Source organism: Gymnodraco acuticeps, unplaced genomic scaffold (genome assembly GCF_902827175.1).
Source record: "Gymnodraco acuticeps unplaced genomic scaffold, fGymAcu1.1, whole genome shotgun sequence".
Lineage (NCBI taxonomy): Eukaryota > Metazoa > Chordata > Actinopteri > Perciformes > Bathydraconidae > Gymnodraco > Gymnodraco acuticeps.
This window is the reverse complement of record NW_022991726.1, coordinates 14,785-86,873: the sequence shown is the minus strand read 5'-3', so window position 1 is coordinate 86,873 and position 72,089 is coordinate 14,785. Positions and strand designations below refer to the sequence as shown.

The 72,089-nt window shown below is 41.3% G+C and overlaps 3 protein-coding genes across 7 annotated transcripts; 1 reads left to right on the top strand and 2 right to left on the bottom strand.

Moving 5' to 3' along the window:
- Positions 1-12,708: 12,708 nt before the first annotated feature.
- Positions 12,709-18,151, bottom strand: mibp (muscle-specific beta 1 integrin binding protein). Of its 3 annotated transcripts, XR_004567322.1 has the most exons (9): positions 17,890-18,151; positions 16,318-16,408; positions 15,763-15,811; positions 15,370-15,544; positions 14,093-14,164; positions 13,474-13,580; positions 13,150-13,235; positions 12,856-12,976; positions 12,709-12,825 (listed from the first exon to the last, which is right to left on the bottom strand). XR_004567322.1 is itself a non-coding variant. In XM_034199052.1 (8 exons), exons 1-7 carry the CDS (start codon positions 17,913-17,915, stop codon positions 13,150-13,152), a joined length of 606 nt encoding a protein of 201 aa, XP_034054943.1. In that variant the 5' UTR covers positions 17,916-18,151; the 3' UTR covers positions 12,709-12,976. The 3 variants fall into 3 exon arrangements, 2 of the variants coding, with proteins under 2 accessions (XP_034054943.1, XP_034054944.1); XM_034199052.1 differs by having other exon boundaries at positions 12,709-12,976; XM_034199053.1 differs by lacking the exon at positions 15,763-15,811 and having other exon boundaries at positions 12,709-12,976; positions 17,890-18,125.
- A 5,135-nt stretch (positions 18,152-23,286) lies between these two features.
- On the bottom strand, positions 23,287-40,683 carry atcaya (ATCAY kinesin light chain interacting caytaxin a). 2 transcript variants are annotated; one of them, XM_034199040.1, is made up of 13 exons: positions 40,491-40,683; positions 38,180-38,273; positions 34,023-34,081; positions 31,631-31,918; positions 30,721-30,885; positions 29,359-29,461; positions 28,578-28,709; positions 27,567-27,653; positions 26,517-26,615; positions 25,871-25,906; positions 25,521-25,589; positions 25,343-25,398; positions 23,287-23,817 (listed from the first exon to the last, which is right to left on the bottom strand). In XM_034199040.1, the coding sequence occupies exons 2-12, from the start codon at positions 38,254-38,256 to the stop codon at positions 25,365-25,367; spliced, it is 1,149 nt and encodes a 382-aa protein (XP_034054931.1). In that variant the 5' UTR covers positions 38,257-38,273; positions 40,491-40,683; the 3' UTR covers positions 23,287-23,817; positions 25,343-25,364. The 2 variants fall into 2 exon arrangements, with proteins under 2 accessions (XP_034054931.1, XP_034054932.1); XM_034199041.1 differs by lacking the exons at positions 38,180-38,273; positions 40,491-40,683 and adding an exon at positions 36,416-37,032.
- A 1,611-nt stretch (positions 40,684-42,294) lies between these two features.
- Positions 42,295-58,578, top strand: dmap1 (DNA methyltransferase 1 associated protein 1). Of its 2 annotated transcripts, none has more exons than XM_034199055.1 (10): positions 42,295-42,743; positions 42,943-43,034; positions 43,891-44,086; positions 45,686-45,844; positions 48,836-49,003; positions 49,688-49,873; positions 50,216-50,287; positions 52,358-52,430; positions 56,472-56,848; positions 57,943-58,578. In XM_034199055.1, exons 1-10 carry the CDS (start codon positions 42,651-42,653, stop codon positions 58,000-58,002), a joined length of 1,476 nt encoding a protein of 491 aa, XP_034054946.1. In that variant the 5' UTR covers positions 42,295-42,650; the 3' UTR covers positions 58,003-58,578. The 2 variants fall into 2 exon arrangements, with proteins under 2 accessions (XP_034054946.1, XP_034054945.1); XM_034199054.1 differs by having other exon boundaries at positions 52,358-52,436.
- Positions 58,579-72,089: the final 13,511 nt, after the last annotated feature.

Genomic DNA, 72,089 nt, shown 5'->3' with positions numbered 1-72,089 from the left:
AATTCCCCTGAGTGTTGCCTGCTGACTGAGGACAGGTGGAGCTCTCACCACAGGATGGCGTGAACCCTTTCTGAGAGACAGATCTACTTTCATCAAAGTCTCGTGACAAGTCTCTTCATCAGACGTCCTTTCTTTTTCCAGCTTTGAAACTGAATGCATTAAAGTCAAATATGAGCGTGAAAACAAACTATTGAAACTCATTAACCTCACTTAAGTAACATTCAAACATCCCTTAATGTGTTTAAGTGACAGACGTCTTATCTCCTGCTCTTCATTTCTTATCTTGTGATGTGTGACATAGCATTGCACGGTTGCACCACATAGCAAACCAAATTCTTCGTATGTGTAAACCTACTTGGTAATAAAACCGATTCTGTTTCTGATTCTAAAAGTTCAGAGTCAGGTTTATATATATTCTTTAATCACTGTAGAGTTTTAAATGGCTGTGGACCTATATATATATATATATATATACAGGGCCGCCCCTGGCCAACTTGGGGCCCCAAGCGACATTGTGAGATGAGGCCCCCCCCCCCCAACCGACAGTTGTTTTTGGAAACAAAGTAGGCTACTTTGCAAATATAATTCCTGTTTATTATTAGTATCAACACAGTTACTTTTTTATACAGTGAGGTAAATGGTAAATGTGCATGTCTGCATTTCCTGCCAAATACTAGCCTCAAAAAGATTAAAATATAATTAATGCAAATAAACTACTTCTACTAATAATAATAATAATCATAATCAATTCAATAATATAAATATATTATTTTATTATAATATAGTTGTATAGTCAAGACAAAACAAGCTTATGACATGCTCAAAAACTGATATTTCTTAAATCTGTATTCAACAACTACACACACATTTCTATCAGTGTTTCTCTGTGTTGTGGTTGACATGATGATGACTGTTGAGTAAAAGTTTACTTTTTATTCATGTACTTTTTATTCATGTATTTTTTCTTTTAACGTTTCTTTTATTATCTTTTACTGTTTTTAAATGCCTTTGTCTGAATGTCTTTCATTTTTGTAAAGCACCTTGAATTGCCTTGTGTTGAAAGGTGCTATATAAATAAACTTGCCTTGCCTTAAGGGGAGAGGCTGAGCGTCACCATGACGATGACTGTTAGGAGTTAAGGGGAGAGGCTGAGCGTCACCATGAAATGTGCAAATTGACATAAAAATGAATATAAGGGGGAAAAATGCTCCATGTTTTTTAGGCTGCAAACTTTAACTGTTATGTAAGCCAACTAGACAGACAGTGTATCACTCTTCCTCCTTTACATTAGCAGATAAAAGGCATCACATACTTGAATGAATGGTAAATAAAGAATGCTGGAAATAACTGCATCTCCATTAGCCTATATGCTCTGCAGAGACTGCCTTCTTCATGTCCTGAATTGCAGCTGATGTTTTAATATGGCAATTGGCAATTTGACTTATACAACATTCACAAGTTGTACATTTGACTCATACAATAACCCACCTTCGAGTGATGCTCTAGTTTCTTCAAGTTTTGTTTTTTTCCCCCTCTTGCTTGCCCCGGACTGAAACTGTCTTTTCACCGACATCTCTTCACCTGCACTAGTGGCCGTATCAAAGCCGTGATTGGTCAGATGTCGATTCATTGCAACGGTGTCGGGTTACACACGTGCTCCCCTTGTCACCTCTCACTCTCGCGGGGGGTGCGCGGAGAACTGAGCGGAGAACTGAGCACAGCAGCTGAGGCCCTCTGGGCGGGGCCCCCTGCGCAAGGCGGGGCCCCCTGCAGCCTGCGTGATTGGCCTGTAGGGAGGGGCGGCCCTATATATATATATATATATATATATATATATATATATAAGGGAGGTCTCTTCATTAGGTTTTCTATGTGCTCCACACATTTTATTCCTGGATTAGGAAAAAGTCTGGTGTCTGTTGTCTGTTTAAAGAAAGCATGAAGTATATAACAATATAATATAACAAAAAGTAATACATATTCAAATAAATCCTTTTCGAAATCAAAATGAAAGAAAAAGAAAAAAGAAAAAAGGTAGTCAGTCTATAGATTTTAATTTTCAAAACTCGACAAAATAAATCCAGTATTATATTATAGAAAGTAAGAGGACATTTCCATCGCACAGGCAACACAAACAAAGTGTAAATAACCCGGTAAATAAAGGTTGTATATTCTCAGTGGGGGGGGTTACCTTAGTTCTCTGTTTCACTGCAGAGTAAATCCAGCAGCGAGGGGCCGATCCCGAGTGACCGCTGTCGGAGGAGCAGCACACACACACACACACACACACACACACACACACACACACACACACACACACACACACACACACACACACACACACACACACACACACACACACACACACACACACACACACACAGCAATTCCTTTCAACAATCTGCGGGTAAAGCGGGAGAAACAGGACTAGGTGTGTGTGTGTGTGTGTGTGTGTGTGTGTGTGTGTGTGTGTGTGTGTGTGTGTGTGTGTGTGTGTGTGTGTGTGTGTGTAATAATAATAATAATGCTAATAATAATCAGTAAGTAAATAAAAGACGTTACCTCTGTTGCTCTCTTCCAATCTTATTTTAAGTTGAATTTGATAACCATCTAGATAAGCGATATATAAATCAATACAAACATCATGTACCAGTTCACTTTAGAGCAGAGCCAGCGTCTCATACCAGCACATGCTCTCCTTGTTTGGTTTGCCCCTATTAAAATAACAGCCAGTCTTTGAGTTCCTAAAGACATCAGCTGCAGTCACATCACTCGTCATGAGAGAGAGAGAGAGTGTGTGTGTGTGTGTGTGTGTGTGTGTGTGTGTGTGTGTGTGTGTGTGTGTGTGTGAGTGTGTGTGTGTGTTGAAAGTGGAGGAAGAGGACCTGCATTAAGACACTGTGTCCTGAACTCATGGTGCTTACAAATGACAGCTGTGTGTGTGACGGACGTTAGAGCACACACACGAGGGCTGGAAAATCACTCACAATGTTGACCTGAATAAAAGTGAAACATATATTCTCAATGTAGAATTCTAATTAAATAAATTGGTTTTCAGCTTTACACAATTATTGTAAGTACATCTTTGTGGTATTTGTATTTCCATCTTCTGCTACATAAAACTCCTACTCCACTACATTTTCTTCCACCTCTGCACAAAGCTACATCACAATGTCCTGTAAGTGCGTGCATAATGCAAATACTGTAAGGTAGCAGCAACGTGTGACATTAGATGTTCATGACCTTTTACAGCTGATGCATCTCACACACACACACACACACACACACACACACACACACACACACACACACACACACACACACACACACACACACACACACACACACACACACACACACACACACACACACACACACACACACACACACACACACACACACACACACACACACACACACACACACACACACACACACACACACACACACACACACACACACACACACACACACACACACACACACACACACACACACACACACACACACACACACACACACACACACACACACACACACACACACTGAATGAGGTCTAGACAGGGTCTGTTTTCCCGGAATAAAGCAGCCTCTGTTTGCAGTGTTTGGAAATTCATGTTTTCTGACGTGGCTCACAATGTTTTTGACCTTATGACCTGGGTTACTTTCAGTGTACTTATATAATATCTCCTATAATCATACATTATATTTATATATATCATATAGTATTTGTTATTTTTACATTGTATAAACATTAGCTGGATTAATAAAGTGCGTCTTCTGTTTTCTATTTTACAGATGAGTAGTACTCAGATCTCAAACTTGATTAAAGTAACGCTCAAGTGTACAAATAAATATGACTACAAGTAAAAGACCCGCATTCAACATTTTACTCAAAGGTCACCTATCATGCTATTTTTAGACAATAGCATAGGTCTCAGATATACAAATATATAAAAAACATGTCTATGAAGTGTTTTGCTCAAAATACCAAACAGATCACCCATTCTAGCCACGCCTCATATCCCTCTGTTTCACTTCCTGTTTCAAAAGTGATGATTTGGGTATACATTTAAATAAAAAAGGAGGGGTCTGAGCTCATGCGGGACCCGGCAGCTACCGTCTAAACTAAATGCTGCCGTGATGAAACGCCATATCATGGATTATCAAGGATTCTCTCTGAAACAGTCTGGAGCTCAAAGGCTTTCTCTCTTGCCGGTTATACCACAAGGCAGAGTCCTGCACGGGTCTGATTTTCAAGACCCGCACCCGCGATGTGCAATACCGAACCCGCCCCGCTACCCACACATATTGCCAATTAGTTCCGCAACCCGACCCGACCCGTCGGCACAAGTTCCGCAACCCGACCCGAACCCGCATATATATGAGCAGTGAAAACGTGCAATTATTAACACACGCAGTTTCATATTTGTCTCAAAAAGCGTGGGATGTTGGTTATTTCCTCCATCGAGAAACCAAAAGCCTCCCAGACGTTGGATTTCACTCTTGAGGAAGTGTTGTTGAAAATGCTGTATTCTCCTCTAGAGAGCTTCACCTCAGCCATTTCGAATGTGGCGCGCACAGCAGCAGATTGATGCGCTGCAGAGGTTATGATTATGCGCGGTCCCGCGGGGAAGAGGTCTGAGGATTTAAACATTAAACTAAATTATTATTATTTTAATATATTTATTATGCAACACCCGTGACCCGCATCATCTTTGTTTTACCCAGAACCGAACCCGGAAAAAAGCGTTTGAAAAAATACCACCCGCGAATCACCTTTTTTGCGGGTACCCGACCCGATGCAGGACTCTGCCACAAGGTGAGTTCCTTTTTACTTCCTGCTTCTTCACACACATGCTCTCCAGTACAGGTTAGCTCTGAGTGTTAGCGATGCTAATGTATTACGTCCAAAACAGTCGGGCATTGTTTCTGATTGGGCCGTGGGTCCACATTTCAGATATTACGTCATATCGGACACAAATCTGGATCAGCTCCGTTGTTCCCCGTTTTTAGAGATTTGGGTACGGAGGAAAAGAGAGAGGGTTTTATTTTCTGACGCTGCGTGAGTTCCCCGACACACCGGGGACACATGTATAAAAGACATCAGAAAGGGCATTTTAGGGAGGTAAAGGAGATTTCCACAAAATAAGGATTTTCCTACGAGCAATCAAGGAGGTAAAGGCAATGACATTGGTTTGAGTGTTTGTAATGTTGATTTCATCTGGGGGCCTACCGAAAATAGCTATATGAGGGGATGGAGAGATGTTTACCTTTACCAGTTTTGAGAACACTTTAATGATCAATCATTATAAAACATATCATATATATTATTCTGAAATGGAGCCTCAGTGACCTTTGAGATATCACCCTCTTTCAATCCCAAGAAAACATTCCTCATCAAAGACACATTCACCACCGACAGACTTTCACTTGTGGACTAGAGTTATCCTGTGGATGAACTCAAGAAACACTATCTCCGCCTACAAAGCCTTCCCCTTCCCTCTTTTCCCAAAGTGCAGCCTCTCCTACTAATAGGTGCAGATAACTTTCACCTCATTACCCCATCCAAAAGAGTCTCTTTCTGTCCACAGGGGGCACCAATAGCCCTCCAGCTAGGTTCAAATACAAGATCTCACTCCTCACCCATCAGTGCATCCACGGGAGCCAGGGTTTCCATTAGCCGGTAATTACCAGTTTTTAGCTGGTAAAATGTATTAAAAACCGGTAAATTCAAAACCTGCCGGTCAAAATGTCAGTAATAATTAGGGAGGGATGCTCCGATAGATTAGCCGCCGATCATTATCGGCGGATATTCACTCTTAATAGTTTGATCGGTGCTCTCTATAAAGGCCGATCAGGAGAGCTGGATCTGATCGATATGGACATAAACCCGAGTGAAGTGTAACCGGACGCGAGAGAGAGATCAGATCAGCTGCTGAGTCTGACCGAGACACTCAGCTCTGCATGATCACCTGAAGCCCCGCCCACTGTTTAGCGAGCTGCATGAGAAACTGACGGGCTGTCAGAGAGAGAAAGAGAAAGAGAGAGAGAGAGAGAGAGAGAGAGAGAGAGAGAGAGAGAGAGAGAGAGAGAGAGAGAGAGAGAGGATCCGTTTCTCCCGTGTTATTATCCAAAGTTAATGTAAACTTTTGAATAATGTACTTCATCTACTACAAGTAGTTTGTTTGAATGTAATAATTATGTTGTTTGTTGTTTGTGGAAGCGCATCATTTGTTGAAAAATGAATCTGAACTTTTCGATCTGTTACGATTATAAACTGAAGCAATCAGTGCTTGAATTGGAATGAAAAAGGTGCCAGTACTCTAAAATCAGCAACTTTTTCAAGTCAATTTTATATATACAGCCCACAAACAAGAATTTGGCTACTATAATGCTGGTGGGTTTGTCTCTTTACTACTGTATATTTTAGAAAGGTTCACTGTACTTAACATTTTTTATGATAGGCAGCGGATATGGCTAAAGCTCAGTAAGGTCAATATTAACTGAAAATATAACAATCAAAGTCTAGATCTTCTGCTGAAGACACATGAAGCAGAGACCTTTCAGATGAGAGCCCCTCTGGTGGTGTTCAACATTAATGACAAGGAAACAAAGCTCTGGTCAGAAGCCTTTTTTATAAAAAGCTTTAACAAAATTAAGTATTTCTGTACATTTTGAATGCAATCTAACTTTCCAACTCAGAAAACGAAAAACGAAAAAGTGCCAAAAGTCTTCTCACATGGCTGAGCTGCTTTGCAATATACTTCACCACTGAAGAATACAAATATGTATAAAGTAAACTATGATGCAATCTAACTTTCCAACTCAGAAAAATGATAAAGAGCATGAACAAAGAACATGTAAAAACAAATGCAAAATGTGCACAATCTAAAATGAGAAACTGTAACTGCAAGTAACAAAGTCTGAGCCATGGTAAAGAGTTACATTGAACACCAAGCTGATCAGATAACTCCCTGGTTGGTCTGAAGTCCTTCTATCTCCAGGATCTGTACAAATCGGCACATTATGCCAAAAGTCTTCTCACTGGGTGAGCTGCTTTGCAATATACTTCACATTGTTAGAAAAGGCTCCAGAAGGCCTTGGGGACATCAGTATCAGGGGCTGGAGCTGGACAGGCTCTTTCATCAGCACTTCTCCTTCCCTTTGCCAGCCAGGACCTCACATACTGTTCCGGATTGAACTGTCCTAGTGATGGTCCATTACATTTAATGAAAACCAGGCTAGACAGTCGGCTGACAGAGAGAGCATTCCTTTTTGCAGTAAGGATATCGTTCATGCAGCTGAATGCCCGCTCACACTCACTAGTGGAGACAGCGATGGTTCGGACTGCTTTCAGTAGAGGCTCCATGGCAGCAGGTGTACGGGATGCCCTGGTTTCCTTGTATTCGCAAAAGCCCTGAACAGTCTCTCTTCTGTCCACTTTCAGCACTTCGCACAAACGTAGCACCTCTACGTCCCCATACTGTACGTCTAACTCCTCTTCAGGCCAACTTCCAGGATGGATAACTTTCATGTCCTGGATTAGCTGATTGTCCCGGGCCTCCCGGCCATGTAATGGGATTTATCTTGTGCTGACATGAGAGGAGGTTGTGGAAGTCATTCTGTGTCTCAGATTCTCTACCATACTGCGGAAAAACTGACCTGCATGAATCTGTACAAGCCTGCCATTCTCACGCAGGGCAACACCCTTGAAGGACTTCTCAGCTAGAGCTGTATGAACTGTAGTCATGTGTGGGCCAGGCATGGTGACCATGGATTCAAAAACTCGTATTTCTCGAGTTAAGAGCCTATCTGCTGTAGGCAGTGTCATCTCTCTTTTTTGGAGTTGCCGAGAGAGGTCGCTGAGCTCTGTGAGCGCATCGTACATCAGTCCCAGATTGCTGACAAACGTTGCAGATGTGAGCACATCATCCAGGCCCTTGTACTTTGCTCTGTCTCTGGAATCCCTGCTCGAGTCGTTTGCAGCATTTGTGAAGTGATCATGAAGCACTCTGTAGTTTTCCCAGACTGCTCTGACGCTCCTTTCACTTGAAGCCACCCAGCGGATGGACAAAACACGCCCTATCACCAGGAGACGCTGTCCGACTGCTTGCGCACACTGCGCTAACTGCCTCTGATTTTTGGGGGAGGCATGGAACAAGGAATAGAGTTTGTCAAAAAAGATCTGGAAATGATTGAGCCCTGAGACCTCCTTGACCACATCCCCAACTGCCAGCTCTAGACGATGATTGGAGCAGTGCCACACAAACAGGCTTGGGAATTTACTACACAACTGGGTAGCAACGCCTGTTCTCTTCCCTAGCATGACTGAAGCCCCATCACATGCAAAAGAAACGAAACACTGACCTAAAAAGTCCTCGTTAAAATCTCTTCCAAGACACTCCATTAACGCCTTTGTGATGTCATCAGCCGTTGTTCCATCCAACTCGATCAGCTCCCAAAAAAACGTTTCGGGCTCAGAATCAGCTAATGCTGAGCGTAGACACACAACAAGCACCGTTTTACCACTAATAGTGGTAGATTCATCGACCAAAACACAGAGTTTTCTTTGGTTTTCTGTAATGTCTTTTGCCATTTTTTTCTTCAGCTCATGAGCTATGTGGTCGATGATTTCGCCACAGGTTTTATTGGAGTGCAAAACCCTGCCCACGTTCAGCCCATTCAGTTTCTGTACATTCAAATCAATTGGCATGTCTGTGAATGGCCGGCTATGTTTGCCAATTTTATATGCCGTTCGAAAAACTCTGATAGTGGTGTCTAATTCAGATTTATGCATAGACTGCACTTGATGTTGAATAGTTTCACGTGAAGCAGATGTAAGGATGTCAGCAGCTTTTACATGGGCTTGTGATTCTTTATGTTCTTTGATTTTTTTTTCTCAGGCTAGCTTGTTGTTTGCCCTTGTCAACACCGAAATGAGACACTGCACACTCACCCCATTCAGTTGACAGTTTCAGTCCTTGTCCAGTGTGTATTCCCAAAGATTTGACATCTCTGCATATCCGACATCCTAGCTTCTTATCTTTAAGAAGGAGCCATGCATTGGTCTTGCAAACATATTGCACCTGGTCCGTTGTCCAGCAGTCAGGTGCATCGCTTTGCCCGGTGTTGGTGGTGGCAGTTGCGCCAGCAGCAGCTAACGTTAGAGGCTCTGGAGGAGGCGGCGGAGCTAGTGCTAATGCTAATGCACTAGAACTTGGAGCAGGAGGATCAACCAAAGAAAGCTCCCCATCAGACACAATTTCCAACACAGGCACAGCATTCTCTGTATTTGAAGTTTCTTCCGGCGACAACCGCTGTCTTTTTGCACTTTTATTAATCCACGCTAACATTTTAGAAATGCTAATTTGTGACGTGACTTGCTTTCCTTCTCTCGGGGGCGTGCCTGCTCTTTTCTATCACTCTACATAGCCACCCACTGGGTGGGAGTTGCACTGCATAAACACAACACACGTGCATCTAGGTATGTAAATTGTAAAGCATTAAAACATGGTTTTACTAACAGTTTTCAGTATGTTGTTACTTCGGCATTATTATTATTATTATTTTGAAACGTGTATTACTATTAAATCACGGTCAAATAGGTTAATTTTGACATAGTCGTTTCCACCACAGTATTTACATGGAGAAGATAAGCCCCGCCCCCTCTCCAGCACGTTCTGTTTGAATGACAGGAGTAAACAGCTGACAGCCGCTGTGAAACTCCAGCGGTTAGAGCGATGAGAATGTCCGTTCGGCACCTCATGACGCACCTACTGAGTACCGGGCGGCTGTATATATATATATATATATGGATGTATAATAAGAACGGCGGGAGAGTGTTGAGTACTGGCACGGTGCATGAGTACCGGAGTACCGCCAGCATGCCGGTACTGAGCAAGAAGTGCCGGTACTCCATGGGTCAGAACCAGAAGTGCCGGTACTGCGTACCGGTGAGTACCGGCCCAATTCCAGCACTGGAAGCAATACAAAAATGACTCCCATTAACTGAGTTTAAACATCAGCATATCCGGTCATAGTCCGGTAATTACCTGCTAACGGAAACTCTGCTACACAATTCTTATTATTATTGAAACATGACCGGTAAGTTTCAAATTTGTCCGGTAAAATTAATTCTGTCCGGACATTTGACCGGCGAAAAAAAATCTATAGCGGAAACCCTGACGGGAACGCTCCTTCATACCTCAAGGAACTACTCTCCTCACAAACCTCCACACGCAACCTGCATTCTACAACCAACCATCTGCTTCCCCCCCAGCACCAAACTCCGCACCATGGGGGGGCTTTCTGTTCACCTGTGGAATTCCCTCCCAGACAAACTGAGGACTCCACAGACCACTGACTCCTTTAAGGCTGCAGCCACACGAGGACAAAAACGGCCGTTTGCGTTACTGTTTATTGTCATATAGACTATTCGGCCACACGAGGACGACCGAATACGGCACTAAACGACTGAGGAAACGATAACGGGTCCCAAGGTGGATAGAACGGCATACGCAACGCTCTGGGGGGTCAAACAGCTCCGTGTGTACGCCCTATACGATCATTTTCTGATAATGATTGCGCAATAGCCCCGCCTCTCCCCACCTCTGCTGCTCACCTCCGCGTACCCCGCGCCATTGCTGATGTGTTTCGCCAACAACAACAATGGCGGATCGCAGAGTTGCTATCGTGCTCCGGACGCTACTGACCATGCTACAGTTCTTTGTGCAACATCTACAGCAGACTTACACATCCGGGGGGGATCTTACTCGCTGCTTTTGTGGATATGTACTGCAGCTTCAGCGATAATTTTCTGATAATGATTGCGCAATAGCCCCGCCTCTCCCCACCTCTGCTGCTCACCCCCACGTCAAAGTAAACTGCACACTGAATTCAGATTATTTATCTTTCTCTCGATATGGACATAAACGCGAGTGAAGTCTAATCTGACAGGACGGAGACACCTCTCAAACCTAAACTAGTTATAAATATGTTTATTTTTACTGTCGGCCGGGTCACTCATTACTGGATCAGCTGCTGCATGAGACAGACACTGGCGCTGTCCAAAGAGAGGGAGGAAAAAGAGAGGCTCCGTGTATTTATATTATTATATTATATACTATATAATAATATAATAATGACTCTATATAATATATAGAGTCATTATTCATTTGTTTTAAAGCTCAATAAATAACAAAGAAGACCTTTGACCGGCACTTTTATAATTTTGTCGGAAGGTTTAAACTTTAATACACGTTGACTGGCGAAAAACTCTGCCCGGTTCCCTCGGCCCCCACCGCGGAGAATAAACAGAAGGGCAACCATGACAACCATGCTTCTTCGCTGCTTTGGTGGAGGAAGTTACAGCGCCACGGACAGGCTCCTGCATATGTACTGCAGCTTCTCCAGCGGTTGGAGCTAAACGGAGCGGTCTCGTGTGGACAGACACTATCCGGATAACTATTGCGTGTGGACGGAAGCTTGTTTGCGATTGCGTTTGCGTTAATCCTATGCGTTTAGCGGTTTTCGTCCTCGTGTGGCCGGGGTCTAAGAAAACCAAAGCAATGCTTTTTGCTCCCAAGTCAGCGTCCTCTTGCCTCTCCATTGACACCCTTGATGGTGTTTCTGTTGAGTTTGTCGATATACCTACAAATATCTGGGCAGTAATCTGAACTTTAAACACCATATTGAAGTTCTAACAAAGAAATTGAAATTCACTCTTGGCTTCCTTTTCAGACTTAAATGTTGTTTTTCAATTTCATCCCGTAAAAGGTTGGTCTCTGGCTTATTCCTGTCCCAGCTGGACTACGGTGACACCATTTATAGATTTGCCTGTCCCACTGTTTTGGCCAAACTTGACCCACTCTACCATGCTGCACTGCGTTATATATCAAATGCACCCTATAGGACTCATCATTGCAAACTGTATAGCCTAACTGGATGGTCCTCACTTACTATGCGTAGGATGCAGCATTGGTTATTATTATTAATGTATGAAGCCATTTTAGGTAAGCTTCCACTTTACTTATGGTCAGCATTGAAAATGAGATTTTATCTCAATGCTTTTATCTGGTTAAATAAAAAATGTAAAGTATCAGTTTGGTTTCCCACCAATCACGGGAGTATTGTGTATAGACATTTTTTTTTTTTTTTAAATATATAATTTACTTGGCGAACTATTCAGTCAGACAGAAATGTATTATAAAAGTAAAACAAGTGCAATTTCAAGCACTTTATTCAAAATCCAAGCACTTTTCAAACCTTGAAAACACCACATGAAATTTCAAGCATTTTCAAGGATTTCCAGCACCCGTACAAACCTTGCCTTTAAAAAGGTGTTGGCATTAAAATATACTTTGAGTTCCTTAACTGAAAGTACTTAGCGTACAGAATATTATTAATCATATCTTATAATTAGCCATTAATGTGTTCGTCATTTTAATTTTAAATCAGGTTAAAGTTTGAGATAGCTGTAATGATATACTGCCAGGTATCTTAATTCATGAAAGTACACCATATTTCATTGATTCATATTTTGTATTAATTATTTTAACCCGCAGAGTAACATTTTCAATTATAAAAAGGAAACAATAATAACAATATAAAAACAGGGTAGTTTTTCCCTTATAAAGTTCCTTAAATCTAACAGTAAATATTAATAAACAACATTTAATCTTGTGATGAAGAGACGTGACACACAGGTCTGGATGTACGGTTTTTCCACAGCAACTGAAGCGTTTATTTGCAGGACGATGTGACGAAGGGTCCAGTAAAGTCAGTGGTTTAACAAAACATCCCGGTAAAGCTGGGGTTCAAACACAACAATAAAAAATAAAAAAGACAATGATAAATTAAGATTGCTTTGTTACATTCACGAACAAAGAATAAAATTAGAAAAAAAAGTTCATAAAAAAAAGTATCCTCGGGACTATTTACAGGTTCTGTACAGGGATGGAGAGGAGTCCTCCTGCTGTGGGAAACACAGGAAAAACAATGTTACATTTTAAATTAAACTGTCTTTTAGGTGTAGAACAAAGCCTGAATGTCAGCCATTAAACATCACATATTTCTTTCCAACTATGATACACACAAACTTTTTTATATGATTTTCAGAAATAATGAAAGACTTTAAAATGTCCTTACCTATAAACGATTGAGCAGGTTGTTCTGAATGCTCTCGTACACCTGGGTGTAGATCTCCTCTTTAGAGCTCAAACCATCCAGGCACTCTGCAACACACACAACATGAATAATGCGTTAAAAAAAGTGCACATCACACAGGATTTCCCTCACAATGATCAAAAACAGTATTTTAAAAAAGTCCCCTGTAACAGACAAATGTTATGATATGCTTAAAAGATTGCACTTCAACATAAAGTGGGAGTTTAAGAACACATTACACAGGATCTCCTTAAGGTTTCTGAAATATATGTATTGTTATAAAGTAAGACAGGAGCTGTTACGTACCAATATGCAGGCCGCTGCTCTCCATCTCTCTCCTGTGCTTCAGGTACATCGGCCACACGTGCCCGTCGAACAGGCCGGGGGGGTCGGGGACCGTGTACTGCCTCGTACTGAAATAAACACGATGTTAGGATATGCATTCACGATGAAAGGATTAACAGGCAACAAAAACAGCTGAGGTCAATTCACTCATTGAAATCTGGCAGGGCTGCTCAATTAATAAGCTTTTTATAAATGGCAATATGCATTACTACAATATCCAGAGGAATATTTGGTACGTGTAAAATATGTGAGATTATCTGAATGGATGTGTTGTGATGCTGCAGAGACGTCTAACTATATAGTTAATAAAACAATCCTTTTTTAGTACAGATCCTCTTAAAAACCATGATCATTTTATTACATTTTAAATTGACAATGTGAATGTTTATGTGTAACATCACAAATCATATCTCAATATCACTCAAATTAATTGCAAATATTATTTTTTCCAAAACATGTAGCCCTAGCATCTTTTCATTTCTGTATGCAGGTTTTTTTGCAGTTTCTTTGTATACTTATTAAAGCGCTATATACATTAAATGTATTTATATCATTAGCAGTCTAAACTGTGTGTGCTCACCTTCTCCTTCTCTTGCACTCCTCGTAAGGAATCGTGATGTAGAAGCTCTTGTCGAAAACGTCCAGCAGGGGGCTAGAGGAGAGAGGAACAAGAACTTTCAGTAAAAACAAAAAAGTACTAAATGTTATTAACTAACTAGAGGAAAAAAGGCATAACGGGGGGTTTTATAGAAAGATATAGTATGAGGGTTATACTGTGGTACTCATCTTGTACATAAGATATATCAACATGGCGGCCATATACAGCATATACTTATTTACAATAACAAAATAACCCTATAGCAATTAGGGTTGCCAGAAACTGACCATGATCAAAATCGATTATTCGGCTCAGACAAAAGGAATTCCATTGTTTTCTTGACTGGAACATGTCTAACAGTACAAACAACAAACATGCACGCATGTCATCACAACGACGTGGCCTTGAAGTGAAGTTGGTAATGGCCGGCTGTGCTGCGTCTTTCTCTGTAACCTCTTTGGCGTGCTTCACACTCAAATGCGAACGCATTGTTGAGGTTGAGCTGTGAGAGACCAACGTCTTTTCGCAGAGCTTGCATTTAACTTCCTTTGGACTTGTAAGTTCGAAGTAGTTCCACGAGGAGGAACTCTTTTTACCTGCCGCTTTGTTCATCTTTAGTCGCACGTGTGAGGGAGAGGGGGGGCGGGGTCGGTGTGCTGCGTGCTGCAGCAGCAGTCTGCTCTGCACGCAGGCTTCCTCCAAGTTTACAGCATTAGTCGATATTTTGGTTGAAACTAAGCCAGAAAAAAATAAAATCGATTTTTAAAAATAATATTCGATTATGGAGACTGTAACGAATAATCGAATAATCACTGGCATCCCTAATAGCAATATTCTTTCAAGGTTGACACTGTATTTTGTGTCTCTCTGCTATGACCATTGAGTTTATCCTAATTTGGAATAGTTTACCTCTTTACTTAAAAAGAAGATTATATATAAATCGACATCTCATGACAGCAGTTCAGTGTGATGCAAGATCATGCAACACAAACAAATGCTGTTAAATGGACTGCATTTATATTGCACTTTTCTGACTAACCAGATAAAACACTTTTTCACACCAATGATGTCGGAGCTAACATGCACTGGCGGCTGGTCTGCTAAACGGGCAATTTGGGTAATAAAGTGTGTGTTGCTAAAGGAAACTTCCACAAGCAAACTGCTCTACCTCCAGAGTCTCAACCATTCCCCAGTTAGACATTGTACTGCTAAAAGGAGATATACCCAGCAAGTGAAACAAGTGAATAAAATGGACTCACGGGTAGTTGTAGAGCAGGAAGCCCTCCACGATCAGGATGTGCGTCTGCTCGTCCGGGTTGGACTCTTCGGGTGCAGAAGACAGCGGGACGCCGTGAGAACGAGCAAACTTCACCGGGTTCTCCATCCAGGCTTTCATTGTGTTGGTCATGGACTCCATATCCATGGCTGTGATCACTGTGGAGAGAGATCAATAGAAAAGGCAGACGATGGAAAAGATAGCTAGTTAATAAGACAGTCAAAGATATGAAAATATGTCTTTTGTATTTTGCTCCAAGATACTAGGGGGTGTTGTCAGCTTAATGGTGTTGTGCTAATGGCTTTAATAATGGATGTAATGTTGGAGGGTTTATATGACATGAAAGTGACTCAGACAGTCTTTGGTGAAGTCTTACCATCCCATTGTCTAAAGCCGTCGTCCCCGACTTCTATCTGATCTGGTTTCTGAAATAACAGTCACCAATAAAACATTGCTGCAACCTCACAGCTCTGAACACTTCAGATCCCACTCACATGCTCGAGTAATAAGGCTAAACAAGTGCACACATAGAAACACAAGCAAAGGGCATGCACTAAATAAAACAAGCTATCTACCAAAAGAACACTTAAACTAAATCAGGGAAGAGAGAAATGCTAAAAAAGATATAACAAAAAGGTTGATTGAGGAGATATGGATGCATGTTAGAAAAGTTCAGACGTAAAGCTACTCCAGGAATCTGAAGAAATGTAAAAGACACAAGAGAGGTAATCGTGACTGAAGCAGTAAAGAAGCTATCCTGAAAGACATTAACATATCTCTACTGAGGGGGCAAAGTGGGGGTGGGAAAGGTCGCTGGGCGGCACCCTTAACTTTACATAAAAGCAATGCTCATGCAGAGTTAATGAAAGGGAAAACTAGGCCGACAATAACATCAAATAAAACTCTTAACTTTCCTCTTGCTAAAACTCACCTTGAAAAAGTCGTCTTGGTGCACAACACAGCAGTTGGGCAACGTCTTGATCAACCTGTTGGTCAGGGTGGTTTTCCCACCATTAGTGACCCTGTAAACAAAAAGCAATATTAAAACCACAAATTAATAATAATATGATGAACAGAAAGTTACAGTAATGGTTTAAAAGCTAAAACTACTTTTCCTACATGGCACCCTTTGTTTACATTTATAAGCAAGTAAATAAAATAAATAGTTTATTTGTAAACAGGACAAGAAGCCCCATTTGCTTACATCATAATTATTAGTTTTTTTGATTTTTTTCGACTGACTCTATAAACAAAAAGGCAAAAAGTAATTTAAAATAGAAAATATTTACAATTTTGTTGCCAGAAAGATAGTTATGATTTAAACACCACAATACTTAAAAGCAACCATACAATGTTTGCAACCATACAAAAGCAACCATACAATGTTTGCACCAAAGTGTGCCACATGGCACACTTTGTTTACATTTATAAGTAACTAAATACATTAAATAGTTGATCTGTAAACAGGAAAAGAAGCCACATTAGCTTAAAAACAAAGTGTAATGTATTAAAAGATGCATGTGTAATTAAAAGTTGCCCTGCTTTTATAAACAATTCATGCTGAATAAAAGCACAAGGTCTGTTTTCATAATATAACATGCAATGAAATAGTGTCAAGTCCTTATGTAAAAGGGTTTATATAAATGATAAACATGACATTAAACTGTTGTTGGTTTAGGGCAGTAGTCAAGTTACATTTCCCTCCACTTTTCGCCTGTCTCTAGCTTCACAGTTTATGGTCTGGCGGTGAATTTTCAAATGTCCCGCTCGATGTATGACAACAAACCAGGGACTCCCGCTGAAGCCGATTTTTGTGAATGACCGTAGTGGATAAACGGTGGTACTACAACTCCCGTGACGTCATTTTGTCTGGCTTACATTGTGGAAAAGAAACGTCTGTAAATCAGCTTGACAATAACACTTCTATAGCTCTTAATTAAATCATTAGGGTCTAAGAATTGTAAAATGTTGTAAAGCTGTAACCAGAGTTATTCTTTATTCTCTATTAATTTAACTGAGAAGAGAGCGGAAGGTTGGAGGCTGGGCTTAAAGGAAAACTCAACTGCGCATGCTCAATGGGCCCACATACGGGTACTATGGATCTACAGTCGCTCTATTTTGAGCTTCAATCGCCTCAGAGTAACGCTCATAGGAATTGACGGTGCATCCAGTTCCCTTTACACACCCATACTTTAAACCGATTTAACGACACCTCTTTCTGGCGGGCAGCTGATAAAACATGTGTCAAATAATGATGTACAATCTGTATCAACCAGAAGCTAATATAAATCCCCATATATGAAAATAAACAACTATATATTTAAACTTCTAATTCAAAATATCTGCATGAACCTCACGTTTCACAAGATAATATTAGTCAACAGTTTGATATTAACTACTCCACTCAACTGTCAGAGCATTAGGCTGCAATACAAATATGTATAACATTTTCTAGCTAAATGTAAGCAAAAGACAGCTGTTAGTTAAAAATATAAACACTTACCCGCCAATTCCTATAACGTATTTCATTTTTTCTTGTCTTTCCCGAAGTCCTGCTCAACGTCAGCTGAAAAAACACGCAAGTGTACTTTCAAACTAAAGTTAAGGATATAGACCTAACAAATAAAACGCTTAAAAAGGCGTAAATATAAGTTTTTAAAGCTCTGAAAATCGCTTCTCTATACTGCTCCATTAACTGACTGAGCGCGAGGCACTGCAATTTATATCCAGCTTGCGTAAAACGTCATCATTCTCGCATGCATGGGACGTACTCGTGATCGTGATCGTACGTCGTGTTACGTGCCCCCTTCACGGCAGCCAATCAGAGCTCGCATATCTCCTGCCACCAGTCAATCACAGCCCTTGAACTTTCCCATATTAACCTGATATTAACATATTTTCCAGCAGCTGCTCCTCTCGATCACTCTATCAGCAGATCGTACTATTCCGTTGATCCCTTTAATGCACTTGATACAGCATAACTCACGTACTGTGGAAACTACCATTCATGGTGTTAAATGCACAATGGTGGACAGTTATTAAGTACATTTACTGAAGTACTGTTCTTTTATAATGTACTTTTACATTTTCTGCTATTTTCTACCTCCACCACATCTCATAGGTAAACATTGTACTTTTTACTCCATCTACAATACACAGACAATAATGATACAAAAACATAAATAAAACATGCTGATGTATTATTATAGGTTGAACAACCCAGCAGTATATAAAGTAAACTAATTAAATTCAGCTAGACCAGCATAAAGGTGTATATTATAATGGTTGTAATCTAATATTATTGTTTATATTATTCTGACGTGCCTTTCTGATTAATGATTAAGCCTACTATTACTTTCATTACTTTAAGTATGATTTGCTGCTAATAGGATTAGGGTTTGTGATTTTACAAAAGAAACAATTCAAAATCATACATCTATATAAATAGTGCGATGAATTAAGAACATATTAATTTAATGAAATAGTTAGGAAAAGCATGTGAAAGTAAAGCAGCAAAATCACATCTATATTCATCAGGTGGGACTTATGTCAGGGGACAAGTATCAATATATCACTGTACTAATATTATTGATGCATTCACGTAACCAACATGTATAATAATCTATAATTAATATGTTACAGTCATTCTCTATCTGTGCATTTTAAACCTCACGTCCCTCGAGGTTTATCACCTTCTGTAAAGTGTCTCTCTGTCCGCTGACAGTGCTCGTGACTTTCATTTCTATTTGTGTGTTTGCATACGTGCAATGTGAAGCCTGTCACAGCCATCTGGGGTCAGGGGTCAACAGCCAGGGTCCCTCTGTGTTAGTGTAATTTGTAATGGAGAAGTGTGTGAAGGGTGACTCATGTGATTATAATAGTTGCATCAAAGGAGGACACCCCCTTTAATCCAGGACAAGATGGACATGAAGGGCATCCCGCTGAAGCTTTACATCCTGACAAAGGGGACCGCATTTTTTAGAATTATCAGAACCATTAAAAGATTTTTGCAAAACATTTCTTAATTTTGTTCTGTGCAGGAGATATGCTGCATTGGAAGCATGAACATATTTCTGTATGATGTGATGGAAATTGAAGTGAGTGTTATTTTGTATATATTGATTTTTGTGTTTTTATTTAGGTCTTAATGTACATGTACAAATGTGTCTTTGACTGTGTGTATATACAAACATATTTGCACACATATTTTTATTTTATATTCTATATACAGTTTTTATATTCGGGATTGTGGGAAACAGTATTTCGATCTCTGTCTGTACATACAAACTGGAAGGTTGACATTAAAGTTGTCTTCGATTAGATGGGTTTTACTGTAATAGTCACTCCATTCAGATGTGTTTTGCACAGTAACAACAGAAAACCAAAAGACATTCAACTTTACAATATTGCTATTAAAAAGATCAAGTAAAAAAACATCCTGGTCAACAACTCAAACAGGAGTGCTCTTCACAAGTTTTTACACACAAAACACACAAGCCTCTGCTGATCAAATGTTTGAGCTCCCCATTGACATCAGGACAGCAGATAGCTTACACACCTTCCGGCGCAGACTGAAAACTCATCTCTTTCGACTCCACTTCGAGCGATAGAACTATTAACAAAGCACTTATATACTAATAAAGGGCTGGCTTATCTAAAGCCAGTTGAGTAGCACTTGAAATGTTTTTGCTCTATGAAACCTGATGTACTTATATGATTCTGTTTTCTTCAAGTTTGTATTTTGTTGGTCGAACGCACTTATTGTAAGTCGCTTTGGATAAAAGCGTCAGCTAAATGCAATGTAATGTAATGTAATGTAAAAATGTATATTTATATTTTATTTTTCCCTGTATAGGTGCCAGGGCCGTCTCTGGCCAACATGAGGCCCCACGCAAAGTTATATGATGAGGCCCTATGTTTCGCGAGCGTCGTCGTCGACGGGGACTAGTGGAGCCTCGCAGCGGCGAAACCGTGCCGCGCCACACTAATTGCGCCGCATAAGCGCATACTGTAGGTGCGGCACATTTTCGGCTCAGTTGAGGCACCCTCCGCAGGATGAGGCCCGTTCCGCAAGGTGAGGCCCCACGCAGTCTGCATGATCGGCCTGTAGGGAGGGACGGCCCTGATATGTGCCATCGACTGCATATACAATAAGATTTGTACAGATTGAGCATGACAAAACAAAACAGATGTTGGGAGGAACAGTTTATTCAGTTTTATTTACAAGGCAGAACCAATGAAGGATCATCTTTACCATTTAAATCTGAGCAAACATGTAGCATTAGACAAATGGTAGGCAAATTATTTGTAACAATATATTGTGCTTTTATAGTCAAAATGAAAATCACACCCAATTTTTATATTGGGTGTGACTCGATTAAACCTATAAAGTAAAATAACTACACATGGAAAGGCTATACTCTACATTCCTTCACTTTTCATGGACTTATTTTAATCATTTGGTTAAAAACAGGCACTCAGTACAGCAAACAAACCATGATGATGATAAACATTGATCAATTTCTTTGAAAATGATACAAAAGTTGAACCTCTCATTTCCATACCACAAAAGGCAAATAAAATAATTGAAATGAAACTTTTATAAACAGACATTTCATTTTTCTGTACCAAAGACGATAAACATGTTGATACCTCACCATCAGCTACACAACTGCCTGTAATGCTACTTAACAAAAACACAGTATAGACTATTTCCTCTTTAACATAACCAAATGCAAAGTGCAAAATAAAAAAAGAAGGCAGGCAGGAAATACTATAATGCATTTCTTTACAAAAATAAAACTCCTCTGCCCTCCTGCTACAATAGTTGAACGGTTGGAAGACATGAGTAAATCTACAAAACCCAAACACGTCAAACCCATAATGCATTCATAGAGAAAGGTTTAAAACGTTTTAAGTAATAACATGTGCTGAGGAAGTCGCTCTGCAGAAATGAACAAACCTTTATATACCTAAACTTTAGGATTATGAAATAATAAAACAACTTTCTTTCACAAGCCGCTGACAGAAAATGTTCCCATATAAAACTGATCAATAAGAATAATAGATATGCACAATCTACACACACTTTGTCTTGAATATGCCACAAATTCCCTTCAAAATTATTGCAGATATTCTGTAAATGGTGGGTAAGTATTATGTTGGTATCTTATACATGACATTATGCGAATACATAGTCTGAATAATAATGCAAGGCATACGTATTTGCTAAATGCTGTACTGTATGACATCTACATATGTGGCCATTATGCACAAGATAAAGCATATTTTACAACATATATATGATTCTTAAAGATTTTTCTCATATGGGGTTTTCCCAGACACGAAATGCAAATATTTATAATTTCTGTTTTTTTTCAGGCACATCATAAAAATAAAGATGTTAGTACATTTGGACATTTTCTAAACAGCATGAGAGACAGTAAGAAGGCCTCATGATACAGCAGGCAATATGAGGCAAAAAACTAAGATGAAGGCATCTGATGTATTGTTATTTACATCGAACACACATTATATTGACCAGAATATAAATGTGTGTTTGGTCTAAGCTTGAACATTGACCCAGGATCAGCATCTGCTACATGAATAAAGTTGTTGTTACACGTCTTAGTCAAGTGTTATATCTTTCCTCACTTACATTATGTACACATCTTTAGTGTTAGGCAAAGCGCTTATCTCCAAGAGTCAGATTTTCCAAATGTCTGATTCTAAATTCTGACTGTCTTCGGTTAATTTAGTTAAAAATAGTTATAAATAAAGCAACATTTTGTAATTTTACCTTTTATTTCAATGTTTCAAATTCAAAGTCATTTGATGCTGCAATGACTACAATAAGAATGGACCCTTGAGTGATACTGGATCATTTTTTTTTTTCCTCTCTAATGACCTCAGAAACTGTGTCGCTGATGGAAAGAAATTTTGTCGCTAAAATACGATATTATTGTCAGATATAGCAAAGTTAAGCGCTAACTGTAATAGCTCGCTTGTCAGCTCTTAGCTCAGTTAGCTGTCAGCTCAGTCAGCTGTAGGTACAGTTAGTTGTTAGCTGGGTTAGCTGTTAGCTCAGTCAGCTGTATAGGTACAGGTAGCTGTTAGCTCAGTTAGCAACTATATCAGTTAGCTGTAGATACAGGTAGCTCTGAGCTCAGTTTTCTGTTAGCTCAGTTTGATGTTAGCTTAGTTAACTGTTAGCTTAGTGAACTGTTAGCCCACTAATCTGTTAGTGCAGTTATATGTTAGCACAGTTAGCTGTTAGCACAGTTAGCTGTTAACTCAGTTAGCTGCGGACAGCACTGTAGCTTAGGAACTCTGAGAGCAAAACGTTTTTAGGCCGCACAGAGCGGGGTTAGCAATATTAGTTGCCTAGCTATGTCTTGATAATTTGTTCAAATTGATTGATGTTAGGCTGTGTTAGCAGAATTGCTGACTGTCTAGTTTTTTTGTATTGATCAGTAACATCATTATATTAAATGGACGTGTAACAACTGAATTCTTTCACACTCAGTGACGTCACGAGCTACCCACCATGCAACGCGCGCCATATATATATATAAATACGCCATTTTCCTGGAGGTGCAAATATCCTGGAGGTGCAAATATAAACAGCTAGCTAACGTAGCTAACGCGCACTAGGTTTTTTTTCTGAATTAACGACCGAAGAAATCGCTGCATGTCTTCGGATTACATCTCTGGACTTGAGGGGTGTGCTCTAGGTCGTTACCAGCATAAACTAGAGCTGTGTGGGTTGTTACAGACTGCCTGCAGATGTATGGAAAAACGACCCTCGAAAGTGGCCTTCGTCGATTTTGGCTGCATCTACGTCTAATTTCTGGAAACACCAGGTGAATACCCCACTTGTCACAATAATATTATCATGCCATTGCATATATGTGGTATTTTAGAGTTGACTAGATATTGATTAAGGCAATAGACTATGATATTCAGTACAGGAAGCTTAGCAACACCTAGAAGGTGTACGGCTAAACCCTTGGCCTGCTTGCACCTCGCGTAAAATGGCAGATACCGGAAGTACGGTGTCGCCCTCGGCCCAATACCCGTATGTGTGTGTGAAAGAATGCACTCTGAAACTGCAGGGGCTTTCAATTGGAGTTACAACGTCAGTTTCCACAATTAGAGTTACAATCCCCAAGTTACAACATTGCCAAAATCAAGGTCCTGGTTTTTCAGAGCCTCACGATGATATAAGTATAAGTTAGCAGGTACAAACACAGCAGGATAATGACTATGAACCCAACAATGACAGTTTCCACATCGACTTCCTTCTTACATGTTCATGTTGCACAGAGGGTAGATGTTGGTATAACAAGGAAGCATATGAAGACTTGTTGGACCCTCTGCTTCATACGGGAATACATTTAAGTGTTCATGCTCCATACGTCTGTCACACACTCTATAAAGAGACAGAGATGTATGTAAATGATAAAAGCATTATGTTAATAAAAGGTGTTCAAATATGGACTCAAATCTTTCAATTTCAATTTGTTTTGTGCACAGATTTCAGGGAAAATGCACTCAAAATGTTGACTTTTACATTTTGTAAAACTTGTCTATTGATAGACATCCAATTACTTTAACTATTAAATGAATATAGTCGGAGTAATGTAAGGTTATTTTGTGCTAAAAACAATGTGACCTCGCCAGGCCCGGACTGGCCATCGGGAGGACCGGGAGGTTTCCCGATGGCCTGGCCTGTTAAGTGGCCTGCTGGCCTAAGGATTTTTTTTAATGAATGTATTGTGAACGCAACGCTGCGCAAATGTGGGTCTGACTCTGCCTCACAGAGGGTGACTGGCTGTATACATTATGTGGCCTGCCGACATGGCCACTTTCATACAGATCCTACACCAATGCCCTCGATTGGTCTCTGTGTGTCATTCAAGCTCGGGAGGGTATGTATGTGTGGCGTGAGCGAGCGAGAGAGAAAGCGTGCGCACCGGTTACGTGTATTGTTGTTGTTTCCATCTGGTGCTAGCTGCACTAACGGATATCATGAGCTGTCAACAAGGTGGAGAGTCCTCTGCTGTCAGACTGAGACTGATAACTACAGCTCAGGTGAGGTAAAGGACTCTGAGTGTTTAGATAGTTAACTTAGTCGAAGTTCTCAGTGGGTCTCAAACGGTTTGGTCACCATTTATGTAAACCCATATTTCCATTTGAAGGGGGAGTGATTAGTAAAATATGCGTGAATAATAAAAAATAAAATGTTAACTAGGTGAAAAAAGGTAAGATAAACTTTATAAACTTGTTGAGAGCTAAAACTAGTCTTTGCTGCTGCCTCAAAGAGGAGCAGGGGGAGAGGAGGGAGACGGGTGAGGCTGGTTCAGGAGCACAGACACACTCACAACTATAAATGAACCAAAAACAAATAAATAAACAAGTTTCAATGTTTTTTCATATTGGATATGGTATGTTATTGGTTACGGCCACCAGATTGATGCATTTAAGTCCAACATTTAAAAAAAAATTTCAGGTCCCCCTCCACTTAACATATGTTCACATGGATAAGTTCCTAGATGTGCACAGCAACGCCTAAATAGATGTGCACAGCAACACTGTATATATTGACAAATAAATCCAGGAAAATGGCACAAAAGAAAACTGGTAGTGGCCTGGCTGGGTGTATCATTCCCGGCCTGACTTATTGTCCCAGTCCGGCCCTGGACCTCGCTCTCCTAAATATTTCAAGGTTTAAAGATCTTATTTTTCATCATTGTACAACACTGAGAAATAAGAGGAAAAAAAAGAATGCAGAAAAAGTCATCTTGAAATATTGTAATATTGGACACCACTCTTAATCAAATCTTTGTACTTAAACGGTATGCGCGGACTGGACATGCATTTATGATTCACTATACATGTAATGTGGTTAATCGATTTCATAGCAAGAAAAATAAATAAAACAGTGTTTTTATTACCTTTTCCTGCAAAGTTCTGTCTTCATAATCCTTGATTTACAACCATCGACTTTGGCCTACAAAATAGAGAAAATAAGAGAGAACTTTAAGAAATTTTGAGATATGACAACTTATTAAAAATAAAATAACAAATGACCCAAACTAGTAGAATGTCCACTGAGAAAAATATTATTTGTACCTCTCAGACTTTTTAATTGGCTCCTGTGGGACTGACTGCTGCTCCTGTTGTCTGTGCTCCTGCTCCATCCTACACACACACACACACACACACACACACACACACACACACACCACACACACCACACACACACACACACACACACACACACACACACACACACACACACACACACACACACACACACACACACACACACACACACACACACACACACACACACACACACACACACACACACACACACACACACACACACACACACACACACACACACACACACACAGTTATTGTAGTAATTTGGGTCGATTTCAAGTGCAGCTATGCATGTGCAATAAAAATGTATGTACCTTTCTCTCCGTGCTTTAATCCTCTCCTCGTCAAATCTGAAAATGAGTAACAGTGTTATATCCTCCAGTAAATCAAATAAAGAACTAGAGCACCAATCTTACTTCACTTTTATTAAAGAACAAGTCAATAAAAGCTAAACGTAGTCTATATTTTATATGTAGATTATATTCAAATTAGAGTTACTTTTACTTAACTTTTCATTTTATACTACTAATACAGGGGAAAGCTAGTACACCTAATTAGATGTTTTAGAATTTAAATGTTACTAATAGACTGAAGGCTTAAGGGTTTTTCTGGGCAGAAATTGTTAAATTAAAATCATCCGTAAACATTTTGAGCAATAAAATACAACATATATCAATAAAGAGGCTATACAAATATAAAGCAAAACACTGAAGGAGATGATTTTACTGCACAACAAATAATTTTAATTGGAGTATATTTAGCTAATAATGAATATATACTTTTCTCAGGCAAGTATTAGTAATTCAAATGTATCTGCTTCTAATTAAGTAGTACTTAGGTATACAGTCAAGTACTTTTTCCTCCTCTGCCTCCAGATCTACATGTGAGTGTTGTTATAGTAAAGACAGCAGGAGAATCTGCAGCGGCTCGTTCCCCCCCCCAGTGTTCAGAGATACTCACTGCACCACACACTCAGGAACATGGACGTGCTCCATGGGGACGAGCTCTGCCAGTTCATCCAAACTGTGCACGTACTGGATCTTATTCATGAACTTCACACTGCACAGGAAAACACAAACACACACTGTTATGGTCACTGCATTACTGGTGTTACGGTTACATAATTATAATGGTGAATTTAAAGCAGATCTAGGGAGGTGGCTGTGGCTCTAGTGCGCTGGACTTCAAATCAGGGGATAGCAAGTTCGAGTCCCACTGCAGTCAGCATGTCGTTGTGTCCCTGAAGACACTTCACCCCAAATTGCTCCTGTGAGAATTGTCCATAGTACTGAATGTATGTAAGTCGCTTTGGATAAAAGCACTGATGTCTCTTTTCACGGTATTGGCTCATTTGAGTTGATAAATATTAATGAATCGAACCTTTGGAGTTGTAAATTACTAGTCATCATGTTTAGGTTTACATAGCAATAAATAAAACATATTAATCTGTGTGCTTCGATTTAGCATCCCAGTTCTAGTTAGGCTTTAGGCTGTGTCACTCGATGAGCTTGCCTTATTTGTTTGCTCTTTTTTGTCATGCACAATCCTGGAAATGGATATCAATGTGTTGTTTAAAGTCTCTGAGTAACATATTATAATACATCTTCTTTGAGGCGTCCATGTTGTTTCTGCTTTACGACTTAAAGCTCCCAACCCTGGAAATGGGACCACACAAGGAGCATGTGGTTTTTTAAGCTTTTGCAGTTAAGTGTGTGGGTGGCAAGTGGGTAAAGTCGGGGATTCATGAACACTTGGATGTTCAGTAGCCTTACCAAATCCTTACCTGATACCAAAAATGTGTTTGTTTGTTTATTTTTGCACATCACTACTGCGAAAAATACCTGTGCAAAAGAAAGGATGGATTCCCCACTTTGAAACATGGTTGATCGGCTTGTGTGTGTGTGTGTGTGTGTGTGTGTGTGTGTGTGTGTGTGTGTGTGTGTGTGTGTGTGTGTGTGTGTGTGTGTGTGTGTGTGTGTGTGTGTGTGTGTGTGTGTGTCTCTGTGTTACCTGATAAATGGTCTGGATATAGCCAGCACGGTGCGTATGAACCAGGTGGGATGAGCGATGACCAAAGACTTCAGGTTCTTCCTCAATCTGCAAACACAACACAAATAACCCAGTCCATTCAGTTAACAGCGTTTAGTTAGTGTTTACAAAATACATGTAGTACTTCAACCACAAAATGATGATTCCTACATCAATTACTTTACCTTGAATTCTTGCAGAAAACTTTTTATTCTCACATGCTTCTATGGTGAACAAATAATTAAAAAACTAAAAACATTCTTGATGAATTTAAGTTAGAATTGAAGTTAATAACAACAGCAAGTCTATATCAAATATATGTTTAAAAACTCTTACAGTCTCATTTATCCACTCATATGTCAGTAGTTCACAAACAAGTGCTTTTCACTACAACCTTAATATTCATCACGTACTTGAATGCAAGTGTGAGACTGTTTTTGTATGCAAGTGTTTTGAATAGTATGTTTTTTAATATATGATTGTGAAGTAGTGAGACTTGGATTAAAGTGCACAAGTTGTGTGAGACTTTGTACACAATTCTTTTTAAACATAGATTTGCTATTCTACGCTCAAACCCCCATTTATCTCAATCAGAAACTATTTTCTCTGTCAACGGATTCTTCGTTCATCGTGAAGGCATGCCGAAAAAACACTGCCTTTTCTGCAGGATATAAAGGTAACACAGGGTGTGTCATCGATATATAAATGATCATTTGTGTGGGTGAGGTACTCCTTTAACAAGAGGCTTTCTCTGAGCAGAGACAAGTTTTAAATATAACCTCTGAATCATCCTCTGACTGACAGAAAGGGACAACTTCCATTAACCCCCCCTCTCTATCTGTCAGTATCAATGTCATGCTTTCTGTAACCTGACTGTGATAATGCTCAGCAGATAAATATAGCATAGTGGACCTAACTCTGATTCTAGTCAACTTTTAATTATCCAGCGTATAATCTCATATATGTGGGAGTATTTTCTCCATAGCCTCCCACCTCCTGTCAATCATCTGGTAGCATCTCTTCAGCCAGCCGATGCCGGGCATCTTGTTTCGAGGCGTCGCTCCGTTCATGTAGATGATCAGATAATCTTCAGCCACCAGCATCTCCAGACTGCTCACCACGTACCTGCAGGAGGAGGACAGCTGTCAGGGCTTTCTGTGCAAAGAAAACACTGCATTAACTCCAACAACAGTAATATGAAAGTGTCCGGCATCATGGAGGGATTATGAGGCAAAAGGCACCTCAAAAGAACAACCAAAACAGCAATATTTGACACACACACCTCCTTATAATATTTGTATATAGTGCTTTATTCTTATTTATCCCACATTTAATCATTTTTTTGCATTACATTAGTGCCATACTCTTTCTTATGCTTGCATTTTTTTTACACACAGCTTATGTGTAGTTATATATTTAATATTTAATATTTGTATGCTTATGTTGTAGTTTAATTCCGATTAGGTCTTGATTACGCTTTAAATATTTCGGTTTTACGTAAAATAATAATTGTATTCATACATTTCCGACCATCTTTTATCCATATCCACCAACAAGACATCTAATTTTCATTTTCATTTTATATAAATAATGATTTTATTGCAACCAGTGCTTTTATTTTTTATTTGCTGACCCTGTGTGAACTTAAAAATGAAACTAACCCATATTAACTATACTAACCTATTTCTGATTTCTTGAGATGCCTGGTTGTACTTCAACTAAACCCTGTATGATTATTATTAGAACCTGTATTTTAATATCATATTTGACTCACAGGAAGAGGTTCTCCATGATGTAGTGGTAGTCGGAGCAGCTGCTGTCCGGCAGGTAACAGGCGGAGAAAACGATGATGGCGTTCAGACCCTCCCCATAATAACCTGAGGAGGGAGGTTCAGAGGAAACATGGCATAATGCTTCTCTGGACGTGGCTTGATATACAATCAGATAAAATAGATAGGATTCAATTATATTCAATAAGAACAGATAAGATAATACCTTTATTTATCTCATATTGGGAACATTTAAGTTAGCACAAGACATAAAAAAGCACTAAAAAGTGATGAAAATATGCAAACATATGCATTTTTCTCTACTGTTGATATGTATTTATTCTTTATGTTAATTCGTGTTTATTTTTTATTTTACTAAGATTTTACTAAGATTTTAACTAATGTGTCATGCCTTTCTGCTGCTGTGACGAAAAATGTTCCCCCAACAATGTGGGATTAATTAATTATATCCAGTCTGATCTTAAGAGTATAACAAATATATTTGCCTCTGAATTGAAGCGGAGTAGAAGTATATAGAAGCTTAAGTAAGTAAAGTAAGTAAAATAACTTTAATTATTCTTCCTGTTAACCTCTGGCTGACTGACCTCCATGAGAGATGACCCTGAGGTAGGAGCTGACTGACCTCCATGAGAGATGACCCTGAGGTAGGGTCTGACATGGAGGTGACCCTGAGGTAGGAGCTGACTGACCTCCATGAGAGATGACCCTGAGGTAGGAGCTGACTGACCTCCATGAGAGATGACCCTGAGGTAGGGTCTGACATGGAGGTGACCCTGAGGTAGGATCTGACTGACCTCCATGAGAGATGACCCTGAGGTAGGGTCTGACTGACCTCCATGAGAGATGACCCTGAGGTAGGGGCTGACATGTAGGTGACCCTGAGGTAGGAGCTGACTGACCTCCATGAGAGATGACCCTGAGGTAGGGTCTGACTGACCTCCATGAGAGATGACCCTGAGGTAGGGTCTGACTGACCTCCATGAGAGATTACCCTGAGGTAGGGGCTGACATGGAGGTGACCCTGAGGTAGGAGCTGACTGAGCTCCATGAGAGATGACCCTGAGGTAGGGGCTGACTGACCTCCATGAGAGATGACCCTGAGGTAGGGGCTGACTGACCTCCATGAGAGATGAGCCTGAGGTAGGGGCTGACTGACCTCCATGAGAGATGACCCTGAGGTAGGGGCTGACTGACCTCCATGAGAGATGACCCTGAGGTATTGGCTGACTGATCTCCATGAGAGATGAGCCTGAGGTAGGGGCTGACTGACCTCCATGAGAGATGACCCTGAGGTAGGGGCTGACTGACCTCCATGAGAGATGACCCTGAGGTAGGGGCTGACTGACCTCCATGAGAGATGACCCTGAGGTAGGGTCTGATGATCTGCATGTCGATGCGGTGCTCCTGCTCCCCGATGACCACGGTCCTCCAGAGTCTCCCGCTGTTCCCCTCGTCCGCCTGCAGGGGGCCGGAGGCGGGGGCCGCTTTAGCCGAGGCTACCGGGGCGTCGTCTGGAGGGAAACAGAATACCATGAAGATGCATCTATTGTATCCGCTCATAGAACACGTAGAAGGAATTCAGTATGGTGTACAAAGGTGAATACAGAAACACAGTGAGAGGAAAGAAAGTTTAAATTTGTTTTAAAAAGTACGATTAAAAATAACAAACATCACATATTTTGGGAGTTTATGGACATACCTTCAGAAAGCAAAATCACACATTTAAGTAATACTTTCTGAAGAAATGGGGAAAAAAGCTTACATTTTATTAATGAATTGTCTTCCATTTCATTGCAGTGTGAATATTTTGTATTCAACTTCCAACCAGAGCATGGATACCAAATTATTTATTTTGTTCCTTCTTAATGTTTTGTCTAATTTGGATTTTCATCAAAGAAGTGTGATCAGAAAATCAATCAATTCCAAAGTTCAGCTGCGTGAAATAATGTTCTGATTTTTGTACATCTTTGCAGTAAACCCAATTCTGATTCTGTTTCTGAATAAACAATCAGCCTACTGCATTCAAATTAAGATCCTAAAAAAAACTAAAAGTCAGAGTTCAAGGGGTAACACAGTCATGCATGTTTTGTTCTTATTTTTTAAATTCTGAATCTGAATAATGAACCTTTTGTATTTTAAGTTGAACACATATCATTTTTAAACTAGTTCCTATAGGTCCGTGTCATGGTTCAATAAAGGGATGATGAAGGGGGTTCAAAGTCATGCATGTTTTGTTGTTGTTTTTTAACCCCTTACCCTCCCACTCCAGCTCGTTGCCGTTGGTGATGAATTCCAGAGAGTCCGTCTCGTCCGGCGTGTCCATGTCGTCCACGTTGATGTCCAGGTCGTCCGGCGTGTCCAGGAAGTCGTCCGACAGCAGAGAGCCTTCGCTGCGGTCAAGAGACAGATTCATCTCCGGGGCAATCAGCGTCCGCCGTTTACGGGACGAAGAAACGCCGCCGCCGCCTCCTCCTCCTCCTCCTACTCCTCCTCCTCCTCCTCCTCCTCCTCCTCCTCCAGGGGGAGACACATCCAGGGAGAGAGCTGCAGGGAGACCAGAAGATCAGGAAAAACTAAATGTGAGTTATCTCAAGTGTGATGGATACTTCTGAAGCAATTGGAAACAGGACTCAGAGAGACACGGAGAGAGCTGGAGCTTTGATGGCAAACACTGACGGGTTATTTGGAGCTTCGGCCGGAGAATTCACAAAACATGTGTAGTGCCACGAGGTGACAAACCAATTCTGAAGATCTCTACCCCTGACCCATGTATTTAGCTGGTTCTGAGAGAAGAATCAACATTGTGCATATTAAGATCAAACCATAACACCTCTATGAGGAATATGGAGACAAAACACTGAGAGCACGGCAGCCCAAGGTTGCAGGCCTGTCCTCAGTGCAAACTGATAAACTGGGTCAAAGCTATGGGCGCAGGAAAATTACATTACATTACATTACATTACATTACATTACATTGCATTTAGCTGACGCTTTTATCCAAAGCGACTTACAATAAGTACATTCGACCAGGAAGACACAACCTTGAAGAAAACAGAATCATATAAGTACATCAGGTTTCATAGAGCCAAACATTTCAAGTGCTACTCAACTGGCTTTAGATAAACCAGTCCTTTATTAGTATAAAAGAGCTTTGTTAATAGTTCTATCGCTCGAAGTGGAGTCGAAAGAGATGAGTTTTCAGTCTGCGCCGGAAGATGTGCAAGCTATCTGCTGTCCTGATGTCAATGGGGAGCTCATTCCACCATCTTGGAGCCAGGACAGCAAACCCACAAAATATTTCCCCAACATCAAGAAATACATGTAATTATAGTTAGAAACTGTTCCGTTTAATCAGAAAGCTATGTTACTCCGATTATGACCTCGGAAGGGGGAGATAGTATTGTTTTTATTTGTAAATAAATGAAATACCTTTGTGTATGAAAAGTGCTATATAAATAAACTTGAATTTGATTTGATTGGTATTTTTACATTTTATTTCCATTGTCTTTAAATGTATGCTCTACATGCATTTGATAAATGTAGTTACTATACAGATTTAGATTAATTAGGCAAGGCAAGGCAAGTTTATGTATATAGCACTTTTCAACACAAGGCAATTCAAGGTGCTTTACAAAAAATGAAAGACATTCAGAAAATGGCATTTAAAATCAGTCATTAAAAAGAAAAGCTAATAAAATAAACATTAAAAGAAAAAATACATGGATAAAAGTTACAGTGCAGTTTAAGATATGAATAGTTCAATTAAAAGCAGCGACAAAAAGTTACACAAAATATAATTAACAAATGAAATATCCTGCATTGATATAGGTTAAGATATTCATTTATTTGTTTGTGAAATATAGAAGCTACCTGGCAGTAAAGGTAGTCTTTTATACATGAATATATGTCCCCGGTGTGTCAGGGAACTCACCAAGTCAGAAAACACAACCCTCTCTATTTTCCTCCATACCCAAATCTCTTAAAAAGGGGCTGCAACGGATCTGATACAGACTGATCCAGATGTGAACACTTCTCTGATGTCACAGAAGTGGCTACGGCTATTGGGCCAACTCCACCAATCAGGAGGAGACAGCCACGGACATTGCCGTTCGAAAGCGCTGGAGACGCTGTAGTACATATGCCAGGCCTGTAGATGGCGCTGTTCTCACAGAATCAGCCCGTGCAAAGACAGTGTTAAATTGAGCGAAATGAGGAATGGCTAAAATGCATGATCTGTTTGGTATTTTGAAAAATAAAAAGTATAAATATGCCTTATATAGGTATGGTCCTACACTATATTATTCAAATATAGCATGATAGGTCCACTTTAAACCATTGATAATTTAACATTTTATAAAACAAGAGCATTTCTTTTAAACCAAGGTAAATAACCGTCTGATAATTGGTATGTTTTATCTATGTATGTTTATGTAGCTCAATTGAGTGGCATTATCTGCTGGCATGTGACTGTTTTTGATTGGTTGCGCCCTTTTTTTAAAAACATATTTTGAGCTTTTCTAAGTTTCTCCATTGGGTATCTTTGCTGTTGTTAACTTCTTCCAGTGTGACGTTAACCCACCACTGCTCATGAATCAGGGTTTTAATGTCTTCCTCTTACTGACCCTCCTCTCCTCAGTGTTCTACTCACAGTTTCTGTCGTCTGTGAGACCGCAGGACGGGTCCATGTCTCCGTACTCTGGGAGGGGTCTGCAGGGAAAACACACACAGGTGAGCAACCAGCCTTTGAGGATAACATTTAAAGCAAAGTATAGCTTTTTGAATAAAATAAAAATATATAGTCAAGATGCTGCAGACAGCCGAAGTTTAGCAGGACAACCATCACTCTTAAAACCAGCTTTGATACGATCTATATCCCATTTTCTTTGTTTTACAGGATGCATCAATCACTAAAGCCTCTTTTAGACTGCAGAACTTTCCGCATGGTAAAGCAACATTTTGAGGACATTTAACCCCAAAAAAGACCCTGGTTGTGGGGTTTGCAGAGATGTCTGTCACCTTTGTTCAATGTCATGATGCTTTTTCATGAGTCAGTTTTCCTCATTTACCCAGCTCTTTTGACGTATGGAAACACGTGCAACCATCGGCTAAAAGTCACCTTATAATCCACTGAAAAAGACAAAAATAACCAGTAACGTCTCGATGGAAACACAGCTTTACTGTCTGCCACAACAAAATGTAACCTTGTGATTAAGTTGATGTTAATGGACCAGTAAAGGTGTGGGGGGGGAGAGGAGTTGATCATTAACGTGTCTCTGGGGAGAAATGAAGATTACAGGGCTGCCAGGTGAGGCGTGAGGAGGGGGAGGAAAAGAGGAGGAAGAGGAGGAAGAGGAGGAAGAAGTCTTTTTTTTTAACATATATTTTTGGGGTATTATGTATTATGATGATATACTCTGTAATTGCCCAATTGAAACTGCTTTGCAATCAGATTTAATCTACCAATACATCCGTTTACCTCCCCTTATCATCATTATTCATTGTATTATTTCTTATTATTTAAATGATTTTTAATTCTCATTATCTTATTTTTAAAATACATGTATTTTTAATGTTTATTATTTTACTATTTCTTTAACTTTTAATCTATTTTTTATATTTTATTTATTTAATTTCTATATATTTCCTGCTTTTTTCCTCTATTAAAAAAAGTGAATTAAAAACTTAATTTTTTATGGCATGCTCGTTTATTTTGTTTTATTTACTGTATGAATAAAGGGTTGTTTTTGAACAATTTGGATAAAATAAACCAGTAAAAATAAATAATATATTATTCTTTAATCAACCATTGTTCAATGAGTACTCTAATACTCATTGAGCAATGATTGATTCGTAGTTTAAAGGGGACCTATCATGCAAAATGCACTTGTTGAAGTCTTGTATACCAACATATCAACATGTGTCCCCGGTGTGTCGGGGAACTCACGCAGCGTCAGAAAATAAAACCCTCTCTCTTTTCCTCCGTACCCAAATCTCTAAAAACGGGGAACAACGGAGCTGATCCAGATTTGCGTCCGATATGATGTAATATCTGAAATGTGGACCCACGGCCCAATCAGAAACGTTGCTATCAGAAACAATGCCCGACTGTTTTGGACGTAATATGGTCGGTGTTTACATTAGCATCGCTAACACTCAGAGCTAACCTGTACTGGAGAGCATGTGTGTGAAGAAGCAGGAAGTAAAAAGGAACTCACCTTGTGGTATAACCGGCAAGAGAGAAAGCCTTTGAGCTCCATACTGTTTCAGAGAGAATCCTTGATAATCCATGATATGGCGTTTCATCACGGCAGCATTTAGTTTAGACAGTAGCTGCCGTGTCCCGCATGAGCTCAGACCCCTGCTTTTTATTTTTTTTAAAGCTTTATACATAAAACCAGCACTTTAGAAACAGGAAGTGAAACAGAGGGATAGAGGCGTGGCTAGAATGGGTGATCTGTTTGGTATTTTGAGCAAAACACTTCATAGACATGTTTTTTATATTTTTGTATATATCTGAAACCTATGCTATTGCCTAAAAATAGCATGATAGGTGACCTTTAAGTACCTTTGATGCTAATATATTTACTTTAGAGAAAGGTAAGACGTGTCTCTGCAGCTCTTCTTCCTGCTTGTTATTCCCTCCTCACAAGAGTCAAACTCCTGCTCTGCATATGTTTGCATTAAACCCATCAAAGCACACGAGGACAGAAGTATGTTTTGCATAAAAGCAACAAAACCAGAGCAAACAGGGAACCAGAGCCAGGTTAGTTTCGGATTACCAGCGCAGTCTTTCTGCAGAAAAGGGTCTTATCTGCGTGGCTCTGTGCTCTCCTCCTGAGACAAAACCTCTGGCTTCCTCCCAGAGAAACAGACACTGATGATGGATGCTTTCTCTCCCCCCCGAGGACCCCTGCAGTGATTACTATCCTAACGCCTCCTCTGTCACACCAATAAACAGATTTATGGGGATTTCTTCCTTTAAACAAAAGTGAGATCATCTCTTTTGTGCCTCCAACAACAGGACGAACCGATGATGCTTACCTTCTGGAAATAGCACGAGGCTTCTGTTTTTCAGAGAGCTTTGTATAAAACCTCACACACCTCTGGTTTGCTAACTCATTCCCTCTCAGCTGATGGTGTGCAGCAGAGCGTCCCTCAGAGGCTGCTTTATTAATAATCCTTTTGTTCCTCCGTCTTTAAACAAAACCTGCCACCATTTCCCTGGCGATGCTGTGTTGTTGATCTGACTGCTGGGGCGTCATGTGACCAAACTGCACCTGCTGCCTGCTTCCTGACTCCCCATCGGAGGGGGGAGGAAGAGGAGGAGGAAGAGGAGGAGGAGTGTCATAACACTTCTCCCCTGCTCTCTTTCTGCTCATCAAGCTCTGACGCGTGGAGAATCAAATTCCCACACTTCCTAAATCCGTCTGTAGCAGCTCTGTGACGTATATTATAACGATGAGTCCAATATTGAAGCCCTTTTTGGGAAGAACCAACCCATTGGAAAATATGTTGGGTTTTAATTTACTGGGGTTACAAAATGGAGCGACATGCATCTCTTTAGGGCACACGTGTCAAACTCAAGGCCCGGGGGCCAAATCAGGCCCTTGGTGGATTTAATTTCGGCCTGCAGGATAATTTCTAATTCCTATTAGATCTGGCCCGCCGGTATATTGCACGCAGACCTTCCCTCCATCCTGAGGGTCTCCTCAGCTCAGAGCCTGACCCCAAACATTGATGACCTTGCTCCAAAGATGAGATGCCAAGTATCTGAGCTAGCATCACAGAGCAGCACACTGACTTTAATGGATGTTTCCTTCTGCACTTTTTCTCTCAGGACAACAGGGCATGTTTGGTTTTCTCTTTGAGGGAAATAGTTTTGTTGAAGCTGTTGTTGGCCTGTGGGAAAATGTACTCATAAGAAATGACTCTGGAAAATCTGCAGATAGAGCCATAAGAAATGAATGCACCTGATTATTTAATGTTGTTTTTATAGGCAATAATTTAAGCTGTGTTAGTTCCAGGTTTAATATGTGCAATAAGTTCATTTCAATAAGTTCTGCAATAAACATTGAACCAGTCCGGCCCTCCACTAGCACCGTTTCTTTTATTTTGGCCCACTGTGTATTTGAGTTTGACCCCCCTGCTCTAAGATATTGCATGTGACAGTCAAACACAACAAAACAAATGTCATGGCTATCAACAACATACGTTGGAAAAATGAAGAAATGTGCAAGATTCTCCTCAAAGACTTCATAAAATGACATTATAATTAGATCTAGCCCAAGTTCAGCAATCAGATGAGGTTATGTTGTATTATTATTTGTAATGATTTTGTAGAGTTTCTTATTTATTCATTTAAGAAAAAGAAAAAATGTGGAAAATAAATCATTAGATTGTTATTTTAAGTATGAATGTGTCAAACATTGCTGCACATTTCACCTCATCACAACAACCCCAAACTACAGTATCATAAAGAAATTAAGATTTTGTAACAAAAGGTGTAAATATCAGGCGTCAGATTAACACAAACATCCCTGCCTCTAAATCCGTGCAGACTAAACAGCATTTGGCCCAAAGGCTACATAAAGAAGCTCTGGTGACTAATCGACAATTAACTCTAAATAATGATCTCTTCATACATAATAACAAATGTGCTGCATATTAATCAACAAACACAAGCACAAGAAGATGCCACATGGCTAAAGGCACACACACAGATCTAAGAGATGCCTGAACACCAACAACAACAACAACAACAACTGTACGTGACATCAATAATCGGTGTAAATGAAAGGATCTGACCTGGGGAAGTCTTCATCCTGCCACTCGTCTTTCACCTCCAAGTTCTCCATTCGTAGAGTCGCCTCTGTGGTGCCCATCCCTCAGAGAGGAGAGCCTGGAGGGGGGGGGGGGGGGGGGGGGGGGGGGGGGGGATAGAGCTTATTAATGAAACCCAGTTACAGTTCAAAGAAAAGAGGAGAACTGTCTGATAAATAAGTGCACTAACTCTTCCGTCATGTCCGCAGGAACACGTGTCGGATTAGAAGTTGCCATTGTTTTGTTTTCGTTATCAAAGTTTCATTATAATTGCTCTTCGGTCACATGGTTTTGATCCCCCTGCCCAGAGGAGTGCATGTGAGCGGCATGTGACTCGGACAGACCCCCCCCCCCCCCCACCGAGCTCTCCTCAAAGTCAGATATCATGAAAAGATTTATCCAGGGAGGGACGACATGCACCCCTAACCCCCCCTCCTCCTCCCCCGTAATCCTGCTGCCTGTTTGATCTCTCTTAGAAAAACTTCTCTTCAGATCTGATATTCTTTGTGTGCTCTTGAGTTTGAAGAGAATTCACTTTGAGGGGAGACCAAAAAATACGAAAAGTCCTACATTTGAAATCCTGTAGTGTGTCGTATAGGTTTGTGTGCATGTAAGTGGTCTACAACGATCTCACATCATTCAATCAATCCCTCAAAGCTCACCTTTTCACTCTTGCCTTCAACTCAACCCACTAACCCCTCACCCTTATTCCACCTAGCTTAGCACTTTTTACTTTTGTTGTTATTTTTCTTCTTTACTTCCTTGTAAAGCGCTTTGAGCACCAGGAAAAGCGCTATATAAATCAAATGTATTATTATTATTATTATTACCAAGGCTAAAATCCCTGTGTTCGCTCCAGAGGGAGTTTCTCTCCCTGCCTGAAACGCCTCCATTGGACTCCTTAGTTTACTTCTGAAACATAATGACATCACTATGAAACACTCACACTTCAATTGGCTGTTCCTCCAACACATGGTACGTGATAGGCTAAGGGGCGGGACATCTCTAAGCGGTTGACCAATCATTAATCGGAAACTTGATCTTAAAGGTAGGTAAGAATGGAGAAACCAGCTCGAGTGCGCTAGAATTTGAAAGTACACAACCGGAAAGAATCTGCCCCTTCCTTCAGACTTCCTCACAGAGCCCCTCCTCCAACACACACGAACGCGCACATGACCAATGAGGGCATGAGATAAGTTTGTGCACAGATGGAAGGCTGACAGGCAGGTAGGCCATCCAGTTACTTTAGCCGGCCGGCTCAGATGATTGGTCGTGCTTTTTACAGCGCCACGGCTTCCACAGATGACTTTTTTGTATGTATTTATTGTCAAAGCATTTAATGTATTCATTGCTATCGGGATGTTAAGAGCATTCCATGGAATATAACAAGTGTTTCTGAAATAAATGACATACCCCACCTTTAAGTAAGCGGCAGCAGACAGCAAAGTACAAACGCTGATTTTAAACATGAATCTATTTTATTCTGTGTTTTTACTGATTTTAAAACCAGCTTGTTTGTTTTTGAGAAGGGAACATGTTTGGGTAATTTGGCTTCCAGAACAAATCCATCTAAACTATTAACAATAGTTTCAACACACAACTAAACTCCTTCTTCTATTTTTGATTGAGAGCCCCCTAGTGGCAGAAAAATACATATTGTGCTTTAAGATTTCTACAAAATGCTGTATGGAGAAATTGACCTTCACTTGAAGATCTGTTGAATACATTTCATTAAAATACAAACAAGTGTTTTGCTGAAAGAAATCAATGTTGGAAGACCATTGTTATTACTATTTTGCCACAACAATTTGTACCAGATCTGATTTTGTAGTAGTTGCTTCTGGGTTTTTGTGCTCTTATTTTCATGTGACAACCTACTATAGATAATCCTTTATCAATCCCACAACAGGGACATTTGCAGAGTATTAATTAATTAAACCTTTAACGTATATTTTGTAGCCGAAGAATACATTTTGTGCTCTAAGATTTCTACAAAATACTGCAAGGAGAAATTGAGCTTTACCTCACAATGTGACCCTTTACATATATGATTGACATTGATTGATTGCATGCATGAGTTACATGCTGAAAAAACATATTCATGCAAAATGCATTGCCTCATGATGTGCAACCCAGTGCCATTTCCCTGAAAATGGCAGCACAGTGTTTCTGGGTCATCCCAAATGTGACAGCCTGAAAGGGGAAACACCCTGGAGATATTTGATGTCTTAATGCATGCATGCAGTCATTCTAATGTGCATTATGAAGAATAAAGATGCCTGGATGATATACTCACATGAGCGGTGTTAGAAACCTCTCTCTGGTCAGTGTGTTCTCCCCTCTCTTCGGTCTGCGAAGATTCAGGCTGAAATTCCTCCCGTCTCTCACTCATTCACATGCACACGTGCACGCTCATGCACACAGACACAGTGTCCTCGCTGTCAGACGCTCTCCAGCAGCAGGTGTCTGCAGACAGGGGGCACCTCTGTGATGCTGCACCCCAAACCCCCCCCCCCCCCCCCCCCCCCCCTTCAACCAGCCTCTGGCCACCGTTGATGGGGAAAAGACTGGCTGTGCAGAGCAACCGACAACAGCTACCGACATACACAATTCCTTTAAATAAAATGCCTCTGCTCTGGCATCTCTATCTTCCTCGTTTCTCTGCAACTCCCCTTCTTTTCCCACTCCTAAATTATCTCTTATTTGCAGGATAACGTGCACAAATCTCTGTTGCTGATTTTTTTCAGTGGTCCGCTATTGTAGCTTCTGTCCCCAGCAACAGCACTCTCTCTCTCTCGCTCATCTCTCTCTCTCTCTCCTCTCTCTCTCTCTCTCTCGCTCTCTCTCTCTACTCTCTCTCTCTCTCTCTTCGTCATTCTTTCTCTCTCTTCTCGCATTCCATTGCTTGCTTTCCGTTGCTACCCCTAACCTACCCCTCTCCCCACATGTTAAATATTCAGTGCTTACTTCTACTGTCAACCCAACCAATCCGTATCACTGGCAAAAGTGGATTGCTGGCTGCACACATAACAAGCCTCTTTATATATCATTTTGCCCCTAGTAGTAGTTTAAATCATGGTATTCATAAAGTTAATGTTTATATCTGACATCTGCATCCTTATTTAGAGTCAAATCATAATTGCCCTCATGTTTTGTGGGTGATGCCTTAAAAACCCAAGGTTGTTTTTACCCTATTAGCTGAATTTCACGCAGTTTGTGAAGAAACTGTTGGAATTGTTACCTTTACATTCGCTTATATCTTAATATCTTCATAAATGCAAGCGTGATTCACAGGAACAGGCGACATTCATCAGAAATAGCAGGTGGATATTGAGCTGCGAGCAGAGCAAGAGGATTCCCTTCCACTTACTTCCGGTTTCATGTGAACCCGTTTTTGAAGACAGTGTAGTTTGAAAGGTCCTTTTTTAAACAATAAGTCCGTATTCCTTCGTAGTATGTACTTATGTCATGTTCTGTCCTCCATCCCTATGTGCTCGTTGTGTGCACAAAGGTTCAAATTCAATCAAATCAAATCACAACAAGACCTATAGCTGAAATGGGGGACCCTGATGTAAACAAGACGAAAGTCTTTCTCTGGTCTGCATCCCCTTAACAATTGTATGTTTTGAGCTGTACTGTACTGTACCCAATATACAAGCTGTTAATAAACTTTTCAATCAATCAATCAATCAATCAATATAGCTTCATTGTTTAAAAAACACATTGGTGGTCAATAGGTGTATCCATTGACTTTTTATGCAGGTGCTCAAGGTTCAACACCCAGGAGAGGGACTTTTTTTGTCTTCTGCTATAGGCTACAGATGGACGGTAAATCTCGAAAGATTGTCACCCATGTAAATGTGTAGAAAAATGTCTTAGTTAGCAGCAATGACAAAAACATTAACTGAAGCTTTTACACAACAAGTCCATGATTTAACTTGTTAATCAGAAATATGTTATAGGTCCAACAAACAGTTACATGTCAGTTTTTTGTGATTTATTTGAAATGAAATGATTAAAAACACGGACGCTATGGAAAAATCAAGTAGATGCAGTTCACCACCAGACCTCAAGGGGGCGATAGTCACTTACAGAGCATGAATACACACACAGCGAAATCAGCGGGGGCGGAAGTTGTGTCGGTTTATTTCGCTAGCTACTCACCTAGCATTAACAATAGCTTTTTAATATCCTTATATTCTAGTCATTATTCTCTCTGCACCTTTCACCGATTGTAGAAACGTTCAAGATTATACAACACATCTTATGAATTCGTTGATGGCCTGTTTGCGGCTCGGTGTAGCTTTGTTTAGAAATGACAACATTAGCGTTAGCATTTAGCTAAGAGCGGATTCGTTTGGACAGTACCGAAACACTGTATGAACACATGTGAATGAATGAAAAGTGTTAAAGTTTGACAGCTTGCGAGAAGCGTTTATTAACAAGATATTAAGCCATGGCCGGGGCCGATGTCCGGGATATCCTGGAGTTGGCTGGAGGAGACAATGACGGTCCCATCAGCAAGAAAGATATCATCAACTCAGACAAGGTGAGAGAAGATAACCATAATGATTCCTGACTGTCTAATGTTATTTTACTCAATATGCTACGAGTTGTACAGGCTGTGGGAATTTAAAAAAATACAACCATGCCATTCCCATAGCACTACATTTCGAAGTGCATGTTGTTATTCTGTAACCAAAGTTTTCTTCAAGGTAAATAAACATTTTCTCCATCACTTGTCTCAGAAAAAAAGCAAGAAGGCAACAGAAACGCTGACCTTCAAGAGACCAGAGGGGATGCACCGAGAGGTCTACGCTCTGCTCTATTCAGACAAAAAGTATGGGTTTCTTTTGATTTAGTCTAAAACCAATGCACTGAATTGGTTGAAGTGTGTGTCCTTAATGCCTTAAAAAGTTACTATGTTGCATGATAATCTTTCTCTCTACCAGGGACAATAATTGTTTCTTCCTACATCATTTGAGGATAGAAGAAAACAGCAATTGTTCCCTTAATGTCCTTGTGTGTAAACCAGAAATGAATGACAGCCCAGTATGTGTTCACCAACTCAAAAACAGTGTAAGACTTCATGTTAAGGCCTCACTATAAGCGTGCTTCCACTTAGTTTTATACAAAGGAGTTTTCAAGGCTGACGACTTATACTATTAACCCCTGGCTTTTTAACAGCTCTCTGACCTTGCACACTGCAAATGTATTTATATGTATTGTCACTTATCTGTATGAGCGGAATATCTTTATTTAATATCATTCTACAACAAAGGTTTGCTCAATAAAATACAAATACACCCCCTTTAAAAATCTTCCATTTACTGTATGCATTACCAATAAACACTTCTCTGCAGTCTGGTGGTAAGGCAGCGGATACTTTACCACTTGGTAGACATCAGCAGGGTAAACGGGCTGTTTCTGGGATGGGTATTGTCCTTTTTAAATATCCTATGAGCAGTTTTAAAACTGGCTTCATTCCTCCGGCCCTGTGTCTTTCCCAAACCATGATATTTTGTAATATTTACAGTCAGGGATCAGGAGGCTTTTGTTCCTTCGAAATAAGTTGATTTCTGCTTTCCTTAAGAAATACAGCTGGTTCTTACCCTTGGAATTAAGCCTCGGTACCTTTCCAACTTTACTGAAAATACCCTTGCTCTAACAAAGACTTTGTTCCTTCTAATCTCCAGAGATGCCCCCCCTTTGCTGCCCAGCGACACCACGCAGGGCTACAGGACAGTGAAAGCCAAGCTGGGCTGTAAGAAGGTTCGTCCCTGGAAGTGGATGCCCTTCTCCAACCCAGCTCGCAGGGACGGGGCCATCTTCAACCACTGGAGGCGTGTGGCAGAGGAGGGCAAGGACTACCCCTTCGCCCGCTTCAACAAGGTGGGGATGATGACACCGTCCTTATTCAATATCAGAATACCTTTATTCGTCCAACAGAGGGGACATTTGCATTTGTTACAGCAAGAAAAGAGCCAAAGACGGCTAAATATTATAAGACCTTTGTACATTGGATTTTGTCTCTACTTGAAATGTGTGTGATGTGTTCTTATGTCTGTTCCTTACAGGACTCCACGTGGTCTGTGTTTTGTTTTTATGTTAACCTTACATTTCTGCCTCATGTGGTTATTATATTCACGTTTCTGTGGTCTTCATTTGAACTTTGTTCTTTCTTGTGAAGCACTTTGGGAATTCTGTTTCTGTGAAAAGTGCTATAATAAATAAACGTATTATTATAATATTGACAAAGAAGCATGCATAAAAAATACAAATAAATAAATTACAAAACAATTCACAAAATACACATCCTGCAACAGTTCTGAAGATATAGCTGCCAGCATTTAACTGCATATATATATATATATATATATATATATATATATATATATATATATTGCACATCATTGGTATTGCACACAAGTAAGTAAGATTTATAAAGCGCTTCTCCCAGACATAGTCACAAAGTGCTTGACAAAGCATTAAAACATCATACGAATCAAAAAAGATTAAATGACCACAAGCCACGTGTTAAGAAGTACTAAAAACACAATAAAAACATACAACATAGAATAAAAGCACAAGGGGTGTTATAGTACAGTCTTTGTTGTTGTGTGTGGGGGTCTTCCTTTCTTCATGATGGTTACACAGTCTGACCGCTGCAGGAAGGAAGGAATACAAACACAAAGGACTTCTACCCTTTTTCTGTCATCTCCTCCTTTTCAGGGCTTAAAGGGGACCTATCGTGCAAAATGCACTTTGTGATGTCTTTTATACATAAACATGTGTCCCCGGTGTGTCGGGGAACTCACGCAGCGTCAGCAAATAAAACCCTCTCTCTTTTCCTCCGTACCCAAATCTTTTAAAAACGGGGCTACAACGAGCGGATTCAGATTTGCTGCCGATCTGACGTCAAATCGGCAGCGGACCCACAGAGAGTTGCCATCAGAAACAATGCCTGACGTGTTTTGGACGTAATCTGGTCTTTGTTTACATTAGCAAGCCTCGCTAACACTCAGAGCTAACCTGTACTGGAGAGCACGTGTGTTTAAAAAGCAGGAAATCACCTTGTGATAAACCTGCAAGAGAAAAAGCATTTGAGCTCCATACTGTTTCAGAGATAATCCTTGATGTGGTTTAGAACAGGATGGCGTTTTATCACAGCAGAATTTAACTTTATCTCCGGTATAATTCTGATCAGGCATTAGCTCCTCCTCCTTTTTAAAAAATTTTTTTAAGCTAAGGACCCAAAATCCGCGTTTCTCTAACAGGGCTGCAACAGAGGGGTATGAGCAGTATGAGGCATGGCTACAACGGGGGATCTGTTTGGGATTTGAAGCAAACTTCACAGACATGTTTTGTATAGGTATGGCCCTACAATATATGTTTCAAATATAGCATGATAGGTCCACTTTAAGATTCATTTACTTTTTCACTCAGTCACGAATTCCTGTATTCATTGTGTTCTCCTGTCTGCTTTTATAGACGGTGCAGGTGCCAGTGTACTCGGAGCAGGAGTATCAGGTGCATCTCCATGACGACGGCTGGACTAAAGCAGAGACGGATCACCTGTTTGACCTGAGCAAGCGCTTCGACCTGCGCTTCGTAGTTGTCCAAGATCGTTACGACCACCAGCAATACAGAGTAATAATAATCAGAATCAGGTTTATTACCAAGTAGGTCGACACGTACGAGGAATTTGACTTGGTGTTGTGGTGCATACATAAAAGTAAAAAAAAACAGATGGAGAACTATTTTAAGAACACTATAATATTAAAAAAATTATAATTAATATGTGCAGTAAAAAAAACATAATAATAATTGTGGGGGAAACTTCTGAAGCAACTAGAGTCAGGACTCAGAGAGGCACGAGGAGCGCTGGAGCTTTGATGGCAAACACTGACGGTTTATTTGGAGTTACGGCCGGAGAATTGACAAGACAGGTGGTGCGTCACGAGTTGACCCAGCGGCTGCCAAACCAATTCTGAAGACCTCTTTCTGCAGCTCGAGGTTTTAACTAGTTCAGAGTGTAATAATCAAGATTCTTCATCAGTGAGACTAAACATTATGGACCCTGAATCTAACTAGAGCTCTCGTCCATAGGAAAGAATGTGCGCCAGGGAGCCTTCGTCCCTGAACAGTAAACTACCTCATGGCGGCTTGTGCTCGGTCATAGACTGGCAACAACAATGCGCCCAAGCTGCTCCTCCTTAAGAGAGATAGCAGCAATACCCAAGGCCGTAGACCTATGCCGTGAGAAAGGAGACAGTGAGAGGAGAAGACGATGAACTGGGTTGAAGGTTGAATACCTAAGCAAATTATTCCCTAACAATAATAATAGTAAACTTTATTTGTTTAGCCCCTTTCATACAATAAGTGCAGTTCAAAGTGCTTCACAGTAGACCTCTCACAGAGAATTGATATCACATAGATTACAGTTACCAGTAAAATACATAAAAACACACTAAAAACAGCATAGAGTCGACATATAATAAATACATTTAGATTAAAGGTACGCCGTTGAAAGTGTGCATGAAAAGGAGGATAGTGCAAAATTCAACACGCAGGTTAAACGCATCACAATGCATTGAGAAAGTGCAGCAGAGAGCAGGACTTTGCTTCCTGAAAGGCTCAACTATTCAAATATGTTCTGATTTATTTTCTTTTTAAAGACTTCCCGGATGTCTACAGGTATTTTGTTCCATAGCTTTGGGACATAGTTAATGAAAGCTGTGTCACCAATCAAAGATCTACAGTCTCTCAACCCTTTCACACAGGATATATTACACACATCCAAATGTTCCATGTTAAAGGTCACCTGCAAAATCCTCTTCTTCATGTCTCCTCTACATCCAACATGTGTCCCCTCTTCTTCATGTCTCCTCTACATCAACATGTGTCCCCTCTTCTTCATGTCTCTTCTACATCAACATGTGTCCCCTCTTCTTCATGTCTCTTCTACATCAACATGTGTCCGCTCTTCTTCATGTCTCTTCTACATCAACATGTGTCCCCTCTTCTCATGTCTCTTCTACATCAACATGTGTCCCCTCTTCTTCATGTCTCTTCTACATCAACATGTGTCCCCTCTTCTTCATGTCTCTTCTACATCAACATGTGTCCCCTCTTCTTCATGTCTCTTCTACATCAACATGTGTCCCCTCTTCTTCATGTCTCTTCTACATCAACATGTGTCCCCCCCTCTTCTTCATGTCTCTTCTACATCAACATGTGTCCCCTCTTCTTCATGTCTCTTCTACATCAACATGTGTCCCCTCTTCTTCATGTCTCTTCTACATCAACATGTGTCCCCTCTTCTTCATGTCTCTTCTACATCAACATGTGGACCGCTCTTCTTCATGTCTCTTCTACATCAACATGTGTCCCCTCTTCTTCATGTCTCTTCTACATCAAACATGTGTCCCCTCTTCTTCATGTCTCTTCTACATCAACCTGTGTCCCCTCTTCTTCATGTCTCTTCTACATCAACATGTGTCCCCTCTCTTCATGTCTCTTCTACATCAACATGTGTCCCCTCTCTTCTTGTCTCCTTCTCTTCCATGTCTCTTCTACATCAACATGTGTCCCCTCTTCTTCATGTCTCTTCTACATCAACATGTGTCCCCTCTTCTTCATGTCTCTTCTACATCAACATGTGTCCCCTCTTCTTCATGTCTCTTCTACATCAACATGTGTCCCCTCTTCTTCATGTCTCTTCTATGTTCTTCTTACATCAACATGTGTCCCCTCTTCTTCATGTCTCTTCTACATCAACATGTGTCCCCTCTTCTTCATGTCTCTTCTACATCAACATGTGTCCCCTCTTCTTCATGTCTCTTCTACATCAACTAATGTGTCCCCTCTTCTTCATGTCTCTTCTACATCAACATGTGTCCCTCTTCTTCATGTCTCTTCTACATCACATGTGTCCCTCTTCTTCATGTCTCTTCTACGATCAACATGTGTCCCCCTCTTCTTCATGTCTCTTCTACATCAACATGTGTCCCCTCTTCTTCATGTCTCTTCTACATCAACATGTGTCCCCTCTTCTTCATGTCTCTTCTACATCAACATGTTGTCCCCTCTTCTTCATGTCTCTCTACATCAACATGTGTCCCCTCTTCTTCATGTCTCTTCTACATCAACATGTGTCCCCTCTGTGGAAAGAGACTCTGAAAGTTTCAGGAACAAAGATTCTCTCTCTTTTTGATCCATTTCTATAAAAACCTGTCTGAAAATGAGCTGATCAGATTTGGCCACTTTATGATGTCATAACGATGTTTTGTCTTGTGTAACCATTAGCCAATCAGCAACCAAGGTAACCCCCCCCCCCCTTATCACCTGAATCTCCTCCTAGAGCACCATTGAGTTCTTTGTAACCAAATATCTCTCAGAGGGGCGTGGGGAGGGGCTCCTTATTTTCATCTAAAGTAACAGACAGAGAATCAGCACTTTGGAAACAGGGCTGAAACAGAGGGGATTATGGGTAATGCTGCAATGATCTGTTTGGTGTTTCAGCCAATCAGAGACAGGTTCTGTATACATCTGAGACCTGTGATACATTGATGAGAAACAGTATAATGGGGGACCTTTAAAGTATACATTCGTAGTGACGTGCTTTCTTTTCCTCCTCAGAAACGTTCAGTGGAGGACCTGAAAGAACGGTATTATACTATTTGTGGTAAGCTGGCCAAAGTGCGTGCAGTTCCAGGGACGGAGCCCAAGATCTACGTCTTTGATGCCGGACATGAGAGGCGGCGCAAAGAACAGCTGGACAAGCTGTTTAATCGCACACCTGAACAGGTTCGTAGTTTGATTTGGATTCTAATGTTCCAACTCTAATACTGCCCTGCAATACCAGAAGCAGTCATTCTGTGTGTGTGTGTGTGTGTGTGTGTGTGGTGTGTGTGTGTGTGTGTGTGTGTGTGTGTGTGTGTGTGTGTGTGTGTGTGTGTGTGTGTGTGGTGTGTGTGTGTGTGTGTGTGTGTGTGTGTGTGTGGTGTGTGTGTGTGTGTGTGTGTGTGTGTGTGTGTGTGTGTGTGTTGTGTGTGTGTGTGTGTGTGTGTGTGTGTGTGTGTGTGTGTGTGTGTGTGTGGATTAACTACATAATAGATGACAAGTACGAAAATAAATAATATTAATAATATTACAAATAAAAGAATGGATACATTGTTATTACTCAGGTATACATTAATTACATTGTTCTATTCTTGACCCATTTTTCCCACCTTTACTCAAAGATATGCATTTGGTTTCTAATCTGTTTTTCTCCATTACATAGATTTACTAAGTTATTCCATTGTGAGTTTACTAAGTGATTATCTTTTAGCCAATTCCTTGTCATTTGTTTGATGATCGCTATTCTAATTCTCACTGTTGCCTTTTGTGGATTAGAAAGAAATTCAACAATATATTGCCGATGCTTTTAAAACGTTTTCGCAAGTCTTTTGGAATATTAAGAGCGCACCTCTGTTGCTCTTCCTGCAGGTGGCAGAAGAGGAATATCTTACTCTGGAGCTGAGGAAGATTGAGAGCAGGAAGAGGGAGCGCGAGAAGAAGGCCCAGGATCTGCAGAAACTCATCAAAGCAGCGGACACGACCACGGAGCTCAGACGAGCCGAGAAGAGAGTCTCCAAGAAGAAGCTGCCGCAAAAAAGAGAGACAGAAAAACCGGTAAGACTCAAAATGAGGGAAATAAATCACAAGCAATCATAAATCGTAGCTGAGAAGCTTTTACCAGCAAATGCAACATTATTTGTTATAAGGAACAGCTGTTAACCTTATGATAGAGCTTCTTCTATGACGTAGCACACTGAAATAATTAAGATTACTGTCTGAAAAAATATTTGTTTTACTTTACTAGAACAGCTGTGTCATAAAGAAACTAAAGGGGCTACATTTTATGAAATTAGTACCCATCTCACTAAATTAGAAGACTATTTTTTCATGTTTAAAATATCCAAAGTTCAGAGGGGTGTTTTATTTTGTATCTCATCAGATGTTTTCTTTTTGTAGTCTGTTCCAGAAACAGCTGGCATCAAGTTCCCTGACTTCAAATCCGCGGGAGTCACACTGCGCAGTCAGAGGGTGAGTATTTATACTACATTTGTATATTCCAGGGTTCCTACGGTCATTACAAACCTGGAAAAGTCATGGAAATTCAAAATGCTAATTCCAGGCCCTGGAAAAGTTTTGGAAAACAATATTTTTCCCAACGTTTTGGAAAAGTCATGGAAATGTAACTAAAGTTGCTTCAAATATAATTTATATTTTATCTAATCGCCGAAATAGTAATTCTATAATGATGATAAATACTGTATCGTTTAGTAATGAAACGTAAAATGGCTTTTAACTGACGAGGTGTTTTGCTGGTGAGAGATTTCAGTAGAAGCTAGTAAGCCTGTTTGATTTGTTTTAGATAGGCAACATGTTTCAGATGCAGACCTTATTTTCCTGTTCCATGTTCAAATAAACCATTTTCAGTGGAACCGCTGAGAAAGAGTCATTTATTTGGTCATGGAAAATGAGGTAACGGTCATGGAAAATGAGGTAAAGGTCATGGAAAATGAGGTAAAGGTCATGGAAAATGAGGTAAAGGTCATGGAAAATGAGGTAAAGGTCATGGAAAATGAGGTAAAGGTCATGGAAAATGAGGTAAAGGTCATGGAAAATGAGGTAAAGGTCATGGAAAATGAGGTAAAGGTCATGGAGAAGTCATTGGTGAAAAAGTGTATGAACCCTGATCTTCAAACTACAAAGAGAGTATTCTGAAATACATCTCCAACACAAAACTCCCAGTTAGGAAGTTATAGGCAGGGTTCGTACGGGTGCTTGAAATCCTTGAAAATGCTTGAAAATTGACGTGGTGTTTTCAAGGTTGGGAAAGTGCTTGAATTTTGGGAATGGTGCTTGAAATTGAGATAAAGTGCTTGAAAATGTAAATGCTTTACTTTTACAATAAATTGCTGTCTGACTGAATAGTTCGCTTTTTAGATTAAAAGAAAATAATTTCTTCGCTTCTACATAAAACAGCTCCGCTGCGGCTTCCCGCGCTATGCCCGCGACCTGCAAATGCACCTTGAAAATGCTTGAAAAGTGCTTGAATTTGACTTTGGAAAAGGTGTAAGAACCCTGTATAGAGCAGGGGTATTCAACTCAAATTCAACGAGGTCCAGTTAGAGAAAATCTCCCCATGCAAAGGTCCGGAACATCAAAATGTTTAACTTGCTTTATGAATGAGTGTGATATTGAAGTAGCCTGTAGCTTTATCAACGTCTGCATTTAGATTACATACGGACTTTCTTTATTCGATTGGCAGTCAGTTGCTGATTACATTATAATCAACAACTGACTCTCACTCCTCTCTTTCGCCCCCTGTCGGCGGCGGTTCAAATAGAATCGCCCCGTCAAAATTGAAATCCCCTATTAATGTATTGATTATAGGTCCGGGTCCGTCTGGGTCCGGACCGCGGGCCGCCTGTTGCCGACCCCTGTTATAGACCAAACTAAAGACAAATGAAGCAGTGAGAAATAATCCTCTGCATTCAGAACTTTTATTTCTCTGAAGTGTGTTGGTAGTTATTCATCGATCAAATGGAGTTTGGGCCACTATTCATATCTGGAGGCTTGACCCTGCGGCTGATGTATGTGAGAAAGCAGAGGGTCTGACTCGAGCTAGCTATCGCTCATTAGGGCTGTGATGATTAATTCTGATAGTGGCTCGCTAATATCGGTAAGACCTAGCAAGTGCACTCTTATTCATCTTGAAGACTGATGAGGACCTGCCGTCTCTATGGAAAGAGCATTAGCCCGGCTAAAGGAGTGGAGTCCCCCCGAGCTAATCACTCAGACAGAGTTCAGTGGATAAAGACATTTTGATCTGGCCCGCTGAAGTGCATTTCATACGAATTAAAAGCCCCGAGGTGGAGCTGTTTATCCTAATGTGTGTGTGTGTGTGTGTGTGTGTGTGTGTGTGTGTGTGTGTGTGTGTGTGTGTGTGTGTGTGTGTGTGTGTGTGTGTGTGTGTGTGTGTGTGTGTGTGTGTGTGTGTGTGTGTGTGTGTGTGTGTGTGTGTGTGTGTGTGTGTGTGTGTGTGTGTGTGTGTGTGTGTGTGTGTGTGTGTGTGTGTGTGTGTGTGTGTGTGTGTGTGTGTCTCAGATGAAACTGCCAAGCTCGGTAGGCCAGAAGAAGATCAAGGCCATTGAGCAGATCCTGCAGGAGCAAGGAGTCGGTGAGTGTAAATAAACATTAATAATCTTTTCAAAGTTTTACAACTGCAACTTAGTTGGTCTCAGTTTTTGTGCAGAAGGGGAACATTTATTTTTATTTTGTGTTAGTCAACTATTGATCAGAGTCAGATCAACCAAAGAATAATGGCCAGCTCATTTGATTATTGAATAATCGTTACATTTAATTCGGTTTTCAGCCCTTTTTAAATACAAAGATGTTTTAGTTTTCATCTGATTGGTATCCTATCTCTAAGTATGTATTTTAATGTGTTGTTGGATTGGCATAACAAGACATTTAAAGACATCACGTGGACTGAAAAAACATGGAGATGGATTTAATTTGTTTCTATAAACTGACCTTTCATAGTTCAATCTATGAATACGGAAAATAACAATTTATTTAAAGAAAGCATTTGTAAAAGGAGAAAGGAGAACAGTATAGTGTTAAAAGCAGTCAGCTTACACTTAATACTATACACTTTTACACCTGGCTACAAACACCATCAGAGCTGCACGCTGTGTCAAGTTTCGTGGTGTTTCTTTGCTTTATTAGTTATTTTCTCACATTCCCCTTTACATCCATTAGTACTCCAATTTAGATGAACAGTTTATTTAACAAGTGGAAAAATGTAATCATAAGAAATGACTCTGGAAAAGCTGCAGATAGAGCCATAAGAAATGAATGCACCTGATTATTTAATGTTTAATGTTGTTTTTATAGGCAATAATGTAAGCTTTGTTAGTTCCAGGTTTAATATGTGCAATCAATTCATTTCAATAAGTTCTGCAATAAACATTGAACCAGTCTGGCCCTCCACTAGTACCCATTTTTTTATTTTGGCCCACTGTGTATTTGAGTTTGAACCCCTTGCTCTAGAGCAGGGGTGGCCAACCCGCGGCTCTTTGCCTAGTTTCATGCGGCTCTTCAGTTCATATCGAATTGTATATGTGTGAGTTTGGGGGAGAGACACTGACTCCGCACGGTGTACCGATACTTGAAAGGTACCGCGATACCCTGCCGTTAAAAACATTACGATTCCTCCGTTTCATTAGTATCGGTACTTTAAGAATGACGGGGGAAAGTACTCCGGTGAGAAAGCGCCGTTTTAATAAGAGCCGTGTTCAGCGCTCTGCTTCCACTCCCTGCCTGCAGTCCCTCCCCTCTCAAGCACGCTCTAAGTGCCTCCCCTCTCAAGCACGCTCTAAGTCCCTCCCCTCTCAAGCACGCTCTAAGTGCCTCCCCTCTCAAGCACGCTCTAAGTCCCTCCCCTCTCAAGCACGCTCTAAGTCCCGCCCCTCTCAAGCACGCTCTAAGTGCCTCCCCTCTCAAGCACGCTCTAAGTCCCTCCCCTCTCAAGCACGCTCTAAGTGCCTCCCCTCTCAAGCACGCTCTAAGTCCCTCCCCTCTCAAGCACGCTCTAAGTCCCGCCCCTCTCAAGCACGCTCTAAGTGCCTCCCCTCTCTCGTGCACGCGCTAGCTGCCAGAGCATGTGAGAAAACGAGAAGCATGGCTGCAAGTGGGAGTGCAACTGCCGCTGCGCCTCGGCTTGTTGACTAAAAAGACGCCAGAAGCGAAATTTGGAAGTATTTGAGCGATATCTCTGACAGTGAGGGCAAGCCTACGGACACCACGAGGCCTGTCTGTAAGAAATGTATTAATTTTATTTAATAGGAATTATTGTCATTTATTTTATATATTGTTTAAAAGTGTGTGTTATGGTTCTGGTTCTGGTGTGAAATAAAGCACAATAATTACATTTAAGACTGTTTCCCTTTTTTTAAGAAAAGTATCGAAAAATAATCGGAATCGCAATTCTTGACTTGGTATCGAAACCAAAATGTTGGTATCGTGACAACACTATAGCTACTCCTGACCAGTGTTGTGCTAGTTACTGAAAACCAGTAACTAGTTACCATTACTAGTTACTTCATTTCAAAACTAACTCAGTTACTTTACTGATTACTTACAAAAAAGTAATGCGTTACTGTGAAAAGTAACGTTTTAGTTACTTACAAAAAGGGCTCCCATTAATGCCCTTATAGCCTTCATTTCAGTACTGTTATTGCATTGGAGAATAATATAATCTGTTGATCAACTTGACATGCATTATATGCAATCTGGATTGCATCGATATTAGCTGGCTTTCCATTTCTGTATATTCTTTCTCCAGGTAGTTGGAAAAAGTTTTCCGTCCCATATGCCGTGTGCCGCCTGGACATGCTATCATGCTAACTAGCTCCCTGAAAGCGGGTGACTCCACTGTAGCAATAGCCTGCATGTGTTCTACAACATACCGTGCAATGGCTTTATCCACTTTTCCCTGGATAGCAGTCCCTTGGTTAAAATCCAGCCGCTGTTGCTTAGGTGGAGGTGGAGTGGCGTCGGCTGAGTCTCTGTGGTCTTAGCTACTAGCTTCGTCCCAGCATGTTGTTTTTGCAGATGTTTTAAGAGATTTGAATGACTGGTTTGGGCAGTAGATAGGATCTTTGACCCGCCAAGACACAACTTACATTTAACTAAAACGTTCTTTTCTTTGTGCTCGACAAAAGTGAAATAGTGAGAATATCTCCAGGTGGAGAAACTAGACTTGAGCTCCGCCGCCGCCATGATAGTCTTGTTAGTAAACAACACAAACACGCCCACAGCGCGTCTCCGCATGTGACACAGGAAGTATCTAAGTACATTTACTCAAGTACTGTACTTAAGTACAGTTCTCATCTCTGTTCGCCTGGCTGTTGACTATATAAAAAAACTAACGGAGTAACGCACCATGTAGTAACGGTAACTGAGTTACTGCATTTAAAAAGTAATGCGTGAGAGTACTAGTTACTGCCAAAAATAAACGGCGTTACAGTAACGCGTTACTTTGTAGCGCGTTAGACCCAACACTGCTCCTGACAGTTAAACCTGATATTTAGTAGGTCTGTTAAGTATTGAATGCTGATAATTCTGACGTAATTTGGCCGGTCAAAGTTGTTTGGGCTCGGATCAAATCGCTCCATTACTTTCGTCCCGGCTCTCCCTACATGTGTATGTGTGGTGTCAGGTGTCAGTAAGAGAGGATGACAGCGCGTCTAAATTTGATGTGGCCCAAGAGCCAATCACAATAATACCTGCGATGCAGTGAACCAATCACCTTTGAGGGGGGGAAACCTGTCGTTGATTAAACACTATCCAGTGTTTCCCCTACCATTGTTTTGGAGGGGCGCTGCGCCCCGCCAACGGAGCCCCGCCCCCCCTGAAATTCAAGGTGTTTAAAAAAAAAAAATCTTTTTTTTAAATATATATATATATAGCACCAAATTGCAAATAATCTATAACTACTGTCACTTTTCACATTGAACATGTGCTCTTTTATTAAATAAACTAAACGCTTTCATTTCAAGTTGTGAGTTTAGTGTTTTTGACCCTAAGAAACACTGATGCATTAATCAATACCAATAATCCACAGCTCCTCTCTCTGCTCCAGAGGATTTAAAAAAAAATATCCCAATGCCACAAAAATGCATCAGTGACGTGGTTGAAATCTTGTCTCCAGAAAACAAAAAACTGAAACAAGAGTTATCAGTTTGATGTGGCTCTTTGCAGTAACATAGAACACATTTGGCTCTTAACCTCTGACTGTACGATGTGAGGGTCTAAGGACAGAGGGTCTAAGGACAGAGGGTGTCGTATTGTCATACTGATATTCTGTACAAACTGTGAAGTCCACTGAGACAAATGTAACATTTGTGATATTGGGCTATAAATAAACATTGATTGATTGATTGACTGGTTGACTGGTTGGCCACCCCTGCTCTAGAAGGTCTCAAATCCAAGAAATTCAACATGAGAATATGAAAAACAAAACTTTGAGAAATCAAATCAATAATAACACTGAGAACGTAAATAACAAGAGTATAGCAAAACATCTAATAAAAGATGATATGGGTTATATATAAGGTCATCCTACATATTGCAATAATACAGTCCAATATAGTTTTGTGGTGTTTTAACTGCTTTCATTTCCTTTTCATTCCTCCTTGCTCTGTCTGTGGATCAGATCTGAACCCCATGCCCACGGAGGAGATGGTCCAGATGTTCAACGAGCTGCGCAGCGACCTGGTTCTGCTGTACGAGCTGAAGCAGGCTCACAGCAACTGTGAGTACGAGCAGCAGATGCTGCGGCACCGCTACGAGGCGCTGCTGAAGGCCGGCGGAGGAGGAGGAGGAGGCTTTGGAGGATCTTTGGGGTCTTTTGGGTCTTTAGGAGCTCTACCAGCCTCCCTAACACAGGGGGGAGAACTCAGCGCCTCCAACAGCACCACAGCATCCACCCCGGGGGGCGAGGCTCCGTCCTGGCCCTGTACCGACGACATCAAGCTGGAGGCCAAGGAGCAGATCATCGATGTTGTCGGAGCACCGCTTACCCCCAACTCAGTAAGTCTGCACTGCACACAGCAAAACTCTGAACCAGCAACAAAACAGGCTGAAGATTTCTGTTTACAAGAGATGTTTGTGTTCATCTGGACCAAGTCGCAATATAATGTCAAGTATTAAGTGTCCAGTTACAAGTAATACATTGTTGACTCAACTTATTGTGTTGTTGTAGCTGGCCAACAATCATTCTGTACGAACTCTCTCCTGGTATTGTAATGCTTTAAGGCAATGGCCACTCATATTTAGATGTTTAAGTGACTTTTCTTACAGTGTGTGGACAGTTTTTCATTGTGAATTATGATTTACAAGAGCTGTTTGTGTTTACCTGGACCATGTCACAGTATGATGTCAAGTCTTAAGCGTCCAGTTACAAGTAATACATTTTGGACTGAACTTAAAGGAGTGTTAATGTAGTTTAGTTGACATCAAAAACTATTCTGTCCTAAAACTTAATATTGTATCGCAGTTCAGGCAATGGGCATTACAGATCTTACAGTGTAGGATTATTTATTTGTGAATTATGATTTAAAAACACTCAAAATAAGTTGATTTTGGTGAGTTTTTATTATTAGCATAAGTGTGAACATCCTCAAATTAGTGACTTAAAAAAGTGGACCAGCTTGCTATCATAGTAGAGAAACAAACAATGTGATACTTATTAAAAACACACAGTTGTGTACAAAAAAAAAGACGGATTTAATGATTTTTGAAGTCCGTATTTAAGAGGTTTGGCCTTTCACAAAAAAGAATGTGTCCTTTCTGTGATGATATGATATGTAAGCCTAAGGGATTCCTGTTTTTTAAGGACCATTTCAACCTTATTTGGTTGATTATCTGGACTTGCAACAGTTTTTACCAGGAATAACGTGAAATGAAATCCTTACCTTTGCCATTTTAAACATGGTGATACTTAGAATTCTTTAAAGCACATGTATTGTTTGATACCCAGCTCGCCCAGCAGTTTAGCAAACACTTTTCTACTAATGGCCATTGATATTAAACTGGTACAATCCTCTCATGAATGTTTAGAAAGCAGAACTAGGAGGAGACCCCCGTCAGACCCTGATGCGATTGTTCTCTCTGTCACCTTGTAGCGCAAACGGAGAGAGTCGGCGTCCAGCTCGTCTTCAGTGAAGAAGGTGAAGAAGCCTTGATGAGCAGCAGCTGGGACAGGGTGCAGGACGTGAGTTACTCTGATCACAGTGGTGACAAGTGTAAAGGTTGGACATCAGGGACACGGGGGAGCTCGCACCACTGACTCTACACACACGACTTTTCACCGACCGGCGATATACTCTCCATCTTTGTGACAAAGACAACAACTGAGTGACATTTCATTCCATTACTGCGCGTCTCCCTGGCTCCGCCGCGGCTCCGCTTCAGACGAGGCAACATCAACTGTAAATTGCCAGGCCGAGCTAATCGGGACGCGGGGAAGAAGCTGGGAATGACGGGGTAATTGGAATGAATTGGAATGAAAGAAGAGACTCTGGGAGTGGGAGGACCTCGAGCCGCATCGGACCCATCTGAGGGTTTTTTTTGGAGCCTAATCATGTCGTAGTGTTTACTGGAAATGTGTTTTTGTGTTAGCCTTTAGTACCTTCCCAGAGTGCACCTCTCTCTCTCTGGAGGGCTCCATATGCAGCCTGTGGAGCGAGTGTGTTTGTCCTCAGGTGACCTTGAAGATGCTTCAGTCAATGATTCAATAAACCTCATTGTTTTTTTTCCTCCCTGCGTGTTATGCATGTTTATGATCTCTTCACAGTGTCCGTCGCTCTCAGAAGAGATTCTAACTCGGAGGTAATTAGTGTTGAATACACATGTGCCGGGGAAATTGTAGGATCACGACATTCTTACCTTACCTGTCATCTAAGTTAAGTGACAACTAATGACTTCATTAATATGATAATTAAGCAGTGATCATTCTCAGGCCCGCACAGCCTCTGAAACTTCATTAGGTTCCCTCCTCATAATATTGCTAATTGCATGTCAATTATGTCGTTTAGCCTACTTAGACATTAATTTCTATGCAAATGTAGAATACGCTTGCCCAGAAGAGAGGGGACTGTGGTCTAGGCATATAGTGTGTGTATTAAAGGGGCCCTATCATGCTCATTATCAGGTTCATTTATGTATTAAGTGTCTCTTACTGGGACATTCTCCATGCTTTAAAGTGGACCTATCATGCTATTATTGGAAACATATATTGTAGGGCCATACCTATACAAAACATGTCTGTGAAGTTTTTTGCTTCAAATACCAAACAGATCCCCCATTGTAGCCATGCCTCATACTGCTCAAACCCCTCTGTAGCAGCCCTGTTAGAGAAACGCGGATGTTGGGTCCTTAGCTTGAAAAAGAAAAAAAGAGGAGGCGGAGCTAATGCCTGATCAGAATTCTACCGGAGAAAAAGTTAAATTCTGCTGTGATAAAACGCCATCCTGTTCTAAACCACATCAAGGATTATCTCTGAAACAGTATGGAGCTCAAATGCTTTTTCTCTTGCAGGTTTATCACAAGGTGAGTTCCTTTTTTTATTTCCTGCTTTTTAAACACGTGCTCTCCAGTACAGGTTAGCTCTGAGTGTTAGCGATGCTAATGTAAACAAAGACCAGATTACGTCCAAAACACGTCAGGCATTGTTTCTGATAGCAACTTTCTGTGGGTCCGCTGCCGATTTGACGTCATATCGGCAGCAAATCTGAATCCGCTTGTTGTAGCCCCGTTTTTAAAAGATTTGGGTACGAAGGATAAAAGAGAGGGTTTTATTTTCTGACGCTGTGTGAGTTCCCCGACACACCAGGACTGAAAAGACATCAAAAAGTGCATTTTGCATGATAGGTCCCCTTTAATGTTCAAAAAGCTCTTTATTGTTCTCATTCTGCCTGTGCTGCAGCACCTCTTTTCGCCCTCTGTCTGAAACCAGAGCCCAGTCTGCTCTGATTGGTTAGCTGGCCGGCTCTGTTGAGATTGGTCAACCGCATAGAGATGTCCCGCTCCTTAGCCTGTCATGTACCATGTGTTGGAGCGCTATCGTAAATCTAATGGATAGATTTACGATTCAAACATTATAAAAGTAGGGTAGACATGTGGAGATTATCCGGCTGACACAACGTGATCCGTCTCTTCAATGTGTTTCAACCACAGACCTTATTTCCAGCTATTTTCAAAATCCTATGGAGAAATCCCATTGCTTTTTTTGTCTAAGAAACCAGGAGTTTACTTCGGGGTTTTAGGACGCGTCACTGTGTCTGCATCTTTCCGTCATGACAATAGCTCAACAGCCAGATTTACACCACTCCATTATTTAGCTGGAAACGAGACTATAAATGTCCAGTTGCAAGTAATAAATCATCACCTTTATTAACGTCTTTATTTTATTCTTTCCAACGTTAGATGCCTTTCCTTTTTAAAGACTCTTTATTGAACACCAGAATCAAAACAAGGTCTCTAAAAGCTCTTTTTAAGGTTGCAGGAGTAAAGCCATCCGCACACTGTGAGCCGTTTGATTGAGAGCGAGCAGAGAGGGAACGAGTGAGAGGAGGCAAGTACACATGGGTAAAATGGATTCTCTGTGTCTATATTTCATGTTGAAAATTGGCTCATAAATCCAGTGGTTTGATCTATGGAACCCGTCGTTGCTTGAAAAAACCTCCGTAAATGTGTAATTTCTCCCTTGACAGAACACAGGCGAAAGGCTATCTTTCTTTTGCTTCCTCCTCCCCCTTTCTCTCTCTCTCATTCACACTCTCCACTGTTGGATTAATGCTCTCCTCTCTTCTCCCCTTTCATGCTCCTCTGATATCTTCTTTTCATCACTGCTCATCCATTTATCAACACCGTGCGCTTCCTCTACCGCTCTGTCTCTCATAACGGCAACCCGTCTTCAAGTCATACGGCAGGTATCCTGTAGGATGGGCTTCAAGAAAGTGGAGGTTATTAATAAATACTAGTCTAAATTGAAAGTAGATGCATCAGCAGCCATGTGTGGATGATGCAGCTCCATCCAGTGTACGTTCTGCAACACTGATGTGAAAAGCATGAGGCAGAGTGTCTTATAATGTGCTTGTGATGGCATTGAGATGGGATCTCTTTATCAAGGCCGGGCCGAGGCTTTAATCACGGCCTAAGAGGTGCGCTGGCTGTTTATCATAATTGAACTGTATCCGGGCTAATCGCTGGCATACGTCACTGTCGAGCGGTCGCTGGCGGAGGTGATTGAACACACAGTTAAGAGAAAAGATGTGTACCGAGGGACATAAGGCAGGAAGAGGCAGGTAATAGCAGATGTGATAGAAGCCTGTTCAAATACATCACGGCCCGGAGGTAATCGCTGATGTGACAATGATTAGATTGTCGATGCCTCCTTGCTGTGGCACACTGCTTTATGCCCATCATGTCACATACAATCACTGATAACTACAAGGGGAAGAGGCAGGAATGGAGCAATAGGAGAGTGAAGACGGGGTAATCTCCCTCCTAAACTCAGGACTGGGCTCTTACAATATGTCCAACACAGACCTTCACCTCCGTGCCCCTCTCTCATCTCCATGTTCCTCACTTTGACTTTCACCTCCTCCTGTTGAGGTCACCTTGAGGGAGAACACTTTTAATCATTGCTGCACATCACATTCACCTCTGGGAGCCCCGACAAAGGGGGACGGAGTTGGGAAATGATGGTGGCCCACAGGGCTGGACAGTTGAAGTCATTTCCTACTGGATCTTTTTTTTTTTTTTCTGCAGACGGTGGAAGGCCTGCTGCAACACAAACCCAATCTCTGGCGCTAAGCAGTGCTTACAGCTAGGCATTAACCCCACTGTCCACTCTCTGCATTAAACCCCGGGAGGCAGGAGGGGAGAGTGGAGTGGAGCGGACTACATCTAGACTTCATGTTCCCTGGAACTCAGGAACATCGCCGGTCACGTCTTTCAAGGTGTCCTACCTCGAAATGATGCCTTATTTCAACATAAAATATCATGCTTTTTTGTAGCATTTTTTTCGACTATGACTTTTCTGTCATTTTTAACGACATACTGGTTTTCATACTGGTGCCTTATTTCGACATAAAATACCATGTTTTATTTTAATTGTTTCAACATGCTATATAATGACTTTTTTGTCCTTTTTAGCGACATACTACGCCTGGTTTCTACACACCATACTACGCCTTATTTTGACATAAAATACCATGTTTTTTTGTGCAGTTTTTGCATTTCTTCGACATGCTATACCATGACTTTTTGTCCTTTTTTTCAACGTGCTATATTATGACTTTTCTGTCATTTTGAACGACATATGGTGATGAAAAATGGATAATGACTAATGACAAAACCAGGTGGATGAAAGGTTTCTTGTTTCCACATCCTGCAGATACGGAGCAACATTAGCAATCATTTGGGATTGTGTGTGTTTTGGTCTTCACCAACACTTTTCAAAACCAATATTTGTATGTCTCTTTAGCTGCTAAATGCTGCATTATGTTGACCAGCTAGTCGCTCTCTGCTGTTAGTACACAGCGGCTCTTATCCAATGGGTTATCACAGTTTTTACACCAATGGCTGCCTGCTTTGGATGCAACGAGGTTGATGAAAGGTGATGATTCTCTAGGTGATATCTAGTCACACTAACTTCACCCTTTGCTTTGTTGACTGCAGTTTTGTAACCTTGAGTTGGACTTTTTTACTTTTCCATATCGTTTTTTTTGTTCTTTGCAATCTTAGTTTTTGTCCGTCCCCTACCAGTTTTTGTTGTTGTTGTTGTTGTTGTAACCACATATGACTCAAGAAGGGCGAGCATAATTACAACCGATTACTGACATTTTTACGTTCCAATTAACTTCATGAAGCATCAAATAAGAAGAGTAATTTTCTCATAGACTTATATACAATCAGATTTTTGCAACCAATGGAATTGGAGTCCTGATAGAAATTAGGAAACGTTCAAATGTAAGGCACTTCTGAATTGAATTGATTTATGGGACCCAGAGGTTGTTAGTCTTGCGTTAACATTACACACTGTGAAGTAAACATGAATACATGGATGTGTAGTGCAGCTTTAACAAAATCATAGTCAGTCAACTTTATTGTCAATCTTTCAGTTTGTGTGTGTACAGACAGCGAGATCGAAATACCGTTTCCCACAATCCTGAATACAAAAATATATAACAATATGTATATCCTATATATACACAATCAACAGACACATTTATACATATGCACACATTAAGACATGAGTAAAAGAACAACAATCAATACATACAAAATAACAGTCACTTCAATATCTTTGGGATATTTGATGTAAAGTGAAACATGTCCTTATTAAGTTGTGGACAAAACACGATTGTGAACCTAAAACGATGTCTCTGTTTGGTCCTCAGCGTGTTTGTGTATCCATGCATTTGGACTTTTATGTTATTGTCTATCGAGGGCACGGAGAGCGGTGTGTTCAGGTCAGAGCTGTGATTGCATGCTGACTATAAAGGAGACAGGTTGGACAGCTCCTCTCTGTCCCCCCGTCAGAAACAACCCGCTCTGATTCGATTGGTCGCTGAGAGACAGAGCGGCCTGTGAACAACATGTGACACCAGAGTTACCTCGGCTCACTGTCCCTCTCCTCACCTGCAGCAGCACAATCCTAACAAAGAACGGAAAAAAAATCCAATTTGCCATGCGGATCCGCAGCTGTCACGGCGGGGGGAATTAAACATTACCCATAACTCACTGGGGGTGTGGAGCAGGTCAGCGGATGGTAACATCACTCTGGGGTGCAATAACAAAGGATTTTAACCTCTGACTCCTTTAACTATACGGCTGCCGGCTCCTCAGCTTTCACCAGCTGCTTAACAACCTCTGTTGGACGACCGTGGTGGAAAGAAAGTACATTTACTCAAAATGCTGTGGTTGTATTTGTATATTTTGCTATTTTAGACGCCACTTCAATTCAGAGGTAAATCGTGTATTTTTACTTCACCACACTTATTATACCTTAAGTTACTTTGCAGATTTAGATGAATGATAAACAATATGATCAACACTTAAATAAGATTGTAGTTACACGTGGATTAAATAATGAGTAGGCTACTTTTACTTTTTGGCGGTTTGGGTTAACCCTTTTGTAATACTTTTGTACTTTTACTTTGGTAACATTTTTGAATACTTTTACTTGTAACAGAGCACTCCTACACTTTGTTATTTCTACTTTTACTTAAAGGTGGGGTAGGTAATTTTGGAGAAACCAGCTCGAGATCGCGAGAATTTGAAATTAAACAGCCGGAAGAAATCTGCCACTTCCTTCAGACTTCCTCACAGAGCCCCTCCTCCAACACACACGAACGCGCACATGACCAATGAGGGCACGAGATAAGTTTGTGCACAGATGGAAGGCTGACAGGCAGGTAGGCCATCCAGTTACTTTAGCCGGCTCAGATGATTGGTTGTGCTTTTTACAGCGCCACGGCTTCCACAGATGACATTTTTTTTGGTATTTATTGTCAAAGCATTTAATATATTCATTGCTATCGGGATGTTAAGAGCACTCCATGGAATATAACAAAAAGTGGTTCTGAAATAAATTACATACCCCACCTTTAAGTACACGATCTGAGCACTACTTCCTCCTCTGGTTGACGACTCAACTTCCCGGTACACTGAAAACAAACTGAAACATTGACTTTAATTAATTGTATTATGTCAACACATTTCCCATAACTGTATTATTTCACACACAGTGACGTCACGAGCTACCCACAATGCAACACGCGCCATATAAATATATATAAATGCGCCATTTTCCTGGAGGTGCTAATATCCTGGAAGTGCAAATATAAACAGCTAGCTAACTAGCCAGGCAGAGCGCAGTAGGTTTTTTTCCTGAATTAACGACCGAAGAAATCGCTGCATGTCTTCGGATTACATCTCTGGACTTGAGGGGTGTGCTCTAGGTCGTTACCAGCGTAAACTAGAGCTGTGTGGGTTGTTACAGACTGCCTGCAGATGTATGGAAAAACGACAGTGGCCTTCGTCGATTTTGGCTGCATCTACGTCTAATTTCTGGAAACACCAGGTGAATACCCCACTTGTCACAATAATATTATCATGCCATTGCATATATGTGGTATTTTAGAGTTGACTAGATATTGATTAAGGCAATAGACTATGATATTCAGTACAGGAAGCTTAGCAACACCTAGACGGTGTACGGCTGCTTGCACCTCGCGTAAAACGGCACAGACCGGAAGTACGGTGTCGCGCTCGGCCCAATACCCGTATGTGTGTGTGAAAGAATTGGGGATAGTTGAAAGCAATAATACGAAGACATGAGAAAATGTCAGCATAAATGAAATATTTCCCACCCCTATTATTTAATAGTTTAACATTTGTTTTCTTGTTGTTTTTGTGTATAGTAAATGTTCTATTATTTAGTTAGTTAAAGTAATGTTTCTGGTATCAGTACTTTACTCCACTGCTTATTTTCTGACTGCTTTTTACTTTTACTTCTTACATTTTGAACACAAATACCTGTACTTTCTACTTCTTACATGTTGAACCTAAATACCTGTACTTTCTAATTCTTACATGTTGAACATAAATACCTGTACTTTCTACTTCTTACATGTTGAACACAAATACCTGTACTTTCTAATTCTTACATGTTGAACTCAAATACCTGAACTTTCTACTTCTTACATGTTGAACCCAAATACCTGTACTTTCTACTTCTTACATGTTGAACCCAAATACCTGTACTTTCTACTTCTTACATTCTGAACACAAATACCTGTACTTTCTACTTCTTACATGTTGAACTCAAATACCTGTACTTTCTACTTCTTACATGTTGAACACAAATACCTGTACTTTCTAATTCTTACATGTTGAACTCAAATACCTGTACTTTCTACTTCTTACATGTTGAACACAAATACCTGTACTTTCTAATTCTTACATGTTGAACCAGACAGGGGGCCAGACTAAGATTGGTTCAAAAGACCTCATGAAAGAAAAACTAAGAAGTGAGGATACCCGGCCCGGAGGAAGCCCGGGGTCCCCTTCTGGAGCCAGGCCCAGAAGGAGGACTCGTCGGCGAGCGTCTGGTGGCCGGGCTTGCCACGGAGCCCGGCCGGGCCCAGCCCGAAAAGGCAACGTGGGCAACACCTCCGCTTCTCCGTCCCGCGGGCCCACCACCTACGGGAAACATCGATGGGGTCGGGTGCGCTGCCAGAAGGGTGGCAGTGAAAGCGGAGGGTCTCGACGGACCAGACCCGGGCGACAGAAGCTGGCTTTGGGGACGTGGAACGTCACCTCTCTGGGGGGGAAGGAGCCGGAGCTTGTGCGGGAGGTGGAGCGTTACCAGTTCTCTGGTTGGGCTCACCTCTACGCACAGCGTCGGCTCTGGAACCTTACTTCTGGATAGGGGTTGGACTCTATTCTTCTCCGGAGTTGCTCAAGGTGTGAGGCGCCGGGCGGGTGTGGGGATACTCACAAGTCCCCGGTTAGGTGCTTCGTTGTTGGAGTTTACCCCAGTGGACGAGAGGGTCGCCTCCCTACGCCTGCGGGTTATGGGGGGGAAAACTCTGACTGTTGTGTGTGCTTATGCACCCAACAGCAGTTCAGAGTATACGGCCTCTTGGAGACCCTGGAAAGAGTCCTGTATGGGGCTCCTGAAGGGGACTCTTTAATCTTGCTGGGAGACTTCAACGCACATGTGGGCAATGATGGAGACACTTGGAGGGGCGTGATTGGGAGGAACGGCCCCCCCTGATCTGAACCGGAGTGGTGGTTTGTTACTGGACTTCTGTGCTAGTCATGGATTGGCCATAACAAACACCATGTTCGAACATAAGGATGCTCATAAGTGTACGTGGTACCAGAGCACCCTAGGCAGAAGGTCCATGATCGATTTCGTTATCGTATCATCGGACCTGAGGCCGTATGTTTTGGACACTCGGGTAAAGAGAGGGGCGGAGTTGTCAACTGATCACCATCTGGTGGTGAGTTGGGTCGAGTGGCGGGGGGAAGCCTCTGGATAGACCTGGTAAGCCCAAACGTGTAGTTCGGGTGAACTGGGAACGTCTGGAGGAGGCCCAAGTTCAGGAGGCCTTCAACTCACACCTCCGGCGGAGCTTTTCGGGCATTCCTGTGGAGGTTGGGGACATTGAACCAGAGTGGTCGGTGTTCAAAGCCTCTATTGCCGAAGCCGCGGCGGGGAGCTGTGGTCTCAAGGTCCTAGGTGCCTCAAGGGGCGGTAACCCTCGAACCTCCTGGTGGACACCGGTGGTCAGGGAAGCCGTCCGACTGAAGAAGGAGGCCTTCAGGGATTTGTTATCCCGGGGGACTCCCGAGGCAGTTGCAAGGTACCGACAGGCCCGAAGGGCAGCAGCCTCATCCGTGGCCGAGGCAAAGCAGCGGGTGTGGGAGAAGTTCGGAGAAGACATGGAGAAGGACTTTCGGGCGGCACCAAAGTTGTTCTGGAAAACTGTCCGACACCTCAGGAGGGGGAAGCAGGGAACCATCCAAGCTGTGTACAGTAAGGATGGGACGTTGTTGACCTCAACTGATGGAGTGTTAGGGCGTTGGAAGGAACACTTTGAGGAACTCCTGAACCCGACAACTCCGCCCTCTATGTTAGAGGCAGAGCTGGAGTATGACGGGGGATCAACACCAATCTCCCGGGGGGAGGTCACTGAGGTCGTCAAACAACTCCACAGTGGCAAAGCCCCGGGGGTGGATGAGATCCGCCCGGAAATGCTGAAGGCTCTGGGTGTTGAGGGACTGTCATGGTTGACACGTCTCATCAACGTTGCGTGGAAGTCGGAAACAGTACCGAAGGAGTGGCAGACCGGGGTGGTGGTCCCCCTTTTTAAAAAGGGGGATCAGAGGGTGTGTGCCAATTACAGAGGCATCACACTACTCAGCCTCCCCGGGAAAGTTTACTCTAAGGTACTCGAAAGGAGGGTCAGGCCGATTGTCGAACCTCAGATTGAGGAGGAACAATGCGGATTCCGTCCTGGTCGTGGAACGACGGATCAGCTTTTTACTCTCGCAAGGATCCTGGAGGGGGCCTGGGAGTACGCTTATCCGGTCTACATGTGTTTTGTAGACTTGGAGAAGGCGTATGACCGAGTTCCCAGGGAGTTACTGTGGGAGGTGCTGCGGGAGTATGGGGTGAGGGGGTCTCTACTCAGGGCCATCCAATCTCTGTACTCCCAAAGCGAGAGCTGTGTCCGGGTCCTCGGCAGTAAGTCGGACCCATTTCCGGTGAGGGTTGGCCTCCGCCAGGGCTGCGCTTTGTCACCAATCCTGTTTGTAATATACATGGATCGGATTTCGAGGCGTAGTCATGGGGGAGGGGGTCTGCAGTTCGGTGGACTAAGGATTGCACCACTGCTTTTTGCAGATGATGTGGTTCTAATGGCTTCATCGGTCTGCGACCTTCAGCACTCACTGGATCGGTTCGCAACCGAGTGTGAAGCGGCTGGGATGAGGATCAGCACCTCCAAATCTGAGGCCATGGTTCTCAGCAGGAAACCGATGGACTGTCCACTTCAAGTAGGGAATGAGTCCTTACCCCAAGTGAAGGAGTTCAAGTATCTCGGGGTCTTGTTCTCGAGTGAGGGAACAATGGAGCGTGAGATGGGCCGGAGAATCGGAGCAGCGGGAGCGGTACTGCAGTCGCTTTACCGCACCGTTGTGACGAAAAGGGAGCTGAGCCAGAAGGCAAAGCTCTCTGTCTACCGGGCCATTTTCGTTCCTACCCTCACCTATGGTCATGAAGGATGGGTCATGACCGAAAGAACGAGATCGCGGATACAAGCGGCCGAGATGGGTTTTCTCCGCAGGGTGGCTGGTGTCTCCCTTAGGGATAAGGTGAGAAGTTCGGTCATCAGGGAGGGACTCGGAGTTGAGCCGCTCCTCCTTCGCGTCGAAAGGAGCCAGTTGAGGTGGTTCGGGGCACCTAGTTAGGATGCCACCTGGGCGCCTCCCTAGGGAGGTGTTCCAGGCACGTCCAGCTGGGAAGAGACCAAGGGGTAGACCTAGGACCAGGTGGAGGGATTATATCTCTTCGCTGGCCTGGGAGCGCCTTGGGATCCCCCAGTCAGAGCTGGTTGATGTCGCCAGGGAAAAGAAAGTTTGGGGCTCTCTGCTGGAACTGCTACCCCCGCGACCCGACCACGGATAAGCGGAAGAAGATGGATGGATGGATGGACATGTTGAACCCAAATACCTGTACTTTCTACTTCTTACATTTTGAACCCAAATACCTGTACTTTCTACTTCTTACATGTTGAACACAAATACCTGTACTTTCTACTTCTTACATGTTGAACACAAATACCTGTACTTTCTACTTCTTACATGTTGAACACAAATACCTGTACTTTCTACTTCTTACATGTTGAACACAAATACCTGTACTTTCTACTTCTTACATGTTGAACACAAATACCTGTACTTTCTACTTCTTACATGTTGAACACAAATACCTGTACTTTCTACTTCTTACATGTTGAACCCAAATACCTGTACTTTCTACTTCATACATGTTGAACCCAAATACCTGTACTTTCTACTTCTTACATGTTGAACACAAACACCTGTACTTTCTACTTCTTACATGTTGAACCCAAATACCTGTACTTTCTACTTTTTACATGTTGAACACAAATACCTGTACTTTCTACTTCTTACATGTTGAACACAAATACCTGTACTTTCTACTTCTTACATGTTGAACACAAATACCTGTACTTTCTACTTCTTACATGTTGAACTCAAATACCTGTACTTTCTACTTCTTACATGTTAAACACAAATACCTGTACTTTCTACTTCTTACATGTTGAACACAAATACCTGTACTTTCTACTTCTTACATGTTGAACACAAATACCTGTACTTTCTACTTCTTACATGTTGAACTCAAATAACTGTACTTTCTACTTCTTACATGTTGAACACAAATACCTGTACTTTCTACTTCTTACATGTTGAACACAAATACCTGTACTTTCTACTTCTTACATGTTGAACACAAATACCTGTACTTTCTACTTCTTACATTCTGAACACAAATACCTGTACTTTCTACTTCATACATGTTGAACTCAAATACCTGTACTTTCTACTTCTTACATTCTGAACACAAATACCTGTACTTTCTACTTCATACATGTTGAACTCAAATACCTGTACTTTCTACTTCATACATGTTGAACTCAAATACCTGTACTTTCTACTTCATACATGTTGAACACAAACACCTGTACTTTCTACTTCTTACATGTTGAACTCAAATACCTGTACTTTCTACTTCATACATGTTGAACTCAAATACCTGTACTTTCTACTTCTCACATGTTGAACTCAAATACCTGTACTTTCTACTTCTTACATGTTGAACACAAACACCTGTACTTTCTACTTCTTACATGTTGAACTCAAATACCTGTACTTTCTACTTCTCTCATTTTCCAAACAGCTGGTTCCTTTAGTCTGAATGTGTGTTTGGTGCGTGATCATTATTCTTTAGAGTCATTGCGTGCCTATTGATTTGAACACGATCCGTGTATCCATCATTTCCTGGTCTTCTCTAAAGAAGAGGGACCAATGGAAACGTTGCCGTTGTTCAGCATGGAAACATTCATTTGCTAACAATGACATTATTGTTCTATTAATATAAAGGGAGGTCAGGTACTCTTTAAAACAGCTGCTAGTTATGGGTACTTTTTACTGAAGTACATTTCAAAGCCTCTTTACTTTGACTTGAGTAAAGAAGTTTAGTCAGTACTTCTACTTTTACCAGAGTATTTTTAAACACGAGTATCTGTACTTCTACTAGAGTAAAGGATGTGTGTCTCTCTCAGGAGGACTTCTTGCCTGGCTGAATCGCCACCACCACAGCCTCAATTACCTGACTGACGTTTCATTAGCGGCTGCAGCTGATCCCGGGGCTGAGAGGCAGCGGGGCGCAGAGGAGCATGGCGGGGGGGGGGGGAGAGAAGGAAGAGGAGAGAGGAGGAAGGCTTTTACATTCCCATGTCACAGAGTACAGCCACTCATTACATCCCAGTCATTTAGTACATGCTCTTATTCAGCCGGACTGTGTGTACTGAAATAGAGCCTGCTGGGATTTATCCGCTGACACCCTGACGTTCACATACACCGGTCTCAGGGTGCCGAAGCTACATCGAAGTGATTTTACAGCTGTATGTCGTTAACGAGCAGTGGTGGAAGAAGTATTCAGATTTATACTTGAGTAAAAGTACCAATAACACACTATAAATACTACATTTCAAGTAAAAGTACCACTTTGTGAATGGTACTTGAGTAAAAGTATTCAAGTACGATTAGGAGTAAAAGTCATTGCAGACATTTTTTGAAATATTTCACATTTAAGAATCTTGAACTAACCCACTCATGGTCTTGGTTACTTTAGTTACCCAATGATCAAGTTTCAAAATCTGACTTAATAAAGTTACTAGTAAAAGTCTCTGTAAAATAAATGTAATATATATAAAAGTACAAGTACCTCAAATTGTTACTTAAGTACAGTACTTGAGTAAATGTACTTTCCACCACTGTTCACCAGATGTGAAATGATTTATATCAGGATCGACATTTTTGGCCATGTCGCTAATTACTAGGCAGTACGATTTGAAGTGTCACCAATTGGCATGTCCTTCACATGGACTTTTATCTGACCACACATCCATTTGAAATGTCTTCATTGTTTCCAAAGATTTTCCCCCTGCAAATCAGAACTACGAAGAACCCCACAATTCAGGCCTTTTGCTACATGAACGTTAATAGTTTCTGTCCAAGCATGACCCCAGCCCAAACCAAGGCAGTAACAGATACTTGGGGTACTACCATATGCCATGGTGTGAGTGGAAAATAAACCTGTAGGAAACTTGCGTAAACCCAATTTTCGGAGGGGAAATCAAAGCCCGTCCGACCCGACTTTAACCAGGCAGGTTGGGTTGGGATCGGTTGGGTTTTGCGGCAAAGAATCAAAGCTCTACTGGAAATACGTCGGACAATTTCCTAAACAAACAACCAAACTGAAACGACTGCGATCGCCTTACTTTACAGCTATGACAAATACATCTGGGTCAATTTGAGAATCCGATTATTTTTATTTCCATTTCAAATCAAACCGTACTCATCCTTTTAAGACATTTAGTTGCTGAACATACAAGATTAAAAGAAAATTAGTTTGGATGATAGGTTATTTCAATTTGGG

Bases quoted from the DNA above. Each gene is read 5' to 3' on its own strand.
- mibp (XM_034199052.1), bottom strand. From the start codon at position 17,915: ATGAAATACGTTATAGGAATTGGCGG. The intron at 16,409-17,889 runs GTAAGTGTTTAT...TTTTGTTTACAG, and splicing joins TACGTTATAGGAATTGGCGG to GGTCACTAATGGTGGGAAAA. The intron at 15,812-16,317 runs GTGAGTTTTAGC...CTGTTATTTCAG, and splicing joins ACCAAGACGACTTTTTCAAG to AAACCAGATCAGATAGAAGT.
- atcaya (XM_034199040.1), bottom strand. From the start codon at position 38,256: ATGGGCACCACAGAGGCGACTCTACGAATGGAGAACTTGGAGGTGAAA. The intron at 28,710-29,358 runs GTGAGTCAAATA...CTCCTCCTGCAG, and splicing joins ATCATGGAGAACCTCTTCCT to GTACGTGGTGAGCAGTCTGG. The intron at 25,590-25,870 runs GTACATACATTT...GTGTGTGTGTAG, and splicing joins ATTAAAGCACGGAGAGAAAG to GATGGAGCAGGAGCACAGAC.
- dmap1 (XM_034199054.1), top strand. From the start codon at position 42,651: ATGGCCGGGGCCGATGTCCGGGATATCCTGGAGTTGGCTGGAGGAGAC. The intron at 45,845-48,835 runs GTAATAATAATC...TTTCCTCCTCAG, and splicing joins ACGACCACCAGCAATACAGA to AAACGTTCAGTGGAGGACCT. The intron at 56,849-57,942 runs GTAAGTCTGCAC...GTCACCTTGTAG, and splicing joins CACCGCTTACCCCCAACTCA to CGCAAACGGAGAGAGTCGGC.